The sequence below is a fragment of the Eschscholzia californica genome, unplaced genomic scaffold, assembly GCF_041429995.1.
Source record: "Eschscholzia californica isolate CP2 unplaced genomic scaffold, dmEscCali1.0.p SCAF_2, whole genome shotgun sequence".
In the NCBI taxonomy this organism is placed as follows: Eukaryota; Viridiplantae; Streptophyta; class Magnoliopsida; order Ranunculales; family Papaveraceae; genus Eschscholzia; species Eschscholzia californica.
In genome coordinates this window covers 20847447-20918487 of record NW_028238309.1, presented here as the reverse complement: position 1 = coordinate 20918487, position 71041 = coordinate 20847447, and the positions used below count along the sequence as shown (strand labels likewise).

Genomic DNA, 71041 nt, shown 5'->3' with positions numbered 1-71041 from the left:
TACGGAATCTGACACTCTATGGGTTAAAATTCTTAAAGTTAAATATTTCCCTAACACGCCTAAGCCTGGCATCCCAAAACAAAACCACTCCTGGATCTATAAAAACATTTACAAAACCTAGGCAACATAAATGATTTAATATTTAGGGAGGTTCATAAAGGAACCCACATAAATATTTGATTGACTTTTGGATTCCAGGACATCCTCCGCCTCTTAACAACCACACCAACTCGAACCTCACCTGGGTCGAGCAACTCATCAACAACAACCAATGGGAGGAAACTGCTATCACGACTATTTTTAACCCTAATATATGTAATATCATTCGTACTTTAGAATTGCAGGTAAATGAGAACGACACCATCAGATGGACGTTGACAAAATCGGAAAATTTCACTATAAGCTCTATCTATAGGTATATCAGGGAATATCATATGGTTCCTCCCTGACCCGTAACAAACTAGCACTTTATATGGAAAATCAATACTATACCACGTATTAAACTATTTTTGTGGAAATGTTGCTCAACTAGCCTACCAGTCAAAATGAAAATCGAGAAGTATATCAGACAAAAATATAACTACGAGTATTGTACGAGGTAGAAACTATGGAACAAGTTTTACTTCTTTGCTCCTATGCGAAACTAGTATGGTTTTACTTTGCAGTACGCACAGACCAAATAACCACTGTGAAAGAATGGATCATATCTTGGCAAGATCTGGAATCAACTCAGGTAACTCTCTTTGCTACAATAATTTGGTATTTTTGGAAAGTCAAGTGCGACCTCTGTTTTCAACACACGATACAGAATCCAAAACAAGCAATACAAAACATACACAACATGCAAATGAACCCACGACAATATAGCAAAAACAATCAAAACAAAAGTACAACAGAATGGGCCCCCCCCCCCGTAAGATCTTTTCAACACCGATGCATCTTTCACACAGGCAGAGGAAATTGCAGGCATGGGAAGCATGGTATACAACTCACAAAGGCAATTCATTATCGCAATAACAGAAATAACTCAAGGAAGGAACGCGGAAGAATGCGAGGCCAAAACAATTCTCCACAGTATCATGTGGGCATCAACAAAAAAAGTGAATTATCTACACATCGAAAATGACAATAAAAATATTATCGATCATCTTCAAAATAAACAGAAGGAGGTCCAATGGCAACCGATGCCGATCATAACATAAATACGACAACAAGAAACAAAATTCGAAGATATCCGGTACACACATATACCACGAAATGGAAACTCCAAAGCAGACAAGATAACAAACTGAGCAAGACAGTAGAAAGAAATCCAAAGAGTGACTATCTACCTACCCTACTTTCCTATAATGTGAGCTAGATGTTTTTGTGTTTCTTGTATTTCTTGTATTCCGCGTTTCCGTTTGTCAACAAAAAAAAAAAAAAAAAAAAAAACAAGTACCATTCCATTCCACTTCCCCAAATCATTAAAAATAGAAACGAAAAGGGATCGAGACTCCCCAAGTATTTCGGCTTTTCCGCTCTGCTCCGTGCAGCAATGGTGCGTGCACACTTGGAATCTCTTTTTCTAGTACTGAGTTGAGAGTTTACAGTGAGAAAGTTAGATAGAGAGAGAAGAAGTTAGAGAGAGAGAGAGAGAGAGAGAGAGAGAGAGAGGAAGTTAGAGAGGAAATGGTGTCTTATGTAAGTTTGTTGCTATATGGTGTGGGAGGGATAGTGGTAACTGGGGTGGCTCTCTTGGTTGCGTTTCAGGAGAAGTTAGTGTACGTTCCGGTAGTACCTGGTCTTACAAAATCTTACCCAATAACCCCAGCTCGTCTTCGCCTCAATTACGAAGATGTTTGGTTAACATCTTCCGATGGAGTTCGTCTTCATGCCTGGTTCATCAAGCTCTTTCCTGATTTTAAAGGTACCCTCTCTCTCTCTCTCTCTCTCTCTCTCTCTCTCTTCTAACTAGATCTGATGGATAGATCCCTTTATTATACTACAGGATTTCAAACTCTCAAGATACGACTTTGTTTTCGTTACTCTCATGTTTCTCCTACTTTGGTAGGAGAATTTTGTAGAGCAAAATGAAGATTTTAGGCTATATATAGATAGTTTTCTTTTAAACGGCAAATAAATCTACAAATAGATTATTTATAGCTTTCTTATAAGGAATTTAGGGGGAATTGCATTTAGGGTTTGTTTTATTTTGAAACATTAGCTACTACTGTTGTTAAATTTGGGTTCATTTTTTGTTTCTTCTTTGTATATTACTTTTTTTTTCTTTGAAAGGAAGTGTGAAATTAACCTAGTGCTTAAGAAGTAAGAAAATGGAACTACAAAATCATCGAAAAGTGAGAGACTTTACATATTAGAAACTAATCTTTCAAGAATTTAACAAAATACCCAAAACAGAAACTCTCCAAGTATCTAGTCGTCAAGCCCCAATTGTAAATGATGGTTTTGATGGACATAATAACTCTATCTGGGGAGTTATCTACATCACGGAAGAGACGGCTGTTTCTCTCTAACCAAACACACCACCAGATAGCAAAAGGTGTAATCTGCTGAAGGAATCCTTTCATAATATCAGGCTTTTCATACTTCTAGAACCTGAAGGAAGTATCCAATGAGGATGGCGTTGGAAAGGGACAATTGCTAACCAGACGAAAGTATCTCCGTATGATTTCAGTAAAGCTGCAAGTACAAGTGTTTTAGATTTAATTTAATTAATTTGATAAAGTTGGGGAAGAGGGGATGAACTCAGTAGTACCGTCCATCAACGAAAAACTAGCATAGCGAAGTCAAAATAATCAGGAACTAGTTATATGAGGAGATCCTGGAATAGCATTAAACTGAATTAACTAACTGTAGGATAATCTAGCGAGATTGCATCGCTTATTCATGGAAGAAAATCAATCTTTTTGGGTTTTAGGTGCTAGGTTTTTGTTTAAAAGAACTTATCCTGTTTGTGCGTATCCAGGAAACATCTTCTGTGTGTCGTCTCCAGTTGTTTTGTCGGGTCTCGGGTGTGCTATATAAAGTTCTAGTTATGGCGTAAAGTGTTTAACGCAATGAATTACCTTTGCTATTTGGGTTTTGCTCTCATATATTAGATAATGGTTTTTCTGGTTTTATAATCATCACTTTGAAACTTAATGACCTAATCATTTGGAAGACTGCTGCTTGGTTTTGTTGTTGCAGGTCCTACCATTCTGTTTTTCCAAGAAAATGCCGGCAGTATCCTAAGTTCCTGTGTATAAGTGGGTTATAAGTAACTGGTGCTAGGTCTAATGTTTTGCTTGCCTTGTAATTTTTTATTGGGTTCAGTTTCTTTTGAGTTTCCTTTCACTATTACTTTTCAGATATTGCCCACCGTCTTGAGGTGGTACGGGTTATGTTGCAGAGATTGCAGTGCAATGTTTTCATGCTTTCCTACAGAGGGTATGTATCTGCGTAATTTGCGATAATTAGTGGGTTTCTATTGGGATCTTTTTTTTTCCTTTTTATTGTCTGAATTGGCTTGCTCATTCACAAAACAAGCTTACAAATACTTATATGTATTATTGACAGATACGGGGCAAGTGATGGAAACCCCTCTCAACATGGCATCACAAAAGATGCTCAGGCTGCATTAGATCATCTAGCTCAGAGAACTGATATAGATACATCCAGGATAATTGTTTTTGGTAGGTCACTTGGGGGTGCAGTTGGGTCAGTGCTTACAAAAAATAATCCTGATAAGGTAACGTTCTAAGAAAGCATTCTCACTTTCTCCTTTCTTCTGTGGGTGTGTCTTTTGAGATACGTCTTTGTCGCTGTTAAGTTATCTATTCAAACTAACCGACGATTCTGTTGTTGAACTATGGTTGCAACTTCATGTCATTAAGCGTGTTTTTGTATTGCCTAAATGTGATATGGGCTCGTCTTTCAAGAATTAATAACAGTTGTATCTCATATGACTTAAGGTATTTTACAACAGGGGAAGTTTATATTTTATGAATATCTGTTTCTTAATTACTTTGTGAATGAGTGTTAATGGAAATTGAACTACTTAAGATATATTCATATGTTTGCTCTTCGTGAAAACTGAAAACGTCATCTCTTGTTCTTGTTGTAGGTTGCGGCTTTAATATTAGAAAATACTTTCACGTCTATCCTCGACATGGCAGGAGTTTTATTACCCTTTCTGAAGTGGTTCATTGGAGGCAGTGGATCTAAGGGTCCCAAGATTCTCAATTGTCTTGTCCGGTCTCCATGGAACACAATTGATATTGTTGGTCAGGTGAGGTTGAATATTTAATTTTTTTTTTGTTTTTATGATGGCTTATGTCTGAACCCCCCATGGTTGTCTACCTATATGACGTTTTTATACATAGGCTACAAAGTCTACTCTAGTAGTTTCAAACTCCAACAATTCAAAGTTTCAAACAGAACACGATTGATCCCCGATTTACAGGGCTAGTTCCAATCGCTTAGTCTATGAATGCATTTTGTGAATGCAGATTGGACAGCCGATACTATTCTTATCCGGATTGGAAGATGAGATGATTCCCCCAGCTCACATGAAGATGCTTTATGTGAAAGCAGCGACACACAACAAAAAGTGTGTATTTGTTGAATTCCCAACTGGTATGCACATGGATACTTGGCTGGCCGGTGGTGATCGCTATTGGAGAACAGTTCAGCAATTTTTGGAGCAAAATGTTCCGGAGAAGTAAAACTGACGTTTTGATAATAGTGTTTAATTTGTTAGAGGTGAAGATGCTTATCAGACCAAATGTGTAGATAACTATTGTTATATTTATCCCATTGATCTGTTTGGTACTATCAGTTTCGTATCATTTTTGGGTTGTCTGCACAATAATTAAAACTTGCACCCATTTTCAAGGGCTTTAAATACTTGAATATTTCATGATGCAGGAACGTTATTGACATACCCTTTATTCCAGGAATGAAGATGGACAAAAGTAATATATAAGCCTAACTAAGATCAGAATCTGCTCCTAAATTACTATGAGAAATGGAAGTAATTGCAAGCAATGTTCTTATCACTACATATTATACGAACTACACGCTTTGCCCCCCTTTGAGTTGATGACCTTGGATTGAAGAAAGAAGAGGAGAAGATGAACAATTACAAGCAGAAAGAAGCTTTTCTGGCGACATCCACAATGAAAGAAAAGAAAGAGATAGTATGAACGAGAGTGAGCGAGTTACAGACAGATAAAAGAGGGAGATAGAGAGGAAGCCGAGATGAGTGAGTGAGAGTTAGAGCAGTTGTGTACATATAATATTTTTGTTTTTTTGAATGAGGGTGTATTAGTAGTCTGGGAGGCTGGAATTCTCAGATTTTGGGTGTTCTGCTTATAAATGTACGTGAGCTGACTAAAAGTTCTAGAGCCCATCTCATGACCTTTTGGCTTGCGTAAGCTTAAGGTGACATACGCCATGAGTGGCATGCCGAAAGGCGATGGAGCAAGCATAGGCCGTAACATGTGGAGTCATGAAGACTGAGATGTGGGATGGCATGCAACGGGCGAAGGGCCACAAAATAAGGTCACACGTGGCCCACACAAATGTCATAGGGAGAAAAATCCTCATCTAGGGTAGGAACCACCATTATAAAATGTCAATGTAATCCTTCTGAGGAGCTTCCGGGAGTCTAAAAGAATGATCGACCAGCAAGTTATGGACCAATATGCTTAGTAGGAAACACAATTTTTCTGTGTGGGTATGCATATCTGACCTCACGGACGGGACCATTTGTCCATCCTTTTCCAATGAGCGTGAACGTGAGTGAGGAAGGGTAGTTGGGTCTATACAGCCCAACGTCTATAAAGTGCGACCATTGGTCGGACCTAGTGCTCGTCTATTGGGCTTTTTAGTGTTCGTCTATTGGGCTTTTTAGTGTTCGTCTAGCTGAAAGAGTGCCTTTATAATTTCTCTAGATTCCCACTTATTCCTGGTTGACCCACGAGGGGCCTTGAGCTGATCTTAGTTCTAGAGCCGGGTGAGTTTTTTCAGTAAATCTATTAGGCAGACTAAGATGAACAAAAATTTAGGGCCTAAAGTCCTTAGTTGGAATATTAGAGGAATTACTTCTTTTAGCACTCGTAAACATCTTATGAGTCTGATAAACAGACACAACCCGGATATCATCTTCATAGCTGAAACCAAGACAAAGTCTTATAACATCAAAAAATATATTAAGATTAGCAAACATTATGATCACTTCTTTGTTGAGCCGATCAACAAAGCTGGGGGCCTAGCATTATATTGGAAACACAACCTTACCCTTAGGGGTGTACAGGAGCCGAGCTCTTAACGAGTTGCTCGAGCTCGGCTCGACTATTGCTCGGGCTCGACTCGAATATTAACGAGCCCGAGCTTAACACGAGCTCAAAATCAAGCTCGTTTACATAAACGAGCCGAGCTTGAACATTCTTCAGTGTATCACGAGCTACTCGTGAACAGCTCGTTTAACATACTCTTATAATAATATAGTACATAATTACGTATTAGTATTGAAACTTGTACATAAAATATCAACCATTAAAAAATTATCGGAATATGAATCATTAGTCATTATTATTGTATGTGACAAATGATCATTGAAGTATTTTGATGATTTAGAAAGTTTTAATTTGAAGTATTTTGATAAACGAGCTTAAAACAATGCGAGCTCGAGTTCGAGCTCGAGCTCTTTCAAACTTATACGAACCGAGCTTGAACAAGTGGACAATTACTCGAACGAGCTCGAGCTCAAGCTCGAGCTCGACAGTCAAATACACGAACCGAGCTTGAACATCTTACTACTCGGCTCGGCTCGACTCGAGTACACCCCTACTTACCCTTAAAATACTATACTCGGATAATAACATGATTCACATGGAAATCTATAACAACAATAATAACCCAGAATATGCTATTACAGGATTTTACGGTAGCCCATACAATAAAAACAAACTTAAACCATGGAAAATGTTAAATAATCTCAATGTTCAAGATGAGACCCCTTGGATGGTAATAGGGGACCTAAATGTAATCCTGGACAGCAAGGATAAAGAAGGAGGCAAGACGATTATGAACTCTAACACTCACAGGATTCAAACATATATTAACAACCTAAATTTAACAGATATGGGTTTTAAGGGCTATCCTTACACGTGGAATAATAGACAATTTGGAGAAAACTTTATCCAGGAAAGACTAGATAGAGCACTAGCCAACCTCCCCTGGCTCCAAAAATTTCATCCATGGAGTATATCTCACTTGGAAACAGTAGGTTCAGATCACCTACCAATTCTCCTAGAAGACACAGACTTAAGCTGCAACAAACCTAAACCTTTTAAATTTATTCGTACCTGGATGTCACACCCTGATTGCCACAAGTTCATTTCGGACAAATGGACTAATCATAAAAATATTCAAGTAAACATGAAAAACCTCAGTAGACAACTAACGAAATGGAATAAAACAGTTTTTGGAAACATAGACAAAAACATCAAAGAATTAATTACAAAGCTTAATAACATTAATACAAAAAAAGAATTCAACGAATACACAATCAACTGGAAGAATTGTAAAAGATCCAAGAATCCTTATGGAAAGAAAAATCTAGGAACAACTTTCTCTCAGTAGGAGATAGAAACACTAAATTTTTCCACTCTCAAGCCATACAGCGGAATAGGACTAATAAAGTAACAGCCATAAAAGATTCAAATGGGGAGTGGCAGGAAGGATTAGAAGACATCCAAGCTATATTTACTACACATCTTCTCAACATTAGTACTTCTCAGGGTCTTAGTGATAACCATTCCATTCTCAATCTCTTCCAAAATACCATTACCCTAGAACAAAACATAGAGCTTTCTAAAATTCCTGACCAGGAAGAAATAAACAGTGCTATCAGTAGTCTTAAAAAAGAGGCGGCCCCGGGGCCTGACGGATACCCCCCATACTTCTATCAATCAAACTGGGATACTGTAAGTCCCAATATTTACATTTTAGTTCAAGTTTTCTTTGAATCGGTAGTGCTTCCGCAAGACACTAATCATACTCATATTTGCCTCATCCCGAAAACCACAACTCCCCAAACACCAGCAGACTATAGACCCATTAGCCTTTTAAATACCACCTATAAGATTATTACGAAAATTTTGGCTAATAGATTCAAACACTCGCTTCATAATATCATCTCCCCCTTCCAGGATGCTTATGTCCCAGGCAGACAAATCTCTGATAATATTATCATGGGGCAGGAAATCATTCACTCCCTCAAAACCATGAAAGATGCGACAGGTTATTTTGGTCTTAAGCTGGACATGTCCAAAGCTTTTGATAGGATTGAATGGAGTTTCCTAACTAATATCATGGCAAAATTGGGTTATTCGGATCATTGGATCAAAATGATTGCCCAATGCATTACAACCTCCTCAATGGCGGTTTTAGTCAATGGGGGTCCTGGACCCATCTTCCACCCTTCTAGAGGAATCAGACAAGGATACCCCCTCTCCCCATTTTTGTTTACTCTAGCAATGGAGGGGCTTAGTAGACTACTTAAAGAGGAACAGGATAGAGATAATTTCATGGGGTTCCCTACAAAAAACCCTAATCTCTCCATTTCTCATCTTTACTTCGCAGATGACTGTATTATTTTTAGTCGCAACTCTCTAGATAATATCCATTCCCTTAAGTCTATTCTTAAGGATTTTTGCAACGCATCTGGTCAAATGATCAACTACGCAAAATCAAACATCTTCTACTCTAAAAACTCTCACCCTAAATTTAAACGAATGATTATGCGATCTCTTAAAGTTAAATATGCCTCCACGTCGGAAAAATATCTAGGTACACAACTATTCATTGGTGCTAACAAAAAGCAAATCTTTAATGACATTCTTCACAAAATAAAAATGAAATTAGACAAATGGAATCACAGTTTTCTCTCTCTAGCGGGTCGCACGGTAGTCATCTCGACTATAGCTGCGGCCGTACCCCGATACCAAATGCAATGCTTCGCCCTACCCAAGGGCATATGCAAGAGCATTACGACTTTACAAAAGTCGTTCTGGTGGGGTAAGTCCAAAGGCATATGTACCAAATCTTGGTCTTCGATATGCCTTCCTATTTTTCTGGGTGGCCTGGGAATCCACTCCACGGAGCTGGATAACCAAGCTATGTTGAGTAAATTAGCATGGAGAATTAAATCTGAGCCGGAATCCATGTGGGTTCAGCTCTTGAAAGCCAAGTATTTTGATAGAACAGAGAAACAAGGGCCGACGAAACCATATCTTTCATGCATTTGGAAGAACATCAATAAATATCTTAAGACAATAGAAAATTATACGATGTGGGAAGTTCACGACGGTAAAAGTATAAATATTTGGACCGATAATTGGATTCCCAATACCCCGTCTATCCCGCATAACCAAAACTCTAACCTTACTAAGGTATCTCAGCTCATTGACCAAGGTACCTGGGACGAAAACTTACTCAACAATGAATTCGATTCCGAGACTAAAAATCTTATTCTAACCATCCCGATTTCGATAGATAGTGAAGATCAACGGAAATGGACTCTTACCAAAAATGGTAAATTTAGTGTCAAATCCATGTATCAACATCTGAGCCTTAGTATGAATTCAACCCAACCCCGGTCTCCTAATTGGAACTTTCTTTGGTCTCTACCAGTAGTTCCTAGAGTAAAAAATTTTTTTATGGAAAATTTGTGCAAATGCACTCCCAGTTAAGGAAAGAATAGGAAAGTACATCGATAACAACAGAATCTGCCCGAACTGTAATGAGATAGAATCCATAGAACATGCCATTCTACACTGTCCTCTTGCAAAAAATATATGGCTCTATTTCAATATAATTTCAGAAAGTATAATATCAGTTAGAGACTGGATCTTCTCCTGGGAAACCAAAGACCAAACGGCTTACACAACTAACAACATTCATTTTTCTACCATCATGTGGAACATATGGAAAATCAGATGTGACCATTGCTTTCAACACGAAATCAACAAGTTAGACACAATGATTACTATCATCACGACCTTCCCTCAAATACAAAAAGTGCACGAACCACAAACCAAAACAGAACAAGGTAAATGGATCCCCCCTGAATCGTCCTTTTTAAAGATTAATGTAGATGCATCATTCATAGACACACAAAGTATTACTGGCATCAGTCTTATTATCCATGACAATGAATCTAAATTGGTCGAAGCTGCATCATTCACCTCTAGAAGCAGAAACTCGGAGGAAGGTGAGGCAATTGCGATCCTTAAAGGAATGCAATGGGCAGAATCTCATGAATATAAAAGAATCATTATTGAAAGTGACAACATTAATATCATAAAATATCTTCAGAAAGGAAAGAATAATATTCAATGGGAATCCCAAGTACATATTAATAAGATCCAAGAAATAAAAAAGAGTTTGGAAATAGTTAAATTCTCTCATACAAGCAGGAAATTCAATGAAGTAGCAGATAAGCTGGCAAAATGGGCACGAAAGAAAAACAGATCGAAGGTTTGCAAACATGTACCTTATTTTCTTTGTAAATTGTATTGTAATAGAACTCTTATTTCTATCTAATATATATTATCTTTCAACAAAAAAAAAAAAAAGTAGTAGAAAAACTCTCAGGGACCAGGGTCTTTTTGTGTGCGAAAACATTTGAAGATGAAAATCAATTTTTCGTAGGAAAGAAAACAAACTTTTTTTTTTTGTCAGGAACTCATTTTACACTATTTGGTAGGTTTGGGCAGGGACGGATTCAAGATTTTCACTTACAGGGTGAATATATTGACGCAAAATAAATCGAAAAGAAAAAGAAATAGAGAAACACATAATGCATATTAGAGAAACACAAACAAGTAAAGCAAATAAATTCTAACAAGTGAACTTCTACATGGGTACATGAGGTGAACTCATATTCCAACCTATAAAGATCAACAATTCCATATGCTTGGGTTTCTATTGCAAACATATGTATAAACATTCAATTCCATATGTTATTGATAGTTTGTCTGTTCATAGTTGATCTAGTATAAATGACCAAGGAAAATGGTAGCGAGAAGAGATTAGAACTAATGTTTCCTAATAAAGTTCGATAATCTATTCGGCTAACTCCCAAGTTCAATTTTGATCTGGTTATGTGATCATCATCTGATGTTTTTACATTGGTCGAATAGGAGAAATAAACATGTTTTTCTAAAAAATGTTGATGATATGTTTGTGAGAGATGAACAATAATATGTTTGTGAGAGATAAACAATTTACCTAAATAAATCAAAAACCTGTGCAAAGCCAAACAAAACAACATGTAATATGAAACAAATTAACAATTAAGATGAAATAAGGTAAACTATAACAAACATTAACTTACCTCAACAAATCGAACAAACCCTAACACAACAAATGGCCGAAATTTCTGACGAAGAAGAAGATACTTAAGATTCAAACCCTATATGGGATATTAGTTTCAAGATTTGGACTCAATTGCATACAAATCGAAGAGAGAAAGTGGAATCATTTCGTTCTAGAGTGAGAAAGCTCGATTTTCGTTCTAGAGAGAGAGAACTCGGTTTACTCTGATATCCTTGTTATGTTTGGTTGTCTAGATTATCTAGACATCCTTTTATAATGAAGGGCAAATATGGAAGCTCATGGCCAAAATAGGGTCATTTGAGCAATACTTGGAAATGAGGGTCATTCCAGCAAAGTCCACTCAGTCAAAGGTTATTCCACCCAATTTCCCATTTCTTTTATTTCCACCCAAAAGTTTGTAACTTTGATTTTTTTTTTGTTTGAGAATGGAAATATTTTTTATTGGTGGCCAATACGCGGATAACCGTTTTTCTTATACGGACAACTATTTTCGGGCCCGGTGTGAGTCAACTATGCTTGACTTAGTTGACTTTGATTTAATAAGGGGACAACTCCATAAAGTCTTAAATACTAATAGTTAGTAATTTGTGGAGTATTAACAAAACTTATAATTAAAATATGAAAACCTAAACTGTCTTTTTCATCATCTTCTTCCTTTTTTCTTCTTCCTTCTTCTTAGTCTTATTCTTATTTCTTCACTGCTACTAAAAGTAAACTATAGTTTCTACTACTTTCCTACTTTTTTTTTATCAAACCCTAAACGGATGAAGAAGATATAAAACCACTCAATCTCCACCAAAAGAAGTCTTCCCGGGCGTTTCTATAATGGGCATAATGAGGTAAAACTATAACTTTTACGATTTGATTTAGTATTTTCGTTTGGGTGGTTTGGAAGAATACAAAACAATTTCATGAAAAAAAATCGGCGTGAAGTATAATCCCCAGAATTTCGTGGTAAATCCTCGAAAATTCCTAATTTTTCTGGGATTTTCTCATGAAATTATGGTTTGATTTCTTGTGCTTTGCTACGAAATTGGCAAGTACAATTAAAACCAGAATGGTTTGCTTTTTCCGATCCCATTTGTTTATTCTTTAAAATTGTGTTATAACTAACAAACATCATCGCTTGGAGACGAGGCCATACTTTTAAGAGCAGAATTTCCTGACTTTAATGAACACTTCATAACCGAGAGGGTATGCTTCTCTTACTTACGCTTCGTATATTTTTTAATACTTAATTCATTCGTACGAATTGATGGAAATATTTCTCTAATTTTACAGTTTTTCGAGTCAAAAGAGTCAGTTGTTGAATGATGCACGACGAAAGGAAAGAAAAATCTCTTCGTCCTAGTTAAAAGATCCGGAAGAAACAAAAACAATGAAGGCAAAAGGTCATTCAGCTTGCTAAGGTGTTCCAGGGGTGGTACATATGCAAGTCACAAGGCGAAAAATTTCAAGTCCAACACAGACCCCGCCAAAAAGAGGCGCACAAGTTCTTCAAAGTGTGATTGTCCTTTTTCTATCAGAGTAAAATGTTTGGAATACGGCAAGTGGTGTGTTGAAGTATTAAACGGACGTCACAACCACGCGCTGGCGCAAAATCTCACAGGTCATGCATTTGTTTCTCGGTTGAAGGATGATGAACTGATTATCACTATTTCGTGAAGTTGTCAACATTGCAACAGTTTATGACGTTGTCAACTGATTACCACTATCTCGTGAAGTATAGGTGTGAGGAGAACTCTAATCAGGTGAAAGATTTTTTTTTCGCGCATCCAAAGTGCATAGATATTGCTCAATGTTTTCCTCAGATATTGATCCTTGACTGCACGTACAAGCCAAATCGGTATAAGCACCCTCTACTTCTCGCCGTCTCCACAACTTCAACAGGAAAATTCTTCACAATAACATGTGCTTTTATGTCTAAGGAAAATACAGAACATAACGAAGAATTTTATTTGAATATGTCGTCTGAGGTTGAGGTGCGTAATTTGAAAGTGACCATAGGCTGCTATGATAAAAGAGCGGAGGAGCCAAATTGGATGTACAAGCCGAAAAATTTCGAATACAGTAAGGATAGAGGAATTTGCTAAATTCGTAGATTGTATTCGAAATTTTTGTAGAACAAAACATAATTGCCTTGATTTTCGAGGCAACTTATGTTCTGTTATACATACCACGAAATTATCTTTTGTTTTTCGGTCATTATCTTTTTTGGTGTTTGTATTTGTTCAAGTATGTTACGTTTGGGAAGATTCTACAGCAACTCCGTTGTCTTTGTTTGATGCCATAACCACCAATGGTTCTCCAAGAAATTTCTCTCTCCAGAAATTTGGGTGATGATGAAGAACAAGTAGTAGAAGAGGTGAAGACTAAACTAGGGTTTATGGAGAAAGGAGGTCATCAAATAATACATTTGATTCTAAGAGGACTTGAGTGAAAATAATAGAGAGTTGCCCCCTTAGAAACTGATGCCCATATAAAAAATTTATTTTTTTTGGGTTGTCCACGTAAGATAGTTGTCCGTGTAAGAAAAACGGTTGTCCGCGTATTGCCCACCTTTTATTTCCCAAAATATGGACCAAATTTTGTAGTCAAATGGACTTGACCAAGCAACAACACAACCCACATTTTCCCAACGGTCACTTTTTTTTTCTTGAACTTTGGTATATATTGCTCTTCAGTTCTCTCCTCCTCCTCCTCTCAGTTCTCTCTCCCCTACTTTAAATCTCTCTCCTTCTCCCTCTCTCTATCTCTCCCCTAGTTTCGATCCCTCTCTCTCGGTAGCTCTCTTACTTTCAAACCCTAATTCAAACTAAATTGCCCCTAAGTTGGTTTCTTCCTGTATTCGTGATTCTGGGATTCTTGTTCTTCAAGACCTTGAAGTCACTTGTCAACTTCAATTAGAATCGTTAAAGGCAGTTTACACTGTTGATGAAATCAAAGGAGCGAACGAATTCGGTATTGTTCATTTGAATTTAAAGCAAATCAATTTATTCTGTCATCTTGGTTTTGCTAATTGGAAGACAAGAAGTTTTTGATGATTGTTACATAAATTGTAAATGGATAGTTAATCACATTATATGCCTTCTTCCTGTCCAACTTTTTTCAGTTCTGTATATGCCATTATGTTATTGATGTCATGTCCTCCATGACCATGTCTGTGCATCCTGAAAATTAGGGCAGCCTTAACAAACTAAATGATATAATATGTCAATATCTTTGTATATGCAGTTAAATGGATAAGCCGTGGTTCCACCCTCGTGTACTTGTAAGTTGTAACCAGTCGATGGAACTGTTTATTCATTGTCAATTTTACTGCTCATTTACGCTAGTACTTTGTCAATTAACACGATCTGTGGGTTGGGAATTACTTTTTATTTTTATTGAGTTAGCCTTCCTTGTTTTTGCAATCCCCAGTCGAGAGGAGTTTTTTGCCTTGTTTAAACTGTTTATTCATTGTCTAGATCACAAAATTATATCTTCACTAGCTGTTTACGCCAAGAGGGTAAACTCTTTAGATTATTGTAATTGATGTGTTTTGCTTTAGAAATATCAAATATTTTTTCATTTTATAGTTCTTTTCTCAATCTGTTGCATGCTCTTTTTTTTTATATTCCACGTTGCCTATGCAATTCAAAGCATATCTCTAGCAAGTACATTATCAGAACTTGTATTTTTGTTCCAGACTAATAGATGTATTATGTGATAATTCTTTTCGAAGAATCCTTTTCTCTGTATGGTGGTCGGTATCAAATGTTTTAACAAGGCATTACATGGATGCTGAAGTTCTCAACGCCTTATCTTCTTCCGGAGTAGAAGGAAAAAGTTTTCGACCTCTTTCTGTTGGGTGGGCTATTATTCACACTTCTTAGTTTCCGTGTTTCCCTTTGAGTCATCCGTAGGTGCCTTGTTGGGGGTTCTCTGTTTCAGCTAGTCATTTGTATAGCTACTACGTTTCAATTAAAAAAACAACTTCATTTCTAGGTTATGAAATTATGTATATATATATATATATTTATGTACTGTATCATTAGATATTTTTTTTGTGCTTTAAATCCAGTTTGATGATGCTCTTCCACCCTTGCATGAAACATGCTCAACCTTGACGTCGTGGACATAAGTGGGGAACAACATCTTGATGTAATACGTATATTCTTCATTGCCTTTTGTACTGCATCACGGGCATGGGATTGTAATTATAATATTATAGTTTCTGACTAATTCTAGAGTAGCGCTGTGCGGTTTCTGTTGGTTAATTCTAGAGTAGGCACGGGGATTAATTTATAATTCTAATACGTATAGTTTCTTAACATACATTTCCTTTAACTGATTGCAAGTGATTTATGTACATGTTCACAAAGATAAGCACTTGGTATTCTAATATATTGGTTTGTTTTCATACAGCTAGAGGCACTGGTTTATTTTGGAGCTTGTCACCGTGTGTAGGTTAGCGCTTGATATAATGATAAAGAACTGTTTCGCACTCCTTTTTCTTCATTTCCCATTTCTGGTAACTAGGGAAGTAAGGTAACACATCTCATAACAAGTTGATAGACAGTATTGAGTTTAACCACATGTTTTTTACTCTTACAGAAAACATTTTGTATTTTGAAGACAGATTTCATGTTCTTTTTTGCCTGGTTTGGCTAGTTGATTGTTCATTTTTAAAGATGCTTGAATGTGATGGAAGGATCTATTGAAATTATTAATGTGTGATTACATAGCATAAAAATGAACAAGTTTGTTAAATAGTCGAATTGTGTTAGATAAATGTTAACTGAACTGCTGTAGATGAGGATCAAAAATTTGTTCTTGGTCAATTTTTAGATTCAAATTTCACGGATGATCCGCTTATCACGGTTTGAGGGTTAAAACTTTTAATCTTTCTTATCAGGTCAGGGACACTTCCACTGCTACTACTTTTTCGATTTTTGTTATCCTGCTATTAGTTTTAATAGGAAACGGAATTAGTTAAAACTAAGTTAAAGGAAAGAGGTGCTACTTTAATTTGACTTATTCCTTGCAGCCGTATACCACTTGACATTTAAAATACCTATGATGATGCCCCGGTTATTTGATATAGAAGAGGTTTTTTTTGCTTTTCCAAATTTTATGGATTACCTCACTAAGAGATCTTCTTGCTCACGAACTTAAGCACCAATAGGTTTTGGGCTGCCATATATTATGTATGTTATATGTTTGGAGTACAGAGGTACTGTTACCTTGCCAAATCAAGTTGTTTGTATTCAGCTCATGAATTTAGTGGCCGAAACTTCAAATTTGATAATTTGGTTTTGTGTCATGCTACAAGTCACTTACTGAGCTGACTCAAGAAATAATTATAAATGAAAACGGTACAATTGTAACTCTACAACTATATCATTCTTAGGTCGCTTGAACTGATATGCTGGCAACAGACCCATATACACAGAGTATTGTCGTGGATCATCAAACTTTACCATTTATTAAGCTGCATTCTATCTTATGTTAGGTGCTAAACTTTTTGCTATATTTGGGTTATTTTCAATGTTCTAAAGACGTCTACTTTATCCGTGAATTTTTTGCTAATGTGGATTGATTGGAAATAGAATGCATTTCCTTAGAAATTTATATCGATGAAACTTCATTACATGGATTGTAAGTAAATAGCTAGTTGGAAAAATTAAAGCGTGTGCCTTATGTGGGAAGGATTTTGTGAGCAATTTAAATTGATAATGGTTGGAGAATAAATATATAACTAATATATATGGTTGCGCTTTTACATTTATTACTCTGAAAAAACTAATTTGAGCAACATAACTTCCTAGAATAATGTGTAGTGAAGTGGCCTTAACCACCAAGAATCGAAATCTTTATATTTTATCCAATGACATTTGCCTGGATCTGAGTATGAACAATTTCATATAGCATAATTAGTATTTAGTAGTTTATAACTGAAATTTATCTTTATAGGTTTCTACTTTGTAAGAGGGCCTAACCTCCTCGTTCGAGGGCCATGCTTATTGAAAGCAATATAGTTGTGTAGAATTAAGGCAATAGAGTCAACTAATACTTGGAGTATGAACTAAAATATGTTCTTTTCTTGTTGTACTTTAGATGCATTTGAAGGCGCACATTATATAAAGTGAAGAAGATCTATGCAAAAGCTGTTCTAACATCTGGTCCAACCGGCAGACATCTAGCTTACAACTTCGACATGACATTCAAAAGTTGGTTTGTGGTATTATCCATGACTATTATCTTAAGATATTGTTAATATCATAATGTTATGGTCTATTTTCTCAACTCTTAAGTAGTAGAGTAGTGTAACGATTGAAGAAAAGGCAATCCAACAGTAGGATATATTGGATGCAAATTACCAGTTTATAATATGCCTTGTCCACTCATAGAATTGGATCTTTGTTGAAATTTGGTGTTTCTTTCAATCCCACCCTCAAATTCTATTTACGGAAAAAGAAACTAATAACAAGTTCGCAATTGAACTAAACACTACTAACGGTTTTCTAACTTCTCAAGAGAGCCTAACGTCCTTGTGTTAGACCATAAAGCCAACTTTGGTATATTTATGTGGAATGAAAAGGATAGTAATCAATCTAATACTTTTGACATATATTATAAAATATTAGTGAATTAAAAATAACAAAAAAATAAAATTCATCATAGTTGTAAATTCGAGTTTCTTTGATCACTACTCACTCATTGGATAGAATGATACATTAATTATCTTTTGGTATGTTAACTATTACGAGTTGTAGTAGTTTTTCGACAGGTTAAAATGATTATGCAAGTGCGAGCAGTACCAATATCAGCCTGAAGATTTGAATAGTTTAGCCCACGATAGAAATGCTCAAGTGCATAAGACCAAGACTGGTTGTCTCCACAAATTACCACATGGTCAGATTTATTTCATTTAAACTGCAGATTTGCTTAAGTATCTTTTGAGCAAGCTTAGTCTTGTAGTAAACTACTTTTTGTGTTGTTTTTGTATTTTTTTTTTTTTTGGTGATCTTTAGAGGCCAAATATATTTTGCAACTAACTAGGATTTGTGAAAAAGCTGTTGTCTACCAAGATATATGGAAGTATGTTAGCTTTTTTAAACTTACGATTTAACTGATGGGGGCATGATTTTTAACTAGTTTTTGATGGATTAGTTTATGTAACTAACATGATGTGTTTATGTTTTACAATATGGTCTGGAGGGTCTTAGGTGATGTCTATTGATTCCCAAACTAATTTGATTAGAAGGTCAGTAGTCAGTGTACATTTAACTAATGTTTGATGGATTTGTGTATGTAACAAACGGGATGTGTTTGTGTTTTACAACATGGTCCAACGAGTGGTTGTTGTACCTATGCTCCAACTGGAGGGTCTTAGGTGATGGTTGTTGATTCAAGCAATAAGCATTGTAGTTAGAAGGTCAGTAGTCACTGTAAATGTAATTAATGTTTGATGGATTCATGTATGTAACTAATGTGTTGTGTTTGTGTTTTACAACATGGTGGCTGGTTATTATACATGGTTATTGATTCCCAAGCAGTTAGTAATGCGTTAGAAGGTTAGTAATCAGTGTACGATTAAAGTATTTGACATGATTAAAATTTATAGATCAATTTATTAGACTTGCTTAATTTTTCCTCCAAGGAAAATGTCTTTGCCTAACTAATTAAATTACGCATTTTAAAATGGTAGTGTATAATATATTCAATCCAGCCGTTTGGCAGTAGTCGAGATCAATTGTTGACAAAGCCTAAGTACTGAAATGAAGCTGGTTGAGTGATAAACTTAGACGGATTTTTCCACCACATCAGATAGATGCACTAACTCAGCAGGGTTTTTACACTATTGTGAGCAGATAGCAATAGTAACCAGTAATAAAATTATGCCATGACAACACATTTTGCTCAACATATGAGGTCCTGATGTTGAGTAATGGAAACAGCTGAGACCTACCGTTTAGCAGGCTTGGGAATCTACAATGTGATTTGATCAGGTATGAAAACTACATATTTTGTTAAATCAAATGAAGTTTCTCGGAGTATATACTAAATCACATTTGTTGTTGCTGTAGTTTTACTTCAATCTACAGGTAGCTTGCTTACAACCTCGACAAAGGTATGTGGAAGTAAGCGTCTAGTTTTCTCCATTGCTGCTATTATGATGTATTGCTAAAATACTATGTTATGGACCTTAAGGTCTAAAGTAGTAGAGTAGTGTAACGAAAGAAACCAAAGAAGATTTAACAGTAGGGTGACACATACTTGCAAAATAGTAGTATAATATACTCAATCTAGTCTTAATAGATGCATCTTTACCTTTGTTTGGTTGGAGTCAATCTTGAAGGGTCTCAATAATTGAGATTGATGGCAAATAATTAAGCTATGATACTGAATTGGATCTGGACACTAAACACTGAAGTTAGGTTTTCCATGCACACATCAAAGAATATCAATTAGTTTATCTTTTTTTTAATATGTCCATGTTGATCTTAATTCTGTCTGATCCTAAACCTCATATATCCAACATTTGGAGCTTGTTTTCTCCAACTGTACTAGTCATTACCAAAAGACGCCTTGGTACTTTACTTGCAGGATGTAGCATGCAGAATAAGTTAACACAATATAATACATGAGCTGATATTGAGTGTTGGGTCATGGAAGGAGAATACGATCTGATTCGGGATATGTGGTTTGGAAGGATAAAAGAGATATAACTTTTAGCTATGTTGACAACAACTTCATCATATGCAATGTATAGACTCATGGTACTTTTGTATGGTGTAAAATATGAATGGAATAAAAGACAGTGAAATAGAAACATTCAGCCATTAGGAACGTCTACAGACGGTAATGATGATAATCAAAATGCTCATTTGTTACAACTACAAATGCAGGTAATAATGAAGAGACATTTTAAGTAACATAAAGACATCATCATTTTGTGTTTAACTGGGAGGGTGTAATGTCGTCACATAAAGACATATCTTGCTAGTAGTTTTGTTTTTCTGAAAAGTTTCCCTATCAATATAAGGATTCATTTTTTCAAAAATAAAAGATATTTAAAGTAAAAGGATACAAGTTTATTATGTTCTTAACTAGATTTACTTTGTATTTGATGCGGATACAAAATCAAATTTCATCTTTGTTGTGATGTAAAGTGGTTGCCAACTTAAATAGATAGGTTATTGGAGAATTATTGTATATATGTTGATGTGAAAACAAGTATTATTTTTCCATATATTAAAACTCACTAATTGGTCTGTGGTCTATACATAATTTATTTGGATAATGTGCATTAAATTACCAGTATTGGAATCTTTATATCGAACCTAATTTGAGTTGGAAAAATTTCATTTACTGTAAAGTTAAGAGTTACTACTGACCTATCTTTTTGTACTAACACTAATGATTTTACTATTATTCGCTTAGAATTTATGTACGATGAAGGAATTAATAGCAACTTTGTTGTTACAGTAAGGTGACTATCAATAATTTCTAGCTTTTACGTGGATCTGACATCCTTGCATGTTGCATTAAGGCCGTGGTGCTACGAGGAGTATATACTAATTTACTAGGAGATTGATATACCTGTGCTGAATTAAGGACAGTAGAGCGCCAGCTACTGCTAGGTGTATATACTAATTTACTTTTGTTTGGTGTACTTTAGTTGCATTTGGAAGCACATATCTTAGCAAGTGAAGAAGATCCATCCAAAAGCCTTTCTAGTCCAACCTGCAGGCAGCTAGCTTACAACTGCGAAAAATATGTTTGAATGTAGGTAAGTCTCTCTCATTGCCATTCTAGTGTATTATTTATACTTTATGTTATATTTTCAAGTAGTAGAGTAGTGTAATGATGTATGCGAAATGGTCTTATTTAAAATGCCATGCCAGTGAACTCTTGGAAGTTGTGTCCTCTTCGGCGTCAGGTTAGTGTATATCTTGATGGACATCAAGCTTTTGAAATGGAGTCTTTTTCACTAAAGCGTGTGTCATCTGTCTTTTTTCTTAACTGTGAATTAATATATTGCTAAGAGATGTTTAGTTGTTTACCAGCAAGCTTTTAGAGGCAAGGTTACATGTTATGACATCCAAGCGTCCAAGTCGTGAACCTAGACGTTGTATGAATCGTTTTTGCCATATTGAGGTTTCTAGACCAATGGAATAGAATACCTTTTAATCTTCTTCTACTATGTTAGAACAACTGTTTTCTTCGAAGAATTTATATTCCTCTCTTTCCAGATGCCCCATATAAAAGCTTTAGCGAGCATGTTCCCAATTTCCTTTCGGCCCTTCAACTTCTTGGGCCCTTACCACTGTTCCAATAGGTGGTTAATTGCCCTCGCCCCTCGGGTTGCACCCTCTTAGATTTAGGTGTTGGTGAAATAATTCCATAGGCACGCAGCTACTTAGCAATGGATGAATATGTGGTTTGTAGTCTCTTCAGCCTCTTTCCACATGATATATCTTCGAACGACAAGAAACCCCCTTCGCTTAAGTTGATCCATTGTGGGGAGCTTTTGAGAGCATGCTGCCCAAACTGTGAAGCTGACCCTGGGAGGGGTTGGCTTCTTCCGGATATCCTCACAAGTCAGCTCGAGGTCACCTGGCTCGTCTTGCTTTTTCCTTCTATAGTAATAATTAGTGACATTCAGGCGTGTATCATCTGTTTGATACACAAGTTATCCTATTCCTTCTATTGTTGTTTCTTCCTATGCATACATGGTGGTGCAATGATTTTCAACACGACTAATGGGATTGTAACTTCTTAAAAGGGCATGAACTCCTAGTGTTAGGTCATTCTTAATCAACGCCAAATTTGATATATATGTGTGGAATTAGAAGGATAACTTTATTACTCATATGGTATAATGAAATATGAGATGTAAATTAGCATTCATGATGGAAAGAAAACGATATCGTATCTGTGGACATATTAAATTATTAACTAGTATGAGTTGTATGTTTTTTCGACATGTTAACTGATAATGACAATGCACTTTGTACCTAACTCTGCTTGAAAAGTTGAATAGATTTCGAACATGATATAAAACCTCAAGTGTATAAAATGTTCAGGAGTTGAAAAGTATCTTTTGATAAGTTTAGATTTTTATTCGAAACATGGTTAACTAATTTTGGTTCCTGCTGTATCGTCGTTCTGGTGGAAGTTGAGAGGCCAAATTATTTTGCAACTGATGAGGATACATGGGAAAATCTTTGCTGTTAGATCTCCAGGTAGCTAAGCTACCAAATTTATTAAGATATGTGGAAGCATGCCAAGCTTTATAGAACTATAATTTACGCAAGGAAGCATGCCATTTTAACTCGTGTTTGATTGATTCCTCTAGATAACCAATTAGTTGTTTACATATGCTTCAACTAAAATGGTATTTGCAGGTGATTATTGATTTCTAATCAATAAGTAATGTGGTTAGATGGTCGGTGCTCAATGTATTATTTAAATTATTTGACATGATTAAAATTTGTAGCTTAGTTTATGGGACTTTCTTAACCTTTTTCCCTTGGAAATTGTTTGTTTGATCTGAAAAACTAATAAAATTACGCATGGTAAAAATAATAGTGTAGAATATAGTCATTGTAGTCCATTTAGGAGCTGCATATTGATTGGTATTTTGCTAGTGGGAATAAATGGTTAACAAATACAAAGTACTGAAATAGATCCTGTTGCTGTAATTCTATGATAACAAATACAGATTTTCCAGCACCTTACAAAAATGCACTAACCTAGGTGGTGACCATATTGAGCATAGGGTTTACTGTATTTTCTTTGTACTTAAAACTATGTTCTAGAGAAGAACTAAAGTCCATCTTATCTTTTTACCCTTGAAATTTTGGAATCTTTTATGTAAATCTTGAAAGGAATTACTGCGTTCGCTTTGATTGTTTAATTGGTAGGCCGTTTTTGAAACGTATTTGCAAGAACAGATTTGATGATTGTTTACATAAGCAATAATGTATTCCACCATGTTATTGCTGTCATGTCCGTGACCATGTCCTGAAGGTTAGGGCATCCTATGTCTATGCAGTTAAATGGGTAAACCGTGATTCCACCCTCGTGTACTTGTAAGTTGTACCCAGTCGATGGAACTGCTCATTTACGGCAAGTACTTTGTCAATTAACATGATCTGTGGGTTGCGAGTTTCATTTACTTTTGTAGCAATTCCTAATCCAGAGGATTTTTTTTTACTATAAACTGATTGAACTTTTAATGACTTAAACGTCTTCTAGATCACAAAATTATATCTTCATGAGACTGTTTACGCCAAGAGGGGAAACTCTTTAGATCAATGTAATTGATGTGTTTTGCTTTAGAAATATCAAATATGTGTTCATTTTGAAGTTCTTTTCTCAAATTATTGCATACTCTTGTTTTCTTCGTGGGTTGCTTATGCAATGCAAAGCATATTTCCAGTGTCTTCAACCAACTAGTATAGTTTTGAAAAAATATAGCAAGTACATTATGAGAACTTTTATTTCTAGTGAAAATCCACACTGATAGATGTATTATGAGAACTTTTATTTCTAGTGAAAATCCACACTGATAGATGTATTATGTGATAATTCTTTTGAAGAAACCTTCTCGGTATCAAATGTTGTAACAAGGCATTACATGCATGCTATTATTCACACTTTGAAGTTTCTGTGTCCCCCTTTGAGTCATTTGTTGGTCCCTTGTTGGGGTTTCTGTTTCAGCTAGTTCTTGGGCCTATACTTTATTCTAGATTATACTTTTATATCTACTTCGTTTCAATTAAAAAAAAAACTTGACTTCTAGGTTATGAATATATGTATGTATAATATATATTGTTTCAGTAGATATTCTATTTGTTCTAGACGCCCAGTTTGATGATGCTCTTCCACCTTTGCATGAACCATGCTCACATTGACGTTGTGGATATAAGTGGGAAACAAAATCTTGATGTAGTACGTATTATCTTCATTTCCTTTTGTACCACATCACGGGCGTGAGCATTGTAATTATAATATTATAGTTTCTGACTAATTCTAGAGTAGCGCTCTGTGGTTTCTATTGGTCATTGCTCTTAACATATATTTCCTTGTAACTGATTGCAAGTGATTAATTTACATGTTCTCAAAGATAAGCACTTGATATTCAAATATATTGGGTTGTACTTTGTTTTCATACAGCTAGAGGCATTGCTTTATTTCGGAACTTGTCACAGCGTGTAGGTTAACTGTTTCATGCTTCTTTTTCTTCCTTTCCCATTTATGGTAACTGGGGAAGTAAGGTAACACATCTCATAACAAGTTGATACAGTATTGAGTTTAACCACAAGTTTTTCACTCTTGAGAAAACATTTTGTATTCTGAAAATAGATTTTGTGTTCTTTTTTGTCTGGTTTCACTGGTTGGTTGTTCATTTTCTGTTAAAGATGCCTGAACAAGTTTGTTAAATAGTCGAATTCTGTTAGATAAACTGTTAATTGAACCTGCTGTATATGAGGATCAAAAACCTGTTCTTGGTCGACTGTTAGATTCAAATTTCACGGATGATCTCTCCCAGCATACATTTATTGCGGTTTGAGTATGAAAAATTTTAATCTCTTATCAGGTCAGCGATACTTCTACTGCTACAACTTTTGTCTATTTCTATTATTCTGCATTTAGTTTAAATATGAACTGAATTAGTTAAACTAAGTCAAAAAAGTTAAAACAAAGAGATGCTTTTCATTTTAATTTGACTTATTCCTTACATCCATATACCACTTTGCAATTGAAACGCCTATGATGACGCCTTGGTCATTTGATATGAAAGAGGCTTTTGTTGCTTTTCCAAATTTTATGGATTACCTCACTAATAGATCTTGCTCATAATCATAAGCACCAATAGGATTGGGCTTCCATAAATCATGTAGTGAAACTATTGTATGAAAGAGAATGACTACCAAATAGTTTTGGAGTACAGAGGTACTGTTTCCGTGTTAAATCAAGTTGTTTGTATCCAAATCATGAATTTAGTGGTCGAATCTTCAAATATGATAATTTGTTCTTGTGTCATGCTACAAGTCACTAGCTGAGCTGACTCAAGAAATAATTTCAAATGAAAACGGTATATATGTAACTCTATAATTTTATCATCCTTAGGTCGCTTCAACTGACATGCTAGCAACAGACCATATACAGAGAGGAGTACTGTTGTGGTGGATCATCAATATTTACCATTTATTAAGCTGCATCCTATCGTATGTTACGTGCTAAACTTTTCACAGATACAGTATTTGGGTTATTTTCAATGTTCTGAAGCCATCCACTTTATCTGCCAATATTTTGCTTATGTGGATTGATTGGAAAGAGAATGCATTTCCTTAGAAATTTATATTGATGAAACTTCATTACATGGATAGCAAATTAGTAGCTAGTTGGAAAAATTAAAGCACTTATGATTGCCTTAAGTGGCAGTGTTATTATACCTATGCGGGTCGGATTTTGTGTGAGCAAGACACAACTTCCTCGAATATTGTGCAGTGAAGTGCCTTAACCACCAAGAATCAAAATCTTTATATTTAATCCGATCAGATTTGCCTAGATCTGAGTTCGAACAATTTCATATAGCGTAAGTAGGAGTTTATACTTGAAATTTATCTTTGTAAGTTTCTACTTTATAAGAGGGCCTAACCTCCTCGTTTTAGGGCCATGATTATTGAAAACCAAATTCAATATAGCTGTGTAGAACTAAGGAAATAGAGTGACAAACTACTAGTTGGAGTATATACTAAAATTTGTTCTGTTCTTGTTGTACTTAAGTTGCGGTGCACACATTTTAGCAAGTGAAGAAGGTCTATGCAAAAGTTGTTCTAGTCTAACCGGCAGACATTTAGCTTACAACTTCAACATGACATCTGAAAGTTGGTTCTGGTATTATCCATCACTATTATCTTAAAATATTGTTAAGATTATGATGTTATGGTCTACTCTCAACTCCTACGTATAGAGTAGTGTAATGGTTGAAGAAAAGGCAATTAAACGATAGGATATATTGGATACAAATTAGTAGTATATAATATGCTCTGTCTAAGTCTACTCATGGAAATTGAATCTTTATTGACATTTGGTGTTATTTTCAATTCCGCCCTCAAATTTTGTTTTTGAGGAAAAGGAACTAATAACAATTTTGCAATTGAACTAAATACTACTAATGTGTTTCGAACTTTTCAAGAGAGTCTAACGTCCTTGTGTTAGATCGTAAAGCCAACTTTGATATATTTGTGTAGAATGAAAAGGATAGTAGAGAAGCCAACTTTGATATATTTGGGTAGAATTAAAAGGATAGTAGAGAATCAATCTAATACTTTTGACATGGATATTATAAAATATTATATTAGTGAGTTAAAAATCATGGCAGTTATATATTCGAGTTTCTTTGATCACTACTCACTCATTGGATAAAATGAATACTTTAATTATCTTTGAGTATGTTAACTATTATGAGTTTTAGTTGTTTTCCGATAGGTCAACTGATTATGTAAGTGCGAGCGATACCAATATCAGCCTGAAGATTTAAATAGTTTACCCCACGATAGATATGTTGAAGCGCATAAAACCAAGACTTGCTGTCTCCACAAATTACCACACGGTCAGACTTATTTCACTTACACTTCAGATTTACTAAAGTATTTTGAGCAAGCTCCCTTAAATTGTAGTGAACTACTTTTGGTGTTGTTTTTGTATTTTTCTTTGTGATATTTAGAGGCCAAATTCTTTTTGCAACTAACTAGGGTTTATGAAAAAGCTGTCGCCTACGAAGATATATGGAAGTATGTTAAGCTTTTTTAAACTTACGATTTGACTAAAGGGTCATGATTTTTTAACTAGTGTTTGATGCATTCGTGTATGTAACTAACAGAATGTGTTTGTGTTTTACAACATGGTCCAATGGGTGGTTGTTGTACTTATGCTCCAACTGGAGGGTCTTAGGCGATGGTTATTGATTCCCAAGCAATAAGTATTGTGGTTGGAAGGGCAGTAGTCACTGTACGTTAGCTAATGTTTGATGGATTCGTATATGTAACTAATGGGATGTGTTTGCGTTTGATGGTACAACAACCAATTAAATTACATATTTTAAAACGGTAGTGCATAATATACTCAATCCAGCCATTTGGCCATTGTTTTAGTATTGGTATTTGGTTAGTGGGAACCTTTATGGGCGTCAGTAGTCGAGATAAATTGTCGACAACCCCAAAGTACTGAAGTGAAGCTAGTTGAATGGTAACCCACACCAATTTTCCTCCACACCATAAAATGCACCAACTCAGCAGGAATTTTTACACTCTTGTGAGCAGATAGCTATAGTAACCAGAAGTAAAATTCTGCCACAATTACATTTTGCTCAACATATGAGGCGCTGATTTTGAGTAATAGAAACAGCTGAGACCTACTGTTTAGCAGGCTTGGGAATCTAAGATGTGATTTGATAACTTCTGTGTAACTGAGATATAACTTCAGGTATGAAACTACATTCTCTGTTGAATGAAATAAAATTTGTCGGACTATATACTAAACCACATTTCTTGTTGCTGTAGTTCAATCTACAGGTAGCTAGCTTACACCTTCGACAAAGATATGTGGAAGTAAGTGTTAGTTTTCTCCATTGCGGCTGTTATAATGTATTGCTAAAATATTGTGTTATGGACCTTATGGTGTAAACTAGTTGAGTAGTGTAACGAAAGAAACCAAAGAAAGAAGAATTAACAATAGGTTAGCATATACTTGCAAAATAGTAGTATAATATACTCAATCTAGTCTACAAAGATGCATCGTTATCTGTGTTCGGTTGGAGTCAATCTTGAGGGGTTACAATAATTGAGATTGATGGTAAATAACTAAGCTATGATACTGAATCGGATCCGGATGCTAAACACTCAAGTTTGGTTTCCCATGCACAGATCATAGAATATCAATTAGTTTATCCTTTTCGTATATGTCCTACATTTGATTTTGTTTACTTATTTCTCCCACTGCACCGGTCATCACCAAAAGACGCTTTAGTACTTTACTTGCAGGATGCAGCATGAAGAATAAGTTAACACAAACATATAGTACATGAGCTGATATTGAGTGTTGGGTCACGGAAGGAGAACCCATTGTCTGGTTCTGAATATGTGGTTTGGAAGGATAAAAGAGATATAACTTCAGTTTTTTGCTATATTTGGATAACAACTTCATCATATGGATTGTATAGACCCATGGTACTTTTGTTCAGTTAAAATATGAATGAAGTAAAAGACAGTGACAAAAGAAACATTCAGCCATTAGGGACGTCTACAGACAGTGATGATAATCAAAATGCTCATTTGTGACAACTACAAACACACACGAGATATTTTAAGTAACATAAAGACTATATCGTTTTATGACTTGGTGTTTAACTTGGGAGGCTGTAATTCATTTTATGACTATCGTTTTATGACTTTGTGCATATACTCTGCAATGCAGAGGTCCCAGGTTCGATCCCATGGAAGTGCAAATCCAGGAATATTGAACTTGGGTATTAATAAAGTAGTTTATGTAGGCTTTAGGCCATTTCATTCGTCAGGCTATAGGCGATTTAATTCGTCGGGCTTTAGGCTCAATAGTATTTCGGCAGTTATTGTGCTTATCACAACGTCTCGATGTATCAATGCCTTGTAACGACTAACGTAGATCGTAGTCGATTTCTCAAGAAAAAAGGAACTTGGGAGGCTGTAATGTAGCAATATAAAGACATACCATGCTAGACTGCTAGTACTATTTTTCCGATATATTGATTCAAATTTCAGGAAAAAAAAAGATATTTTCAGTAAAGGTTACTAGTTATTATGTTCTTACCTAGAATCCTAGATTTACTTTGTATTTGATGTGGATACAAAATCAAGTTTCATCTTTGTTGTGATGTAAATTGGATGCCAATGGTAGGTTGTTGGAGAATGAAGATATAAATGTTGATGTAAAAACAACTTTTAGTTTTTCACATATTAGAACTCACTAGTTGGTCTGTTAGACACACATAATAACTTGGATAATTTGCAGTAAAATACCAGTATTGGAATCTTCATATCGAACCTAATGAGCTGCCTCATCATGAGTTGGAACAATTTCACTTACTGTAAAGTTAAGAGTTACTACTGACTATCTTTGTCTACATTCACTGGTGATTTTACTATTCTCCCCGTAGGATTTATGTACGATGAAGGAATTAATAGCAACTTCGTTGTTACAGTAAAGTGACTATTAATGGGTTTCTAACTTTTAACCTGGATCTGACATCCTTGCATTAAGGCCGTGCTATTAGTGGGAGAATATACTAATTTACTAGGAGCTGATATATCTGTGCTGAATTAAGGACAGTAGACAGCCAAGTTATTAGTAGGAGTATATGTTAATTTACTTTTGTTCGGTGTACTTTAGATGCATTTGGAAGCACAGGTTTTAGCAAGTGAAGAAGATCCCTCCAAAAGATGTTCTAGTTTAACCTGCAGGCAGCTAGCTTACAACTTCAAAATATATGTCTGAAAGTAGGTAAGTCTCCCTCATTGCCATTCCAGTGTGTTGTTATACTTTATGTTACATTGTTAAGTAGTGGAGTAGTGTAATGATGCATGCAAAATGGTCTAATTTAAAATGCCAATGCACGAACTCTTGGAAGTTGTGTCCTTTTCGACGTCAGGTTAGTGCATATCTTGAGAGGCCTCAAGCTTTTGAAGTGGAGTCTTCTTCACTAAAACATGTATCATCTGTTTTTTTCCTAAACTTTGAATTAATATATTGCAAAGAAATATTTACCAGCGAAGCAAGGTTACATTTTATAACATCCAAGCGTTGCAGTGGTGAACGAAGTTGTCGTACGAAATCGTTTTCGCCATATTAAGGTTTCTAGGTCAATGGAATAGAATACCTTTTACATCTTTTTCTATTATGTTAGTAGACCTGTTTTTCTCCTTGAAGAATTTGTTATTCCTCTCTCCAGATGCCCCATACAATAGCTTTAGCGATCATGTTCCAAATTTCCTTTTGGCCTACTTCTTGGCCCCTTATCTCTGTTCCAATAGGTGGTTAATTGCCCTAAGGTTGCTCCATCTTAGATTCAGTGTGTTGGTTAAATAATGCCAGAGGCATGCAGCTACTTAGCAATGGATGAATAGGTGGTTTATAGTCTCTTCCGCCGCTTTGCACATGATATATTTGTTAACGAGTAGAAAACCCCTTCGCTTGAGTTGATCCACTGATCTTCAACAAAAAAAAAGTTGTTCCACTGTGAGGAGCTTCTGAGAGCATGCTGCACAAGTTGTGAAGCTGACCCTGGGGGGGGGGGGGGATATACCATTGTAGTTTAGGAGCTGCATTTTGATTGGTATTTGGCTAGTGGAATAAATGGTTAACAAAGACAAAGTACTGAAATAGATCTTGTTGCTATGATAACAAATACAGATTTTTCAGCACCTTATAAAAATGCACTAACCCAGGTGGTAACGATATAGAGCATCAGATCACAGAAAATGCTGACACCATTTAGCAAGCTCAGGTGGCGTATAACCTGGTTTGTTTAATTTTGTATAAGTGAGATTTAATTTCATATATCAAACTATATACACTAACCTACTTTTGTCCTTGCTGTACTTTAGTTCTATTTAGAAGCGAACCTTATGGGAAGTGAAGAAGATCCATGAAGGTAAATTGGTTTACAACTTAAACTACGATACTGAATTGGAGCCGGTTGCTGAAATACTGAAGACAGGTTTGTCACACATCTAAAAATATTAATTACTGTATTCTATTCTTTTTATGTTAAATGTTGATTTCACTTCTAGCTGATTTTGAACCTTATAGGTCTTAAATTGTTTAGTTTTCTACTGATCTGTCCAACTGCTTTGATCATTTACCAAGCGACCCTAGGTTATACTAGCAGCGTGAAGACTAATTAGTAATTAGCACAAACATATAATATTATAATGTATGAAGTTATGAACTAAATTTGAGTACCTGATCATGGAACCGTAGGACGCCCACTGATTTTAAACTTCGAATGAATATTTATTATAAAAGAATATACAGAATTAGAAGGGAGTTATGTTACATCATCATAGCCTCCCAACCAACTGTTAACAAAGTCATGGAATCATCTTGCCTTCGCCCAATTTACATTTCTACTTTTCAAAATCCATCAAAGGAGGCGTATGGATGTGGGGTCTGGAAAGGCATATAACAGAGGTATCCTCCCTTTCTAGCCCTTACCAAATGGAAATTAGGTGAAGGATCTTTGATCAGCTTTTGGTCAGACATCTGGCGTTCCTCTGTTCCTCTTAAGGATCGATTCTCAGTGATATACTGTATAGCAGTTCACAAAGAAGCTACTGTTCTGGATAGTTATAACAGGGAACAAGGCGCTCGGGATATCATCTTGCGAAAGGATTTGAATGATAGGAATGTCCCAATTTTGGCTCATCTGTTGGAGATTCTGAATTCTGCGCACCCTTCGGCAGGGAACGAAGATTGCAGGGTCTGGAATCTAGAGGAAAAGAAGACACTCTCAGTAAACCAATGCTACAAAAGACTCTCTGGTCAGCTACAAACTCAGAACAATTGGGAGTTCCAGCACTCTTCTATCGGGAGTCAGACAATCCCCACAAGGGTTAGCTTCTTTGTGCGGGCAGCATTAAAAAACAAAATCCCTACTATAGAGATGCTGAAGAGAAGAGGTATGCCGATACCCAACAGATGCATTAGGTTTAAGGTGGAGGAGGAGAACACAAATCATCTCCTTCTACACTTTGTCAAGAATCTCAAGATCAGACCACTCTGGGACTTCTTCATAGACAAATCCAGGAATGTATGGTGCATGCCGAATTCAGTCGAGCAAGTGCTGTCCCAATGGAAGCACCTAAAAGTCAGGAAGGCGAGGAATGAGGTTTGGAGTATTATTCCTCTCGCCATCATATGTTTGGTGTTGAAAGACAGGAACGACAAGTTATTTAAGGAGTCCAACCCTTTCAGCTCTCTGGCTGTGGAAGACATCTTAGCTTGCTTATCCAATGGAGTGGAATTGCCACCTGGGCCAAGAATAAGTCTTATACAGACTTTGTTTTGAATTAGGAGTGGAGGTCACCTCTTATTCCTGAAGTTTTGGTTTGTTAGGCTTGTCCAATTGTTGCGATGTTAACTTTTTTGAACAGCCTGAATTTGTCTAGCCTGTTCTGAGTTTCATCTGTCCTAGTCTAAGTCGACTTGTTTAGTCAGGGGTAGAATGGCCATTTTAGGTTATTTCATATTAGGCATCATTAGTATCTGCGTTTACTAGTCATATAACATGAAGTTGTATCATTTCATAGATCACATAAAGTTTCTCTGAAAATATACTAGCTACTTTTGTCCTTACACTACTTTCTTGGTTACATTTTGATGCTAAGTGTTGATCTTTTAGGTACTAAAGAAGATCAATGCAAAAGTAAGCTCAATTTGACCTCCGCATAGCTAAGGTTACAGCTTCAAAGATGATGCGAAAGTAGGGATTTTTTCTCTAATCTTTCAGTCCAATATTATGTAAGTAGCGCAAGGATAAAGAACATAAGAAAGAGAACCCAGTAAGTTGTGGAGTTCGGATAGTTTGTTACATAGTCGTAATAGTGGTGATATAGCAGAGGATATACTAATGTAATAACTAAGATGGTAGTTGAGAGGTGGTTAAAGTGGTGGACAGCAACGGTTTTTGTGTTCTTTTTTACAGTGCAAGGATCGGAAAAAAAAATTGAGTTTTTAAACTTAAAGTAGGGGTTTGCTTCCTTGAAAGTCCCGACCACCTTTGGGCATTGGATCTCATTGGAGATGAGAACTCTTATGTAGTGGGTAGCTATTTTAAGGTAGGAAACGTAGTTTTGGAGGATGAAAAAGATAGCTGCAGTTTTTAACTAATACTGACAACCATTTATATGGGCTGTACAGGTACTTTCATATATTCTTTGAATAATAGACGCATGATACTTTCAACTGTGAAACAAAAGATAACATGAAAAAGGAGAGCTTCATCAATGGTGGTAATCAAAATCCTCATTCGTGACAACTGCGTATGCAGGTAATAATTAGCAGATATTTGTATTAAAGACCATGTCTTTATTTTTTCCTTACCTTATGTAATTTTTGTATTTGACGCTGACACAAAATCAAGTTTCATCTTGGTTGTGGTACAAGGTTGCCAACTTAAATAGATAGGTATTTGGAGAATGAAGATATTCGTGTTTGGAAAAATGTTTTTTCTTTATATATATTAGTGCTCGCTAGTTATTCCAATTTCCATGATTTCTTCGGGTAAAGTGTAGTCAAATGCAACCAATGTTTGAATCTTGTATGTAACCTAATGCACTGACCTCAATATGAGTTTGAACAACTCTGTATACTGTAAAGTTAGGAGTATTAATTACTGACCTGTCTTTGTGTATTTACATCGGTTATGTTACTTCTCTACACTTGTATTTTACCTGTGGTGAAGGAATTAATAGCAACTTTGTTATTTCACTAAATAAACTATCAACAGGTTCCGAAATCATCAAGCGGGCATCACATCTTTGCTTTAAGACCATGCTTTTCTGAAGCCAAGGTTGATGTATTTGTGCTGAAACTGAGTTAGGGTCAGTGGAGAACCAAAATACTACTAGGGCCGTGTACACTAATCTACTCTTGTTCTTGGTGTACTTTTGTTGCATTTGGAAGCACATGTCCCACTAGTCTTTAGGAGTGATTTTTCACCTTTGCTCGAACAATCTGTTGTAGAATATTGCTGCCTCTAATCGATAGATGACATTTGACATGAAAAGTTGTAGAAAAACATCTTTATGATGTAGACAAATTAGAGGACTTGCTAACTGTTTTTGTAATCAGGGCGACATGAGGCAATAACATCTTCTCCTCAACAATACTGTAATTAGAACATTGTACTCTCTGGTTTGTGTTGCCAGTCATCAGGGTCCGCGTTTTGAGGTCACTGATGGAATTGTATTCGTTTCACTTACTTTTGTTCTTTTAATCAATCAAATCATCAAAGCAAAAATACTGTAATTAATTTTATGGTATATCTTTGCACGTATTTGATAATACTGTGTTTAGTTGAATTGTCAATGCTTTACATTTTTTTGTTTAATCCTTGAACTGTAATATAATCCACAATTTTTAATTAATCACATTACATGCCTCGTTCTTGTCCAACATTTCTGAGACCTGTCTATGCCACCACGGTACTGCTGTCATTATATATGCAGTTGGATGAATAAACCATTAACCATAGTTCCACCCTCGCGTTCTTGTAACCTCTCGATGGAACTGTTTACGCCTTCTGAATTTTACTGCTCATTTACTGCATGCACTCTGTTAATTAAGAAGACCTGTGGGTCGGGTAGTTTCATATTAGTATTCCTATTGAGATAGCTTTCCTTGGTCTTTCGCAATACCTAATCGAGATCAATTTCTTTCTCTTTACTTGAACTGACTGAACTCTATAAGGACTTGAACGTCTTTCACTAGTTCGCATATCTATCTTCACAAGACTATATACGTCAAGAGGAGAAACTGTTTAGATCAATGTAATTAGTATGTTTTACTTCTGAAGACTGAAGTAACAATCTAATTAGTTGGTTCAAGATACTAGTTATATGTTTGGATTGCATAAACAACCCTGACCAGAAGCATGCAAGAGTTTGTCTAAAGAACTTCTAAATTTATGAAAACTCGCAATTCTGTGAAAAATGCTTACTGATACATGTACTATGTGTAAATTCATTTGAGGACACCTTCCGACTATTTGGTAGTCGGTACCAAATGCCGTAATGAGGTACTAGTGGATTATGAGAACATGAAGTTGGCTTCTAAATTTTAATGCGTTATCTTCTGTTGGAGTAGAATTGAAAAAGTTATCAGCCACTTTTTATAGGAATTCCATTTTCCCCTTTGTAGGTAGCTTCTTGGGTTTTTCTATCTGAGCTTGTTCTTTAGCCTATTGTGTATCAACTTTGTTTCAATATTAAAAAACAACTCCTAATTATGGTTATGAATATGTATATTTATACATATGTATAATTATTTCTATTTTTTGTTTCAATAGATATTCGTTTGGTTGACGAATTTCAGTTCGATGACACTCTGGCACCTACGCATGCACTGTGCTCAACCTTGACATTGTGGATAAAGTTGGGAACAGCATCTTGATTTAGTACGTATTATCTTCATACATGCTAGAGGCATTGCTTTTTTTGGAGCATGTCATAGTGGATCGGGCTAGCACTTGACATGCTGAAAATTAAGTTGCTATACCCTTCTTTACTTCATTTCTCGATTCTCTGGTAACTACAGGAAAAGGTAACACATCTCTAAAGCACGCATATTCGTTGTTACATAATTATTCTATTCCCTCTGCTGTTGTTGCTTCAAATATTTGACGTGGTGGTGCAATGATTTTCTACTTGATCATGATTAGTAGTAGCATACTTGGTGTTGCAATGGTTTTTTTTACTGTGATTTGACTTGTTTTTTACCAATGGGGTGATGATTTTGCAACTCATGTTCAATTGACCGTAAGATGATTCATTGACAAGCTATTCAGAACGCGTGGTTGTTTTGCCAGATGCTCAAACATTCTGTCAGAGTGGGTTTATTTCTATTCACACTGAAATATTTGTATACCATATTCGATCCCTTCTGGTTCTGACAGTTGTATTTGTATACCACATTCTATGAAGTTTGACGAGCTAATTACTGATTTGTCCTGTCCAGATTTGAAGATATTTTGAAGGTTTCTATATTTGCAGTCATCTTAGGAACCAATTATATTACTTGGGGACATAAATTACTACTTCGGGTGGTTAAGCACTTATTGTCTTGGAATACCTTAATCTTATTATTACATTATTTGCTACCAGAATAATCAGTAAAGGATTAGAAGCCATAAGTTATGTTATTGAAATTTTGTACATAAGATATAGAATGGCTCCTAATACAGTTTTGGAGTATATTTACTATCTTCGTGCTAAGTCAAGTGGTTTGCATCCAAATCTTGAATTTTGTAGTTGGATCTTCAAATTTGATGAATTTTTCTTGTGCCGTGCTACAAGTACATCACTGGCTTAGGAACTAATTTCCATGTGAAAGAGGTACAACTTTAACTCTGTAACTATTCGTGACTCACTTGGATTTTCTTGGTAGCAACAGACCCATATTTGCAGAGAAGTTAGCATTTTACTTAGCTACATTCAATCTTCTTTTGTGTCAAACTTTGTGCTAATATTTGGGTTATTTCAAATGTTTTTAAGCCATCTATTTTATGTGCAAATAACTTTTAGCTATGTGTGATAGATTAGTTGGAATATGGATTTTATTAGAGTTTAATATTGATGACCGCATCATTATCTGGACTCTAAATAAATGGATAGTTGGAGGATCTAAACGTTTATGATTGCCTTTAGGGGAAATGTTATGAATATATTGGATTGATTTGGTAAGGAATTTAAACAGTTAGTAGTTGGAGAATAAAGATGTATATATATATGTGTGTGTATGTGTGCGTGCGTGTTCCTATATGCATGCTCTTACATAGTTACATTTTTTTTAATCCTTAGGTAAGTGTAGTGATGTGCCTTGACCACCGAAAATTGGAATTCTTATAGGTTAGGAAATGAGCTTTGAATGGATGCTTGAACAATTTCATATAGCGTAAAATTAGGAGCTTATTACTGACATATATCCTTGCGTTTGTCATTTTTATTACTCCTTACTCGACGTATATTACACGAAAAGCTTGGGTTCATGACTTGGTAAGAGCGTACGAGTACTTGAGCTCCTTGTTCTAAGGCCATGCTTTTCAAAATATTTCTGGAGAATTAAGGCGATAGCGTGACAAACTCTTTGTTATGTTCTTTCTGTACTGTAGTTACATTTCGAAGCAAACTTCTTAGCAAGTGAAGAAGATCCGTGAATAAGCTGCTCTAGTCTAGCCTGCAGGCAGCTTACAACTTTGACATGACATCTGAAAGTAGGTATGTGGTACTATTCCATCCCCAAATTTATTTACATGAAGAAGGAACTAGTAACAACTTTGGAATCGAACTATTCTAAAGGGCTTGACGTCCTTGTGTTAGACTATTCTTAATTAAAGCCAAATTTTGTCTGTAATTGGGAGGCATTATTTGTAAAACATGTGACCTGAAAATCAAAAACTCTGTACATCGAACCGTTTTTTATTACATATTCAATCTCATTTATAATGTATATGATTTGGCTAAAGGGGTATGTAAGTTGTTCTATTTATGCTCCAACTGAAAGAGTCTACTGGGATGCTTATTGACCACTAAGTGATAAGTAATGCAGGTAGAAGGTTGGTTTCAATGTACTGTTAAATTATTTGACTTGATTAGAATTTATCGGTTTACAAGACTTGCTTACTTTTTTTGTCCAAGGAAAATGTCTTTGCCTAACTAATTAAATTATGCAAGCTACAAATACTAGTGGGAACCTTCACTTACGTCAATAGTCGAGATAAGTTGTCTGCTAAACAAAAGTATAGAAATGAAGCTGGTTGCAATGACAAACCAGATTGCTTTTTCCAACATATTAGAAAATGCACTTACTCGGTAGGAAAATTGACGTTCTTGTGAGCTAAGAGCAAAACCAGCTAGAATAAAATTATGCCCATTTAGCAGGCTTTGGAAATTTACAATCTGGTTTGATTAATTTTGTATAAGTGAGATATAACTCCAAGTATGCAAGTATGTAACTAAAATACTAAATTCCTTGTCAGATCACGTAAAGTTTCTTAAGCTATAAACTTTAGTGCAGTTTAATTACATTCAGAGGCGAACTTTTTAGCAAGTGAAGAAGATCCTTTCAAAAGCCATTCTAGTCCTATGATATCTACAGGTAACATTGTCAAAGATATGAAAGTGTGTAGTTTTTCTGCATTTCTGCTGTTATGATGTATTGTTAAAATATTATGCTATGACCTTTACGGTCTAAACTCTAAAGTAGTAAAGTAGTGTAATGAAAGAAATAATATGATAACATACACTTGCAAAATAGTTTTACAATATACTCATCTATTCCTAAGAGATGCATCTTTGTTTGTGCCTGGTTAAAGTGAGTCTTGAGGAGCCTTAAGATTTGACGTCAATGGTAAATTATTAAGCTATGTACTGAATTGGATATGGCTGATAAACAATCTAGTCAGGTTAATGCACACACTATAATACCAATTAGTCCGCCCTTTTTTTATATGTCACATGTTGATCTCACTTCTTTCTGGTTGTAAACCTAATATGTCGTAAATCTTAAATATATTGTTTGAAGTATAAAAGTAATATTATTTCAGTTCTTTCAAGTATACTGATAACCACATCATCATATGGACTGTATAGACCAATGGTACTTTCATGTAATGTAAAATATGAATGAAATGAAAATGATTTTAATGTCATATTCCTAATTCCTAATTCCTATTTATTGAATAGAGGCATGCTACTTTCATACATTGTGAAATAAATGACAAAGTGTAAAAAAGAAAGCTTCAACAACGTCTATAGACTGTAATGATGGTTGTCAAAATGCTCATTTGTGACCACTACAAATGCATGTATAATTAAAAGTTTTTTTTGTATTAACGAATATGATTTTACTTTGTTCTTTCCTTGTTTACTACTTTGCGTATTTGATGCCAGGAATGAAATATCGGTTTGGAAATGGAATATTTCGGTCATTTCAGCCGAAATATTTCGGAATGTACTTCCTTGATTGTGCATGGTTAAGATAAAGTAATCAAATTTCAGTTTGGTGGAAATTTCGGTACGCATGGAAATGGAAATATTTTGGTCATTTCGCCCGAAATATTTTGAAATTTAATTCCTTAATTTGATGCACATACAAAGTCAAGTCTCATCCTGGTTCAGATACATTTTGTCGCGAACTCTAATAAATAGGTAGTTGGAGAATGATGATATATATGGTAATGTGATCAGAGGTTTTATTTTCAATATATTAGAACTCGCTAATTGGTCCGCTGGACATAATATCCTTGGATAATGTGCAGTAAGATGGCACCTAGTATTGGAATTTTTTTATCTAACCTAATGAGCTGACCTTCATATGAGTCTGAACAATTTCGTATACCCTGTAGAATTAGGAGTATCTATTACTGACCTGTCTTTGTCTACCTACACTGGTCATTTAACTAGTCTACACTTACATTTATGTATGGCGAATGAACTTTGTTAAACTAAAAGACAGGACCAATGAACTTTCTCTACCTACACTTGTCATTTAACTACTTTAGACTTACATTTTACGTATGACAAAGGAACTAATAACAACTTTTGTTACATTAAACTATTAAAGACACGATCAATGGGTTTCTAACTTTTTAAATGGACCTCATATCCTTGTTACAGTCACTATCGAAAGACTGTCATCCTACTTGGGACATAGATTGCTGCAAATGTTTAGTTCTGGTGGTATGGGTGAATTGTATAGACGCATGGTACTTCTGTACAATCTTTTGCTGTCACCCAATTCACGAGATCATTTGCTGATTCATGATTTTTTTCTGTTCCTTCTTTTATTGTTCTTCCTTATGCATATTTGTTGATGCAGTGATTAGTTTTAGCGGACTAGGTTTACAGTTGTGATTTGATTTGTTTTTGACTGAAGGATATCGATTTTTCAGCTCATGTTAGATTGATTTTGGTAAGATTAGTTGATCGTGTTTGAAGAAAATGTTATGAAAGATATACCAAAAAATGTCTCCGCGATATACCAAAAAATTAACTTTTACCACTTTTGAAATGTGACTATGTTATATATTCTTGCCAGTTGCATTTGGATGCACTTTTGGTTAATGTTTTCTTAAGGGAACAATGAAATGAGATATTTTTATAGATATGGATAGTTGCAGTAATTTAAAAAAAATATACTACCGAGGAAGTAGATTCTTGCAAGTGCGTAGTTCTGGTGGTTACCTACTTACCTGTCTTGGAATACCTTATTAAATGACATATATCACAAGCACAAGCATGAATAGGATCAGTCAGCCACAAGTTGTTATATTTTCTGGAAAAGAGCCATGTTATACATTTGAATCTGTATATGTTGTATAAAAGAGAGAGCAAACATCAATAAGCTATAGTTTCCGAGTAAAAATTGTATTGTTTATTAGTGAAGACCAACTATTTGTATTGCAGAATTATATCTTCTGGAAGCTGTTTTCAGCAAGAGAAGAAACTGTTTAGATAAATGTAATTGGTATGTATTACTTCAGAAATATCAAGTGTTTTCTCATTTAGGAAGTTCTTTTCACTAACTCTTGCGTGCTTTCGTTTGTTTTCAAGGGTCATTTATGCTATCTTAGCGTATTACTATTTGCTTAGTTATGGATGTAGTACATGTACATTTTTTAAGAACATGTTCTCGTCATATGGTAGTTGGTGTCAAGTGTCGTAATAAGGCACTAGTCAATGATGCTTTTGTGAATTTCGTGAACATGAAGTTGGCTTCTCGATGCCTTATCTTCTTTTGGGGTAGAATGAGAGTTATTGACCTTTTCTGTTGGGCTTCTCTGTTAATAGGGAGGCCATTACTCACACTTCAAAGTTTTCCTTGTTCCCCTTGAGTCCTTTGTGGACCCTTGTTGGGTTATTTCTTTTTCAGCTGGTTGTTCGACTTCTTGTTTTTATACTATACTTGTATATGTACTTACTTTCTACACATTGCGGACATGTGGATTGTAACTATAATTATTCTTTTTAACATATTTTTTCTTATAACTGATGGGAAGTGATCAGCTCACATGTGCACAAAAGTAAGCACTTAGATGTTCAAACATATTGTTTTCCATACAGGCTAAAATACTTTCTTTTGGAGCATGTTGTAGTGGTGCAGCGTAGTGCTTGATATACTGGAAATTAATTGTTTTACGCTTCTCTTTCTCCCATTTTCTTATTAAATATAGAAGTAAGGTAACACATCTCCTAACAAGTTGATAGACGATATTGAGTTTAACCACATGTTATCTATTTTTAAAGAAAATATTCTGCATTCTGAAAACAGATTCTATGTCCTTCTCTGTTTGTCTGGTTTCACCTCTAGGTTATTTATGTTCTGTTAAAGATGCTTAAATGTCACATCTTTACTGATGTATAAATATTATTAAATGTGTTAGTACATAGCATAAAACTGAACCTGCTGGTTAAATAGCCGAATTATGTTAGATTAAATGTTAATTGGGCTGCTGTAGTTTGGGATCAAAAACATTTTCTTTGTCTATGAGTTACGATTTAACGGGGGTCGTCTTGATGTCCAGTTACGGTTTCATGGATCTTTCTAATCAGTTTAGGATACTTTTACTGCAACTACTTTTGTCTATTTTCTTAGTGTGCAATTAGTTTTAATATAGAAGGAAATTAGTTAACACTGGGTTGATACTTAAAATAAAGAAATGACTTAATGATTTGTAGTTTGATTTGACTTGTTTCTCACATTTTATGTCCCACTTTGCAATTGAAATAGCAGTGTACCACTCACACTTTCCTTTCTCTTTTCCACCCTCAATCAAAAAATGACCAAACAATAAACTGAAGAAAAAAAATTGAAGGACAAAAAATATATACTACTGTGGAAGATCCAAGAATCGATAAAATAAGGTTGCTAGTCAGAGAACTATTAGATTGCTTGAATCAAAATGAAAATTAGGGAAAATGTGTATTTGTTTGTTTTAGGAGCAATTGTCTCTTGCTTTTGGTTAGAGTGAATCTTGCGAAAATCAATAATAGATGAAGCTACATATTTTTGGATTGGAGGTAATTGCTAAAACGTTCTTAGTCAAATAAGATAATGTTGTTGCCTATTCGTTTAAGTAACTCCTCGTTTAGCATAGAACCTGTGGAGCTGACTCCAATTTTAGACTGTTTCCCATCCCAACAGTTTGTCTTTTATTACTCTCCTCCTCACATTGAACAGAATCTTTGATGTGAACTGAATGTACATAGTTAGTTATATATGTAATTCTTACTGTTACTCTAAGAAAATTATAATCTATTTTCGGGCATGCTAATTACTTATGAAAATTTTGCACAATCTGATCTTTACTTTTGACTTTGATACTGATAATTAGGCGCGATGATGGAATGAGTTTGAGACCATATTTTACAACAAGGACTAGTATGAAGTATTAGATCAAGAGAAACCTAACACATTCACCTTTAACAAGCTAAGACCTGGTATACGTGGTCTCATTAATTTTCTCGAAAACTATTATCCACTGGTCAGAATAAATATTACTTCGCAAGTTCTTGTTGCACTTTATCTTTTTATTATGTGTAGAGGGTAACAGGTTTTGGAGGAGAAGAAGATTCATGTAAAAGCCGGCATACTCCGACCTCTCGCAACTAAACTAGCAACCTCAGAAAAAAGTGAAGGTGGGTATGCAGATTTTTTGCTACTATTTTCTTTTTAATTGGTCTGCGTGCCTCGACCTCTAAGGTGGAAGAGTAAACCTCTTACCACTCCAACCAAGGGTTGTTGGCTTTTTCGCTGCTTCATTTTTAGTGTATCCCTCAATTTTACTTTTCAAACTGATATAGTTGTGCTGGTACATGAACCAGTATTATATTACTTAATCTTTCATTACGCCACTGCTACATTTTTTATTTGTTTCTCTACTATGACACACTGCAGTGACTTAATGAGAGATTAATATAATACTGGTTCATGTAATACCTCTTAAATGGTATTGGTTGGTGGTCTAGGTAGTAGGTTCCAAAGGTGACGAGTTACTACTACTTCTTCCTTTGCAGTCCAAAGAATAGGACAACATTAAGGGAATGTATGATATAAGTTGTATGTCAAAGTCAATAAATCTTACTGAACACATAAACCCATGCTTGTATATGTTTCACAAAGATAAACTCCTTGGATCTTAGGGTTGCATTAGAAATCACTTCTAAGCGTTAACTTTAGTGGTTGGTTCTTTGGAGATGGAAATATAACCCATGAAAACCCCACCATCAGTAAAACAAACCCTTAGACGAGTTTGTTTCACACGACTTTAAAACCTACTTAAATATGTTCCAATAAGGTCTTTAGGTGATGCATATTTATATATCTATTATTTAGTTACGTTGCTTTAAATTTTCTAATTCTGTTAGGTTGCGTAGTAGATCAGCATATGTTGATGTTGTCTGAAATAATATTTGGTAGACATATCTTCTCCATAACAATATTATAGGAACTATTGTTGCGTATCTTTGCACAAATTGGACAACGTTGTGTTTATTGAAGTGTAAGCGTTTATCGAAATGCAAGTACTTTGCATTTTAAAATAAATTTTGTATTGTGGGCAATGTTGTCAAGTCGTATATCGTAGGTCGAATCGTTTTTCGATTTTATGAATCGTATCGTAGATTCAAATCGGAAATCGTAAGATTTATTTCTACTTACATATATATATTTGAATATTATATATAATGTGTATATATATTAGTTATTATATGTGCATCCATATATTTATATATGTATGATATAAATTTTCATTTATTATTAATTTATAGTTTAAACTCAAAATATACTAATACGAAATCAAAAACTACTTCCTCGAGAACATAATAACATAATATTTACTCTAAAAATCTAAGCTATATATAAAATTCATTAAAAGAAACAAAATGTTAAGCGTTGCTTGTCATTCTTCGTTGCCATTATCAAGATCAAGTGCATCAAAGTCTTCATTATGTTCATCATTGTCCGACTCTGAAGATTCGTCCACAATTTGTGGGACAAGTTGATAACATAGTGTTTAGTTGAAGTACAATACTTAAATACACTTCTGTTATATGTAGATATGAAGCTTAATGTTCGCCTCAATCCCTAATTATTATCCATCATTTGACATTTGTGTCTTCATCCACGTTTGGTGGGTTCTTATTCCAAATGATATAAAAAATATTTTCATCCTCCCTAATTGCATAGAGACGGAAGGGAATGAAGAGTTAGTTTCTTCAAATATTTTACTCGGAAACAGAGCCTTCTTAGAAATTTGGTGATACAATGTGTCGATATCTTGTGGGAAGGTAAATAGTTTTTGTCTTAAAATTTTATGTGCAAATTACAGCATGTTAGAAAAAAAAAAATCATCGAAATCTACAATTTGTCAACATCTGTGTATGTTGTTGGATGAGTGAAGTATTTTGCTGCCCTTGTGTACCCAACCTTTCGATGAAAGTTTTTACCAGTTCGGCATTTTACTTCTTGCTTGCTTCAAGTACCCCGTTAATAAACATGATTTGCAGGTAATGGGGTAATGATTTGAACATCTGTCCACCAGATTGCAGGATTATATCTTCATGACTTTGGTTATATCCAGAGGAGAAACTATTTAGTGACCACTTCACTATATGGACTGGGTATCAGCATGGTAATCTTTATATAAGGTAAAATAAAATTGTTTTGTCATAGTATTCCAATTATTATGTAGATGCATGATACTTGTGAGAATAACCCCACACCGGGAGCAGGTATTCTAGTAACAAAGAAAATAATATCTGGGTCCTTTGCACTCATTACCAATTTGTTTTAAGTTGGATGATCACAAACTTAACATGGCATCAAAGCTAGGTCCACATGTGATAGCCACATCATTACAAAAAAGATACGTTTTAGGCTAAAAAGAATGCCATACGGAGAGTCTGAGAATAGTCTCACATTTGGAAAGGGTACTATGGTAACAAAGAATATAATATCTAGGTCCTCTCTACTCATTATACTTGGTTTTGAGTTGGATGGCCATAAACTCAACAATACGTAAAGAAAAACTCTTCCTCCTAACCCGATTCACTAATAACTTGTAAAATTGTTTCTCACCATTCGCCAAGGGTTTGCTGGTTTTGCTTTTTTAAGAGTTGGTTCATGCACCATTGTGACCTTATGGCAGGAGAAAACTATTCAGGTGGAGCGTATAAAATTCGTTGGTCCATGATTTTTCTATTCCTTCTGCTGTTGTTTCTTTCTATTCATACTTGGTGGTGCAATGATTTTCTACTTGATCATGATTAGTTGTAGCATACTTGGTCGTGTTGTGGTTCTTCAATTGTGAATTGACTTGTATTTGACTAGAGGGATTATGCTATTCATGTTCAATTGACCAGGAGGATGATCCATCGATTGTGTTTGACAAGTTATTCTGAACGAGTTGTTGTTTTACTTTATGCTCGAACAGTTTGTTGGATTGGTTTTTACCTGTGCTTGAAAAAACTTTTTTATGAGTTCTAAATTATAATCAATAGATGAGGGTTAACATGATAATGCTATAGAAAAACATTTTTCTGATTATAGATGGGCTAGACATGTTAGTGTGTGTGTGTGTGTGTATGGAAGTTTTAATCCTCTTTTATCTATTCCTCATTAGCCGGTATCTAAGCTATGTTTATTACAACTATTTACAAGAAAGAACTACAGTTATGTTAGCTGTTTTATACTTGAAATTTTTTAGTCTTTTCGGTGAACCTGAGGATAAAATCTAAATTAAAATGAACTAAAAGTGTTCATGGTTCATTTGCTTTATTCTCTATACTCAGTTTCTTCAGAGGAATTACTTCGATCATTTTGATTGGAACTGATGGGTCATTTTCCGAAGCCTACTTGCAACTTGCAAAACAAGGAAAGTAAGGTTTTGGTGACTGTGCTGTACTTTGTTGATTTTGTTGTCAATAACTTCTTAATGTTACAAAAGCTTAAATTTGTAATTTATCTTTACACGAATTTGTTAAAGCCGTCGTGTTGTTATCCAACTTCTCTAAGATTTATCTATGCCTCCGCGTTATCGTTGTCCTATCCATGTTGTGCGTGCTTCCTTGGGATTAGGGCATTCTTAGAAAATTTAGTGATACAAAATGTCGATATCCTTATATGTGCAGTAGGTTAACTCTATTGTTTATCCCTGTTAATTTACATGAGCAATGGGTTGGGCAGTTATATTACCTATAATTATTCATAGCTTCCCTTGTTTTTTGCAACACCTAACCGAGCGGAGTTTTTTTCTTTGGTTGAACTGACTGAACTGTGTAAGAACCTAATAATCTTTACACAAAATCGCAGAAATATATCTTCATGAGGGTGTTAATGTCAAGAGGGGAAACTGCTCATCAATGTACTTGGTATATTTTACTTTAGTAATATCAACTGTTTGCTCATATTGAAAGTTCTTTTCATATCTCTTGCATGCTTTCATTTGTTTCCAGCGTCATTTATGTATTCCAAGCATACTGCTAGTGTCTCTAACAAACTATAATATGTGTACTCGTAATTATGTGAAAATGCCTACTAATAGAGTTTCTGAATTACTAGGTAGGCCATTATTCACACTTTGTAGTTCTCTACTTCTCTGTGTTCCCCCTTATTTTGGGTCTACACTTCTTTTTGAGCCTACGCTTGTAGATCTACTTTGTTTCAATCCTTGCATGCACCATGCTCAGCCTTGATGTCGTGAATATCAGTGGAGAACAACATCTTGGTGTAGTATGTATTATCTTCATAACCTTTTGTACTACACTACAGACATCGCGATTGCATCTATAATCTTATAATTTCTGACTACTTCTAGGTAGCGCTGTGTGGTTTCAATTGGTCATTGCATTGAACATATATTTCTTGTAACTGATAGCAAGTGATAAGCTCACATATTCACAAAGGTACGCCTATGATATTCAAATATATTGGTTTTGATTCACATATTTTGCATCCTATCCTAAATCAGATGTTGTGTTCTTCTTTGTTTGTCTGGTTTTGGCAGTGGGCTGTTAATTTTCTTTAAAGTTGCTTGAATGTTACATCATTAAGAATGGGTAGATATTATTGTATCCGGACTAAAATAGAGTCTAATTCTAGTCGAGTAAATGTTAATTGAACTGATGTAGTTGGGGATCAAAAACATGTTCTTTGTATATTTTTCGGATAATGTCACAGATGACCACTGGTGTCCATTTATTACAATTTCAAAGTTCAACTTTGAATCTCTCTTAGCAGTTTAAGGATAATTTTACTACAACTACTTTTGTCGTTTATTGGTGTGCAATTAGTTTTATAATGCACTTAATTAGTTAAAAGTAAGTTAAAACTTCAAAAGAAGAGATGGTTTTTATTTTACTTTTGACTTATTTCTTACGTTTGTGTCCCACTTTGCTTTTGAAACACCAATGTATGATACCTTAGTTAAAACACTAATAGATATTTTGGCATTATTTTCTAGATTAATTTGCATTAAAATGTTTTGTTCAATTCTTAAACTTATCTTGTAGTATAATTTTGAAGCATGTATTTTGTCTTTCAAAGTATTATTAAGCATTTATTCTCGATATGCAGGATAGCAAATGGAAAGTAGCCGGATTTGATCAAATTAAGAGATATTTTTCACCTTTTTTTGTTGTTCATTTCATTTTCCCCATTTCTGTTCGAACATCGGATAACGTTGTACAGTTCACACTTTTGTTTTTCTCTTTTCCCCTCCTCAATCACCAAGTGACTGAAGAGTAAAAATAAAAGAAATTAAGCTAAAAGAAAGTATATCCTAAATCGAAAATGAAATAAGGTTGGTACAATGTTATCCAATGTTTGCTTAGAATGGGCCAACTGAAAAAGACAAAATACATGCTTCACCAAAATGAAAGATGTTTCTCGGTATATTTACTTTGTGAGACTTGCTAAATGTTATCTACGAATGAATCGGGTATACATCTGTTGTAGGAACAATTGCAGTTTCCCTGGCTTTTGGTGAGTGTGAACCTTCTGTAAATCGTGGTCGGTGAAGGTACATATTCTGGAACGGAGCTAATTGATTGCTAAGATATTCTGGTTAGTTTCTTCCTTGCTCAGTAGGTTAACACTATTGGTTTAAGTAACTCCTCGTTTAACGTGGAACCGACTTTAATTTCGAACCATTTCAAGTCCCACAGGTTAGATTTTATTACTTACTTTCTCAAATGCAACAAAGTGTTTGATATGAACTGAAAGTAGGTAGTGTGAGCTTTACTCTTACTCTGTTTAATTGAAGAATTATAATCTATTTTTTGGGCATGCAGAAGCATGCTACTAATTATGAAAATTTTGCACAATCTATTCTCAACTTCTGACTTCGATGCCAATAAGCAGGCTCGGTGGTGGAAAGAGTTCTCAAGCTCATATTATACTACAATGAAGTGTCAGATCAAGAAGAATCTGAACATCCACCTTAAGCAAGCTAGGAGATGGTAAATATTACTCTGAAATTTTCATCACTCTTGTCTGCGATTCAAGTTGTCTGTTTCGCTGCATAAAAAAGAGCACAAGTTTTGGTTTCGACAATCGACCTAGACAATAGAAATAAAGAAAGTTCCAAAGCATTTCTTGAGCTAAAACATAAGCCCAATCTGAGGCTAAATCAGGCAGTTATCATGATCGGTAAGGCCACATAAAGGACTTAGTCATCGTGTACATAAAGGACTTAGTGATTGTGTTGAAATCGGAGAAATTCATAGCAAAACATCCACACATTTCTAGACAATATAAGTAACTAGTAACAACTTTGGAATTGAACTATTCAAAAGGGCTTGACACCCTTGTGTTCGACCATTCTTAATCAAAGCCAAATTTGATATATTTGCTTGGAATGATTTCGTCTGTAATTGGGAGGCATTATTTGTATAACATGTAACCTGAAAATCAAAAACTCTGTACATTGAACCCTAAATAGGTGTGCAACTAACAAAGTGTGACAACATGGAATGTTGCACGTAACTAACAAAATGTGTTTCCGCTTAACAACAGGGTCGAAAGGTGGTTGTTCTATTTATGCTGCAATTGAAAGAGTCTACTGGGATGCTTATTGACCACTAAGTGATAAGTAATGCAGGTAGAAGGTCGGTAGTCAATGTACTGTTAAATTATTTGACTTGATTAGAATTTATCGGTTTACAAGACTTGATAATTAACTTTTTTTCATCAAGGAAAATGTTTTTGCCTCACTAATTAAATTATGCACGCTAGAAATGCTAGTGGGAACCTTCACTTACGTCAATAGTCAAAATAAGTTGTCTACGAAACAAACCTATAGAAATGAAGCTGGTTGCAATGACAAACCATATTGCTTTTTTCCACACATTAGAAAATGCACTTACTGAGTAGGAAACTTTACATTCTTGTGAGCTAAGAGCAAAAGCAGCCAGAATAAAATTATGCCCATTTAGCAGGCTTTGGAAATTTACAATCTGGTTTGATGAATTGTGTATAAGTGAGATATAACTTCAGGTATGTAACTACATTCCTTGTTAGATCACGTAAAGTTTCTTAAGCTATAAACTTTACTGTAGTTTACTTTACATTCAGAGGCGAACCTTTTAGCAAGTGAAGAAGATCCTTTCAAAAGCCATTCTAGTCCTATGATATCTACAAGTAACATCGTCCAAGGTATGAAAGTGTGTAGTTTTTTCTCCATTTCTGTTGTTAATTGTTATGATGCATTGCTAAAATATTATGCCCCTTATGGTCTAGACTCTGAAGTAGTAAAGTAGTGATATTAGCATGTGACATACAAAGAAAAGGACGGACTAATTGGTATTATAGTGTGTGCATGGTTAACCTGACTAGATTGTTTATCAGACATATCCAATTCCGTACATAGCTTAATAATTCACCATTGACGTCAAATCTTCAGGCTCCTCAAGATTCACTTTAACCAGGCACAAACAAAGATGCATCTCTTTGGAATAGATTGGGTATATTGTAAAACTATTTTGCAACTGTATATTATCGTATTGTTTCTTTCTCTGGTTTCTTTCATTACACTACTTTACTGTAGTAATACCAATTAGTCCGTCCTTTTTTTTGTATGTCACATGCTAATATCACTTCTTTCTTCAACTATACTGATAACCACATCATCATATGGACTGTATAGACCAATGGTACTTTCGTGCAATGTAAAATATGAACGAAATGAAAATGGTTTTAATATCATATTCCTAATTCATATTCATTGAATAGACACAAGCTACTGCATACATTGTGAAATAAATGACAGTGTAAAAAAGAAAGCTTCAACAATGTCTTTGACTGTAATGATGGTAGTCAATATGCTCATTTGTGAGCTTTACTGTTACTTTGTTTAACTAAAGAATTATAATCTATTTTTGGGCATGCAGCGGCAGGCTACTAATTATGAAAATTTTGCACAATTTATTCTTAACTTCTGACTCCGATGCCAATAAGCAGGCTCGATGGTGGAAAGAGTTCTCAAGAAGAATCTGAACATCCACCTTAAGCAAGCTAGGAGATGGTAAATATTACTCTGAAATTTTCATCACACTTGTCTGCAATTCGAGTTGTCTGTTTCACTGCATAAAAAAGAAATAGAGAAATTTCTAAAGCATTTCTTGAACTAAAACATAAACCCAATCTGAGGCTAAATCAGGCGATCGAGTGATAGGCAGATCTTGAAAGAAATGAAGAAACTAAGATTTTACCATTTTGATTTCGTTTTGTTCAAGATGTTAGATGTTGTTACTTTGTTACTAGTTTGCTTTCTTTCAGTCCATCGGATAATTTCAGACAAGGTTGGAACACTATTTAGCATATTGAATAGCTTTTTCCCATACCAAAGTAGAAGTTGATTTTTTCTTAAATCTCTTGAAAAAAACCTAAGCTAATTACCATCTACCAAACTCATATATGGGCTTCCTTACCACATAATTAACATACGTTATCATGGTCGGTAAGGCCACATAAAGGACTTAATCATCGTGTTGAAATCGGAGGAATTCATAGCAAAACATCCACACATATCTAGAAAAAATAAGTAACACGGGCAATCCCAAAATCCACTAAAAGCTCCTGTATGCGTATGTGACAGATGATGTTACTTACAACTACAAACTTCTAGAGCTTCTCTCTTCTTTTTGAATCTTTCTATTTTCTGTGCAAATTGAACACTTGTATCGCTTGATTTCCTTAGCTTTTGTAGATGTCATATCTACACAGTCGACATGAAACCATTTATCGCACCCATCACAACATATCCAGTTATCAAAGAAGGTATTGATAACACCACAGGCTTCACAAACTGCATCCTTTTCATCATCCTGTTGCTCTTCTGCTGAATTTCTAATCCCCTTTATCTGCGATTCGGGTCGTCTGTTTTGCTGCAAGAATAAAATAGTCAAGATGATGAACTAACTTTGCTTTTGACAATCAACCTACAAATAGAGCAGGTTTTAAAGCATCTCGTGAGCATGGAAACTAGCCCCCAATCTAAGGCGAAATCAGGTTCTAAAGCATCGGTAGAGCATGAAAGAAACGAAGAAACTAAACTTTTACCTTGTTTGATTTCTGTCTCTTTGAGCTATTGGGTGTGGTGGATGTTATTGTTTCGTTACGGGTTTGCTTCCCTTCTCTTTTGATCATTTCAGTCAAGGTTGGGAGACTATTCAGCTTAAGGATCAACTCTTTCCTGTAACAAAGAAACCAAACAAGAAGTTGGGGTTCGGATTAAATCTCTGGAAATATAGGCCGGAAATATAGGCCGGAACTCAAACATGGGCTTCCTTACCACAGGACACACATGACGATATACAATACGATTTAGTTAACCTAAACATAAAAAAATATGATTTTTCGATAGATCAAAAGGGTCAAAAGTAGACCCCCACACACCAACATGAACAACACCAAAATGCAGATAATCAAGTAAGGTGACTATGTATCTTACCGATCATCTTTACCAAATTTATAGTTCGTCGCATAATACATGGCGAGAGTCAGTAACCATGAATCACTGTAAAAAGCAACCATTGATTTCCACTCAAAAACATCCATCCCCTCCCTTACAAGGTTTATACCCAATGCTGGCTCAAGAATTTCAGGAGGAACCTCTGCTAATGGCTTTCTAACTTCCCAATTTCCATCTGAATCGGCAAAAAGATACAAAGGATCCCCTTCTGCAAGAAAATTATCGATTCTTTCACACACACATTCAACAATAAACCATAATAACTCAATTCGTTTAGACCGTTTCTCCCCCTAAGAAGAACGATATGAAAGGGTTCTTGAACTTAAAGAATTCACCAGAAGTTTAACTTACCAGGATCACATTGTGCATACATATCATTAAATCCTGGAACACAAAACAATCAAACAATCAGAGAATTCATCAAAACACAAAAAGTGAATGAAAAAAACAGAGGAGAATTGAATTTGTAATTAAAGAACAAACCAGAAGTAAGAGCTTCCATAAGTGCTCCCTGTCTGACTTTAAAATCCTTGGAAATAGCTTTTGGTGTTGGGTCAGGAAAAGGCCCTATTTCCATGTCGGGAGATAGAAAGATAGTAGAGACAGTGAGAGAGAGAGAGAAAATCAAGAGATTGTAGAGAAAGAAAGAGAAAACAATCTGAAGATATAAACCAGAAGAAGAAGAAGAAGAAGAAGAAGAGAGATTAAGGATTTGAGAATGCCCTAATAATCTTGATTCAAGAAAACAAGAATTGCTCTATGAAAAGTTTGATCTTTTTGAAATTGGAATAGGTAAGCCAGAGGGAAAAATGAAGTGGCCCTTTATGTTTTTATAGTGGGTCCTACTACATTGTGAAATGTGTAACCAACTAACGACCGTTAAAACGGTTATTATAGTTTGTTTTTTTTTTTTGAGTTAATTCCTATATGGCCCCCTACTTTGTGACCAGCTTCCTTTATGGCCCCCAAATTTCTGTAAATTCAAACATGACCCCCTATTTTCATGTAAATGTCATAACTACCCCTCCCATTAATATATTTTCAAAATAAAATTAAAAACAAAAACCTAAATTCCACCTCACTTCCCTCTCCACCACTCATCTCTCTCCACGTCACCTCTCTCTCCAACTCATCACTCTCTTCTCCAACTCACCACTCTCGATGAAGGTCGCCGGACGGAAAATTTTCCGGCCGGCGACCTTCAAACATAAAAAAAAAAATCTCACCTCTCTCTCACTCTCAAAATTCCGGCGAAGGGGGTTTCCCTTCGCCGGAATTCTGGTCTGTGATTTCTAACAAGTACACAAACAACACTACCCCCATTAAATACCACGGTGGAGAAGAAGAAGAAGAAGAGGAATCTTCCCGGAATGGCAGATTTTAATCTTACTTTTATAAACCCTAATAGACTCTATTAAGTTCTTTGTGATGGATTTTGATATTGATTTTGTGTTTGAATTGTATTAGATTCAGATTCTGAAGTAATTGCTTTATCCCCTAAATGGCAACAAATAGATATGTTTGTGAGATATGTAAAAAAGGGTTTCAACGTGATCAAAACCTACAATTTCGGCGTCGTGGTCATAATCTTCCATGGAAGCTCAGACAAAGAACGGGTAAAGTGATTTGTAAAAGGGTTTATGTTTGCCCAGAACCTTCTTGTGTTCATCATAGTCCATCTAGGGTTTTAGGTGATCTTACTGGAATTAAAAAACATTTTAGTAGAAAACATGGAGAGAAGAATTGGAAATGTGAGAAATGTTCAAAGAAATATGTTATTAAATCTGATTTGGAAGCTCATTTCAAAATTTGTGGGACTAAAGAGTATAAATGTGATTGTGGGACTCTTTTCAAGGTTTCTCCCTCTCTCTCTACTGTTATTCTAATTCTTCTTCTTTATTAGGGTTTTAGGGTTTTACTGTTTTAGTGTTTTTTATATGGACTGTTTTTTGTTTTGGGGTTTTGTCTACTGTTATTCTAATTCTTCTTCTTTATTAGGGTTTTAGTGTTTTTTATATGGACTGTTTTTTGTTTTGGGGTTTTGAAAGAGGGATAGTTTTATCACACATAGAGCTTACTGTGATGCATTAAAGAAGAAATCACTAAACCCCAGAATTCAAAATCAGAAGAAGATCCAAACCAGTATCAGCTAGTTGCTTCTTCTTCTTCTTCCTCTTCTTCATCTCATTCTCTTCCACAGTCGTCTTCTGTAATAATGTCTTCTTCTGGAATTCAAACTTCAGGTAACAAAATATTATAATCATGTCAAACTCAAAGAAGAAGAAATTATTTTATTTTTTTATGTTTGAAGGTCGCCGGCCGGAAAATTTTTCCGGCCGGCGACCTTCATCGGAGAAGAGAGTGGTGAGTTGGAGAAGAGAGTGATGAGTTGGAGAGAGAGAGAGGTGACGTGGAGAGAGATGAGTGGTAGAGAGGGAAGTGAGGTGGAATTTAGGTTTTTGTTTTTTATTTTATTTTGAAAATATATTAATGGGAGGGGTAGTTATGACATTTACATGAAAATAGGGGGTCATATTTGAATTTATAGAAATTTGGGGGCCATAAAAGAAGCTGGTCACAAAGTAGGGGGCCATATAGGAATTAACTCTTTTTTTATTGGAAATAAACTGTTATTATAGTTGTTTGTACTAAGAAAGAGAGTAAAATAACTTCCATTTTTTTTAAAGAAAAAACTGATCTTTTAGATAGGTCGCGGCTTTGGGGAATAAAGAAAATTCTCCGGGGAATAAATTCTCGAGGAAATCCAGATTTTTTTAAAAATTCTCCGGGGAATAAATTTTGATGGGGAATACAAAATACATGGTTACCAAATAAGATTGACTTTTATGTTTTTTTTTTATTACTTAGGGACTTCTAATTTTTGGGGGTTCTCCTCCATCTCATCACCTCTCTCTACCACCTCATCGCCAGCTCATCTTCTTCTCCGGCGAAGGTCGCCGGCGGGCCAATTTTCCGGCCGGCGACCTTCAAACATAAAAAAAATTACATTTTTTTTTCTCTTTCCTCTCTCTCCATTTTTTTTCTTTTCCTCTCTCTCTCTCTAGAACAGATCTAGAGAGAGAGTAGATCACGAACAGACCAGAACAGACCTGGTCTGTTCGTGTAGATGGAGATCTACTCTCTCTCTAGATCTGTTCTAGAGAGAGAGAGGAAAGGAAAACAAAAAAAAAATTTGGAGAGAGAGAAAAAAAATTAAATTAAACTTTTTTTTTTATGTTTGAAGGTCGCCCGCCGGAAAACTTTTCCGGCCGGCGACCTTCGCCGGAGAAGATGATGAGATGGCGATGAGGTGGTAGAGAGAGGTGATGAGATGGAGGAGAACTCCCAAAAATTAGAAGTCCCTAAGTAATAAAAAAAAAACATAAAAGTCAATCTTATTTGACTAGTTTTAAGAAAAGTCTTTATTACCCGGAGAACTTTCTTTATTCCCCAAAGCCGCGGCATTTAGATACTCCCCCCCCCCCCCCCCCCCCCCCCACCACCCACCCCCCCTGATTCTTCTCTCTTTCTCTTTCGATTTGGATCTAAATTAGGTGAGATCTGTTACAGAAAATCAATTTGTTATATATTTATACACATTTTTTTCCATTGGTTCTTCGAGTATCTTAAAGTTGTTTTGCAGAAATACACAAAAACAACTTGGACCATATTATAAATTTTTATTATTTGTTTTTTTATGGCGGGTTGACTTAGGTTGTGTTTGGTTTTTATTTTTATTTTTGGAGATTTAATACTTGAATTGGAACTCAATTCGGATTTCAGATGTCTGTTTTTGAATTAAAAAAATCCGAACATTTGGCTGAATGGAACCGAGATCTGAATGGGTTGAAAGAAAGAGCTCTCACATATTTCTGACTTCAAAACAAGTCTTAAACATTGATCTGATTTCTAAAATGTCAAAGGACATTATTGCTCCTATATTTTAGAATTCTTGTCTTTAACACCACCAAAACCACCACTGGCAAAACAACCCACACATAGAAGGGGGAGCCCATATTTGGATTGTGGGGACACACGTGTCCCAATAACCCAAATGTGAATTTGTCTGTAACGACGCCTTTAAACTCAACTCTTACGAGCCAAATGTTATTTTTTTTTTTTTTTTTACTGTGGAGACACATTAAGTTATAAGTCATTAATCTAAGCCCAACTCTAATTTATTCTCTTATTACTCGTCCAAATCACTTACTCCACCTTGTGAATCCCAAATCCACTATCAGTTTACTTAAAGCTTAGAACATAAACCCAAATCATAAAATATAAAAACATTAGAATTAGATATGAAGTTCATCTATAAGGGTTTTCAACCACTTTATTTTCTCATTTTCTTAACTATAAAATTCATAATAACATTGAAATTTGATAGGGGATTTTTAGGTTACTTCCTCTTATCAAGTGCATGAGGAGACTTTCAACAAAAAAAAGTGCAAGCAAAGCAAATTTGAGTGAAAATATGTGACGGGAGAAGCCGCCTATAACATTTCTCAGACGCACCCACCCCCCTTGAGAAAATACCACATGTTTTCGTATTTAATTATATGTCGACTGTTAAAATATGAAGTTGCCACAAATTTTTCCAAAACTTTTGGTCAATGATGTTATTCTTTACATAAAATTTCGGTGAAAGCTACCATATTTCTTTTTTTTGCAATATTTTTATATAATTAGATTTTAAAATTTGGAAAAGAATATGAAGCACGTACAACTCTTACGTAAATAACCTACAAATTACACAACAAAAAACACAATTAGGGAACTGCTTGAAATTTGCTACAAAGAAATAAATAAGAATCGGTCACAAACAACAACAAAGAAAAAGATGAAAAATAAACGGCAACAAAAAATGATTAATTTTCGGTAATATATGTCGAAAAAACTCTCATCTTCTACATCGCGAAAATACTGAAAAAAATATTGCCGTCCTCAAGCCATTTTTTCATCGTTATCCCGTGTTTAAACTTCACATGATAAAAAAAAACTTACAAAACCAACAAAATCTTACCTATATGAAAATCCTAGTTTTATTTACCATGAATAATCAAGAATTCTAGAGATAGGAAGTCAAAATCATGTTGTAATGATACAGGCGCATAAACGTGTGGGCCCACGTCCACGCGTGCCCACATCCTATTTGGTTATAATAGTAGTTTATTTAGTATATGAGAAGTTACTTTAATTTGATATTTCTTTATTTTTAAAGTTTCTATGTTTGAGTAGTTTATTATTTTAGGAATCCTAGTTTGAGTCTATCTAGGAGGGTTTATTATCTTATAAAAGGAGATCTAGTCTATGTTATTATTCACCTTGAAGAGAAAAACCATTGAAGTTATTAAGAATTTTAGTTTATTTTATCGTTTCTTACAGTTTTCTTTATTGTTCTTAGTTTATTTTATTATTCTTTATTTATTCCGCTGCGTCTACATCATGTAATCAAACCAACAAAAATACCCACACAAGAAATTTTAAGCTTCTTCGATACAATCAAGAGAACCTTAAGGAACCAAAGATTTTGATTCATTGAAATCTCAAACAAAGACCCTTGATTTTGATTTAGATTTTAATAGTTTAGCTACTAATTTTAGGTTTAGAATTTATCAAATTTGTTATTTTCATGGACTTTTCTGTAAATTTAAGCCTTTGCTTTTAAGTACAAAATAGTTTTTGGGATAAAACTAAAAGATTTTTGTAAATACCAAAAGTGTGCCCTCTAAATAATCAGCTCTCCAAATTTCTCTTAACTGCTTTGTATACGACTGGCCAAGATAAAGAGAGAGATGATATGAGACATAAAGACTTTAGAGAGAGTAAGAGAGTTGACGTGAAAGAATTAAAAGAAGGGTAAGTTTGGAATAGAAAATCCGAATTTAACGGTTCATTAACAGTAACGGCAAAAAAGAGGTCAGGTAGGAATTTTTCGATAAACTAAGAGGCTAGGTGGGACTTGGTCATAAACTAGGGGGCATTTGGGAAATAACTCATAAATTTATTAAGTTATTGTGCTTTAAATATTAGATTTTCAAAGTCATTGAGAAATTTTAAGCAAAAAAGCACGGTCAAATTGGAGACGCAATTTGAGAAATCCAATAGTAGTTTAAAAAAAATGCCAAAGAGAACAATTTTGAAGTAAATAGACGATATTAGATTGTCATGACTAGAACCATGTAATTTTTTTATATAATATGAATTTTTATTTACTTACACTGAAATGTGTCCCCATAAAAAAAAAGTTTTATGGCCTCGTCACTGCCACAGAGCACATCACCCCCAGAAAACACCACCAGACCACAACACCACCACTAAAGGCCACACCGCCACCACAAAGCACCATCGCCACCAAAAATCAAAAATTTCACAAACTAGTCGGACCACCACAAACCAACCCACCACCGCACACTACGACCACCACCACCGCAAACCGCCGCCATCTTTGCAGGAGATTAGTGAACCCTCGCCGGATCTAGCGAGAATCGTCTTTTTCGAATCCTCATCAGATTTGGCAGGGGTCATTTGTGCCCATTTTCATTGAGACCCTCGCCAGATTTGGTGAGGGTATAGTTTTCCAGACCTTCGCGTAAAGAGGAAAAAGAGAGAGATCTCGCGAGAGTTTTCCATGACTTTGAGAGAGAGGGCCAGCGAGAGCTTTCCATTGTTAGAGAAAGAGAGAGTCGGTGAGAGACTTTCAACGGTTCGAGAAAGAGAGAGAGCCGGCGAGAGATTTTCATCGGTGAGAGAGAGAGATCCAACGAGAGCTTTCCCATAGGAGAGAGAGGGAGAAGGAGACGGCTCTGAGAGGAAAAAAAGAAAAATCTTGGGATTTTTAGCATTTTTATTGGGGTCGGGAGAAGGCAAACAAAGATTAAGGCTTGTTTGGTCAAATATATTAATGGGGATATAATTGTCAAAATCTTATTTCAGGTCTAATGATTCAGTTTAGATTACAAAAAAAAAAACATCTAATTGGTAAAATAATTCAGCCAATTCAGATTCATACACAAATAATTAACAAACACAACATCAATGTTCTAAGTTAAATCTATTTTCACATTCGCACTTCACGTAACGCATCTTATAACAATCAGTTTATACTCTCGTATATATACTGCAGAAGTTTACTTTTTATTTTACATTTTTCATCGATCTATTTACAAGTAATTGAGAAAAAAATTGCGGAAATCAAATTTAGGCGATCACAATTAACATAGGAAAAAAAATTGTCATTAAAGACACACTAACTTCCCATTTTCCATTGAAGGCCTATAAGACTTGGTTTTTCTTTCTAGTGAACAAATTATCAATGCTTTCAGAAAGAATAATGACGAAACAAAAAGAAACACACTTGCTTCCTCACACTTCTTTTACACTTATTCGTCCTTTACAATAATACATAGTAGTAAACATCCTAGCGATGTTGCATTGGAGATGGAGGGATCACCACACATCAGTTCTATAAGAGGCAAGTGGACAGTTTAGACGCGCGTAAAGGACAGCGTCACCTCTGGGTGAACTTCTGGGGTGCGGGAGATTGTGCTCATCAAATGATGATGGATCCAGTGGCTCTTGAGGTAGAGGTAGTTGAGGTGGTGGATAGTGCTCATCAAGGTTCCATGAAATTATATCTTGTTCCTACTGACCTAACTTAAAAATACAATACAATATCATCCTCAAATGGATTAGGAGTATTATATAAGAAATTTTCCCATTAGATCATATCATTCAATTAGTCTTACCTATTATTGTAAACGAAATGAAAGGACCACGGCATAAAGTCAACATGATCATTCAATCCGGTCGATCTTAAAGAGCAAACAAGCCATTCAATCAAATATCTTGGGCCAGAACAAAAACAAAAAGGAGCCCGAAAAATGGCCCTCCAATCAAGTTATGCACCAAAAGGGGAAAAAGAACTACTGTACAGTCTGAAAACTTTTTCAATTCCCTCATGAACTATTCTCATCCTTGTATTGCTATTCTCATCCTGGTCTTGGTCTTATGCTAGAATACTCACCCCACTTTTAAGCCAAGTGAGGCATATCTTGGGATATAAACCGAAAGTCAAGTGAGGCATTATCCTACGTACATGGGGGTAGTAAGAGAGGTGATGCTTGTCGACTGTCATACTTTGATAAAGTCTATATCAATTGAGCAATACTAAACCCTTGGGCGGTGGGTCTAGTGGTGATGGGCGGTGGAGGAGATGGAGGTGGTGGGTCGTGCTGGTTTGAGGCTTTGAAAAGTCTTGCTCTTACATGAAAAACAAAAGGACAACATCATAGGAGTATTGGGATAGAATCATTAAACTAACAAAGTTATCTGAGAAGAAATAACATGAAATTCACATTTGATCATATTATTCAACTCTCATATATTTTTGTACAACAAATCATACAATTCAGTTGGTAGCGGTCCGGTTTAAGGAAAAAAAACACTTGGAGAAGAACCGGAACAAAAAATAGACAGTAAAACGGAACCACAAAAAAATGATTTATGTCAGAGCTGTTACTTACTATATACACTCACAGATTGTTCTTTCATGGATTTTTGACATCATCTTGTTTGCAAAATGGGCATTTATAAATCTTTATGCTTTTACGGGTAGTACTTTTGTGCAGTTGACATGAAACTGTCTCTCACAGTCATCACAGGTTATCCAGCGTAAGCCATCTCTTCCATACCTAGCGCCACAGGCTCCACAAGTGCTACTCCATCCTGGATCTTCTGGTATACGTGCCAACCTCCTTCTGTTTACGATTATCTGCAAGATTTTTAACTTATGATAGTTAGGGCAACACATTTTGAAGCGAAATAATTACATAAGAAAGTACTTTTATTCAATCAAAATGTAGAAACGAAAATGTTACCGTCTTTCGTTTCTTAATGTTCTCTCTACAAGTGGAAGTTTTTGGTTCGTCACTCGTTTCATTCTCTTCAGTCATCTGCATCATTTTAAGTGAACAGAAGAAATTATTTCACTCCGAGTAATTTTGAAACAAAAGAAAGTATTTGTATTCAGTAGAAAAGAAAAACCTAAACATTACCCTCTTTCGTTTCTTTTTGTTGGGCGTTTCTATTTCATTAGTGATTAATTCAAGTACGGTTGGAAGAGCATTCATCTTTTCGAATAGTTCTTTCCTGTAATGAAGAAACCAGATAAAATTGCAATCTTTACTCGATTTTCGGTTAAATCTCTAAATGAAAGAAAATGCCATGAAACATAGGCAGGGAGCTACTATGAGCAGAATCTCAAACATTTCGGGTAACAAGTAGATAGGCATTATCGAAGTAACGAATCTTACCTATGTTTTTTCTTAACCCCAAGTTTAGCCCCTTTACAAGATGCAACAGACATCAACCATGAATCACTGTGAATTGCAACCATTGTTTTCCATTCATCTACCTCCATATCAGGTGCACCGTTTATACCGCATAATGGATCAAGAATATCAGGAGGTATATTTTCATCTGGCTCTCGAACTTCCCACGTTCCATTAGGAAGACCAAAAAGACATACAAGTTCCATTTGTGTGGCCAAATTTATAAAACAAACAATAGAGTTACACACTCTTCACCAATAGATAATTATTCACAAATCAACTCACTTATAAAACCCTAAAAATTTAATCAATAACCGGTTTCTTCTTTGAGAGTAAAACCCCAATAAAAATCTTCAATTTGAATGATTACGAATGCTTTTAAGGCTATATATGTGTTCTAATCAAGAATAGAAAACCCTAAATTGTAAAAAGTCTAACCAGTAGAATAACTAACCAGGATCACATTGCCCCTAAAGATCCTCAAAATCTGCAACAGAGTGAAAGAAAAGTATTTACTAACCAGTTGAAAAATGAAAGAACAGAGAGAGAGAGAATAAAGTTAAAGAATGGGAAGAACGAACTAGTAGTTAGGGCTTTTAGAAGTCCTTTACGTCTGCCTTCATAATCCTTGAAAACATTATCTACTATTCCAGTAGAATTTGGGATTTCAGAAGTCCCCGATGATTCTCCTTCCATTTCCACGAAGAGAGAGAGAGAACCAGAGGTTTTAGGAAGAATGAATAATTAGAACCTGAAGAAGGAAGAAGAAGAAGAGAGATTAGGGATTTCAGAGTGCCCTAATTATCTTGATTCAAGAAAAGAACAAGAATTTCTCTATACAAATTTGATTCTTCTCCTAAATTCAAACAGAGAGAGAAAAAACAGAGGAAAAGTGAACAGCTTCCAAGTGGAGTTAGTTATATAACTGCTTAGCTAGTGACGGTTATTTTAAATTCTAAGAATCACTGCCTAAGGCGCCTCACTGAAGGCAAATAGGAGGGCGAGTTTATGAGGGAAGGGGGCGCTATTAACGCTTATACGGGCGCCTTTAAAACTTCTCAAAGTACAACACCTCAAACTTAAGTTGAGATGTGAAGCTGGTCTAAATTCTAGCTTGGGTAGTAAAAATCATGTTTAGTGGGAAAACAAACTGCTTTTGAAGACAGACAATAAACTGTCCCCTCAATAATGCGTCTTTAATACGTATGTGAGACAAACATAACTATTGCGGTTACCTGCGCCACGAATAGTATGAGGGATAGATTTACTGACGGTTGTTTTGAGGAGACATATTGAGGAACGTTTGAGGGATAAATTTAGGTCGCGTTATTGTGAAAAAGAACCCAAGTTATAAAATATGTATCGAAAGTTTCTTTTTTAGATATATGGGTACCAAAAGAGAATCTATTAGTTTTTTGAGAAATTGTAGTCGAACTACGTTTGTTAGTATAAAGCATTGATACATCATCAAGATGTGATAAGCACGATAATTGCCTAAGTTAAACCAATAATTAAAGGGGCCTCAAGCCCGACAAACTTATAATTATTATTTATACTTTTAATAACCTAAGTTCAATTTCAATAAACCATGAAAACCAACTCCTCTAGAAATCGAATTTGGAACCTCCAGGATTTTGGAGTTTATTTCAACACTACCAACTACTTAGGCAATCAAGTGGTTGATAGTTAAAACTCAAAGTACTTCAATAGTTGTGTCATTATCACTTTAATCCCCATTACCAAATGTCATTCTTTCTTCGTATAACGACATAAATGCACACATGGAAACAAAGCATAAAAATTTATCAGATCGTGCATTTTTAGCTATAATGTCGGCTAAGACATTACCTTTTTAAGAAATATATAAAAAAAACTTTAGGTCTTCAAAATGAACTCTTAATGCATATTACATGTAGATGTTGGAATATGGTATCCTCTAATGTTCTAACCGGATACGTCTAACATTAGGTTGCTCGAATCTCATGGAAAAACTAAAGATGAACTAGTTAGGATAAAGATATACCTCAAATCAGTTAGAACCTTCTTCGGCAGTGAAAATAAAAAACTGCTGCTTTTTAGACTAGATAGATATAGTTGAGAGTTCACTTGAGAAGATTCCACACATATTACTGTTCTAATGAGATATTTCAATAGAGACTTCCTAGAGTCATAATCCTATTCAACATAGGATTCCTAAAGAAACCAAAAAAGGAAAAGACCCATAGACCCAATCTGAGAAGAATTATTTCTTCTTTAGTTTTGGTCGGCCGGCCAGTCTATGGGTCGGCAATGCTTTGGCCGTGGCATTTGTAAGGCCGACCAGCTTTTGGTTCGTTTGAGGCTTTGAATAGTCTTGCTCTTACATGAAAAACAAAAGGGCAACATGATAGGAGTATTGAGATTGAATCTTCAAACTAACAAAGTCATCTGAGAAGAGAAATCATGAAATTCACATTTGATCATATTATTCAACTCCGATATATTTCTTTACATGAATGGTAAATGTCCAAAAATCATTCGATTCAGTTGGCTAGCAGTCCGATTCAAGAAAAAAAAACACTTGGACAAGAACCGGAACAAAAAATAGATAGTAAAAAGACCCTCATATCAAGTTATGCACAAAAACCGAACCACAAAAAAATGAACTCCTATATCTATATGTATATGTCACAGCTGTAACTTACTATATACACTCACAGAGCTTGTTCTTTCATGGATTGTTGGCATCATCTTGTTTAACAAAATGGGCACCTATAAATCTTAATGCTCTCAGCTTTTACGGGTAGTATTTTTATGCAATTGACATGAAACAGTCTCTCACAGTCATCACAGGTTATCCAGCGTAAGCCATTTTTGCCATAGCTAACACCACAGGCTCCACAAGTGCTACTCCGCTCTGGCTCTTCTGGTATAGATACCAATTTCCTTCTATTCACGATAATCTGCGAGATTATTAACCTATGATTTTCATAACAATTTTGAAGCGAAGTAATTACATAAGAAAGTACTTCTATTGAACCGAAATGAAGAAACGAATATGTTACCATCTTTCGTTTCCTTGGGTTCTTTCTGAAAGTGGATGTTTTTAGTTTGTCACTCGTTTCATTCTCTTCACTCTGAGAAATTTTGAAACAAAAGAAAGTACTTGTATTCAGCAAAAAGTCAATCATTCACTATGCAAGTCAAGTAACAAAGAAATGAAAAAACTTAAAATTTACCATCTTTCGCTTCTTAGTGTCGGATGCTTCTATTTCATTAGTCATTAATTCAAGTAAGGTTGGAAGAGCATTCATCTTTTCAAACAGTTCTTGCCTGTGAATTGCAACCATTGAATTCCAGGCATCAAACTCCATACTAATTGCATCGTTTATACCCAATAATGGATTAGGAATCTCAAGAGGTACTTTTTTATCTGGCTCCCGAACTTCCCAAGTTCCATTAGGAAGGCCAAAAAGACAAACAAATTCCATTTCTGTGGCCAAATTTATCAAACAAACAATAGAGTTACACACTCTTCACCAATAGATGATTGATTATTCACAAATTAACTTATAAAACCCTAAAAGTTTAATCAAGAACCGGTTTCTTCTTTGAGAGTAAACCCCCAATAAAAATCTAAATAAGAATCTTCAATCTGAATGATTATGAATGCTTTTAAGTCTATAAATGTGTTCTAATCAAAAATAAAAAACCCTAAAATTGTAAAAAGTTTCACCAGTACAATAACATTCCGCGTAAAGATCCGCAAAATCTGCAACAGAGTGAAAGAACAGTAGTATTTACTAACCAGTAGAAAATGAAAGAACAGAGAGAGAGAGAGAGAGAATAAAGTTAAGGAATAGGAAGAACGAACCAGTAGTTAGGGCTTTTAGAAGTCCTTTACGTCTGCCTTCATAATGTTTGAAAACAATATCTACTATTCCAGTAGAATTTGGGATTTCAGAAGTCCCCGATGATTCTCCTTCCATTTCCAGGGAGAGAGAGAACCGAAGGTTTTTAGGAAGAGTGAATAATTAGAACCTGAAGAAGGAAGAAGAAGAAGAAAGATTAGGGATTTGAGATTGCCTTAATTTTCTTGATTGAAAAGAACAAGAATTTTTCTGTACAAATTTGGTCTTCTCTCCTAAATTCAAAGAGAGAGAGAGAGAGAGAAAAAACACGGGAAAATTGAACAGCTTCCAAATGGAGTTAGTTATAACTCAGGGGCGAGCCCACATAGGGGCCATGGGGGCGCAGGCCCCCACGACCCTAACGTGACTCGTTAATGTTATGCGACATATGCCACTATATTAGATACATATATATATATATTTATATATATAAATATTTCCATTTTTCAAACACAGTTCTTCCCTAGCTTAGTTGGTGAAGCGATTATGTTTCAACCTTGAGGTCAAGGGATCGAGTCCCACACACAACATTCTTTTTTTCTAGAAAATTTCTACAACTTACACTTTTTTTTCTAAAATATCTACTATAGTTGAAATTATTGTTTGGTTTAAGATGACTATTAAAAATACATTATAAAGGTCATGCTTGGCTTAAAATTGGTTCTTATTAATTGAATAACTCAATTTTGACCTCCTCAAAGTGACCAACTAAATAAAATGACCTCGTAGAGATGATGAGTTTTCTAAACGTCCCCCTTAATTTTGATTTTGTCTGATTTTTCGGTGACTTGTATTTTGAATTTCAAAATTGTCTTTTTTAGACTTTTGCTCTAATAAACATGTTATTAGAAAGAAAACTTAATTTTCATCTTTTCTTCAATTACGATCACTTCCTCTTCATCATCTAGCATCGTTCTTCTTAATCTTCACCATTATCTCTTCATCCCGTCCTTTGTTTTTTATTTCAGTATATTTTGGGAATGCAGTTGGAGGAAAGATCCTTGATCCATATTGAGAAAATTAGAGATTGATTGTTATACATCAAAATTACCACGAAATATCTAAACTATAAATAAAATCTTGTTAAGAATTTGCTTTTCGATTCTAGCTTGATCGTGTACTGTGGAATTCTTTTATTACCTATAACAAAGAGATGCCCCCACTCATAAAAGTTTCTGGCTTCGCCACTGGTTATAACTGCTTAGCTAGTGATGGTTATTTCATATTCTCATTATCACTGCTTATAAGGCACCTCACTGAAGGCAAAATACGAGGGGAGTTTGTCAGAGTAGGGGGCGCCTTTAAGCTCATGGAGGCATCTTTAAAATTTCCAAAGTACAACACCTCAAACTTTTTTTTGTTTGTTAAAAGAGGAGAATTACAACATTAACTAATATTAGAAATACAAGACGGGATGGAGTTCCAAATATGCTTCTGAAGATGTGTCCGTCCCCACTTGGCTAGAGCATCTTCTTTCGAATTGCTTTGTCTGGGAGTATAAGAGAATATGATGTCCGTAAAGTGTTGCTTGAGCTTGAGGATTTCCTTAATGAGCTTCCCTGATTGCCATTGAATAGCATAATCTTGATCTTCAATGTGCTTAATAACGTTGAGATTATCACTTTCGATATGGAGGTGTTGGATGTGTAAGTTGATTGCCCATAAGATTCCGTTCCGGATGGCTAAACATACACACTCTTCCGCGTTTTGCCCTCGGACTGTGTCTGCTAATGCTGTTACAAAGTTTGCTTTATCATCATACATAATACAACCAATACCTGAGGGTTCCGTCATGGATGTGAAGGAAGCGTTAACGTTGATCTTAAGAAATGGTGTCAATGCAGGGTTCCATTTGTGTTGATTTTGTTGGCCTCTGTTCATGATGGATTTTGTTGGTGTTGTTTTCAGCGGGGTAGTTGATGTGACATTGATTTTTGTAATGGTCTGCATTGGAGTTTGTTTCCGTGAGGAGAAACAGTTATCACATCTAGCTTTCTAAATAAACCATAGTATTTTAGCATATAAATTAGTTATTTCCTCATCTAGATCACTCCATTGGAGGATCCATTGTTTGACTGTGGTAAGGTATTATGTTCTCACCTGAAAATAAAACCATATAGCTCTAGCATAGTGACAATGAATAAGTGCATGATCGATCGTTTCGTCCGCAGTACAATTAATACATGAGAATATGTTGCCACTAAATTTACCTATTTTATCTCTGACTTGGAGACTATTCGTACAACACTTCCATATGAATAGTTTAATTCTAGGCGTAGTGTTTAAGTTCAAGATAAAGAACCAGTTGTTTCATACAAATAAAAGCTTTAGGTCTTCAAAATGAACTCTTAATGCATATTACATGTAGATGTTGGAATATGGTGTCCTCTAATATTCTAAGCGGAATCTTGGACGTCTATACGTCTAACATTAGGTTGTCTATTCTCATGCAAAAAATAAAGATGAACTGGTTACAATAGAGATATGCCTCTAATCAGGTTGAACCTTCTTCGACACTGAAGACGAAAAACTGCTTCTTCCTTAGACTATATATAGCTGAGTGTTCACTTGAGAAGATTCAAGACATATTTTTGTTGTACTGAGGTCTTTTTATAGAGACTCCGTAGAGTCGTAATCAAAATAGGATTCCTAAAGAAACCACAAAACGAAAAGACTCAAAGTCCCAATATGAGAAGAAATTTCTCATTATCACTGCCTAAGGCGCCTCAATGAAGGAAAATATGAGGCGAGTTTATGAGGGAAGGGGGTGCATTCGACATTTATAGTGGCTCCCTTAAAACTTCCCAAAGTTTAACACCTCAAACTGTCTCCTTAATATTGCAAAAAGGCATCCCTAATACGTATTACAGACAAACATAACTGTTGCGGTTAATTACACCGTCACAAAATAGTATGTTAGACAGATTTAGGGACAGTTGTTGTCTATATAGTACTACAGATGAACATAAGGGACATATTTAGGACCATTTCAGGGATAAGTTTAGGGTTGTATTTTGTTTGTTCCAATAATATTTGTGACACAATTGCAAGCCAAAATATTGTTGTCACAAATAATTTTAGTAACAGTTATCTTTCGATCACTGATAATTATATAATTTTTAGATATACGCAAATTTACATACACACACACACACAACATATATATATATATATATATATATATATATATATACTTAGAAAATTTTTATTTTCTCTTGCATACAATTTTTAATTGTAGATATATATCTGGATCAGGACTCTTCAACGAATTACAATGAGCTTAAAGAGTTTTGATCTTGAGATTGATGATGTACGAGGTTAAAGATATAACAATTGATCGAATAGGAAAGGTTACAAACAAGATAAACAAAAAAGACTCTCAAATATAAATCCGCGAGCATTCGACACTACATGTGGTTGCCATAGTTTAAACTTAACACTGCATGGTATAGCTAGTTGTCATGGTAAAGCTAAAGATTATATAACAATCTATTTAACAAAATAGTTTGATTGTGACTAGGACAAAAAAAGAGAAAAAATTGTCAATTGGATTACAAGACGACACTTTGTATTTGACCTTCAAACTTCACCTTCTATTTAATATTTCACAAGTGCTTAGATGTTGATTAGGACAACCCAGTGGAAATATCAAATTTCATATGATTCTTTGAACTCCCAAACAACTAATCCTTTATAATTCCCTAATAAATATTAAATTTAATATGATTCTTTGAATTCCCAAACAACTCATTCCGTGGAGTTCCTAAAGAATCTCATAGTTAAATGATTTTTGAAATTCCCAAACTCACTCATTTCTTGAAATTTCTTTTCATTAGGAGTTTGTGCCTCTATTTAATAGGGAATTTAAACTCTTTAGGTTCCTTTTTACATATATATATAGAGAGATAAAAAAGTTTACCTTTTGTTTATTCTTTGCAGCCGCCAATCGAGCTAGGAAGCTCTTTGCATCTTTGATATAAACCACATTCAAGTATAGAAAAGATGATGAGAAATCTTAAGTTTTAAATTCGTTCTCTAAATCTTTTGAAGAAGATGAAACTTTTGCGTGTGTTTTTTTAATCTTACACTTTTTGTTATGTAAATAGGTATTTGAACAAGAAATCTAATAAACTAGCTAGCAAAGTCGTCTAGGCGACACAATTCCGCTTCTAAGTATTAGGGAATCCAACTGCAGTGAACATAATTATACTTGCTGATGTCGAAAAATGACTTTCCGTTAATCAGTCATAAAATAGGGACTTGTTGCATGACAACATCCGTTATGATTGAATATTCCATTGAGTTGATCAAGATTCCTTCCATCTGCTCCTACTCCTGTTCCTGCTCCTTGTAAACCTGGGAGAAAAGCCTGGAAAGGGTTCGAAAACTGCTCTGACGCTCAAGACAGTCAGATCTATGTTGTAAAAGGCGACGCTTAAGCGCCAAAAGCGCCAGGTTGATGGAAGAGGCGCTTTAAATTGAGGCGAGAAACCCAGATTTCCCCTGGTGGCGCCTTTAGCCGCTTAGGCGAGCGCCTTTAAGAGCCCCAGGGGAAGCGTGAGGCGGCCCAAGTCGTTAGGGTGGTGCCCACAGCTTTTTTTTTTTTTTTAGGGCTTTAGCCCAAATCGAAGATAGCTTCCCCTAATCTGTTTCTCTCTCTAACCCTCACGCCCACCACCATGAACGACTCTTGAAGTCGTAACTTCATCTTCTTCTCCTTCTTATTTCATCAATCTTCATCAATATCATCAGGTAAGTCGTTTATTCTAAGTTCTAACCTGTTCATCTTCTCCCTCTTCATGTTTCTATTTCAAGAACTTTTAAAATCTCTTTTTTTGCTGTTTTTTTTTTATTTTCAGCAACTAATTTTTTTTTTGTTTACTTATTCTTAATCTTAAGTCTTAACCTATGTTATTTACTAGTTAGTACTTAGTAGTTAGTAGTTACTAACTTATTAATACTATTAAAATCTCTTTTTTTTTGCTGTTTTTGTATAATTTTCAGCAACTAATCTTTTTTTTTTTCTACTTATTCTTAATCTTAAGTCTTAACCTATGTTATTTACTAGTTAGTACTTAGTAGTTAGTAGTTACTAACTTATTAATACTATTAAAATCTATTTTTTTGCTGTTTTTTTTATAATTTTCAGCAACTAATTTTATTTTATTTTTACTTATTCTTAATCTTAAGTCTTAACTAATGTTATTCACTAGTTAGTACTTAGTAGTTACTTGTGAATTATATGGTTTGTGTGAGTTTGTGAGTTATATGGTTTGTGTGAATTAGTGATATGTCTTCTTCGGCTTCAACGGCTCGTGTGAGACCGTCGAGTGATCCCGGTTGGGAGTATGGACAACCGGTGGATGGTGACAAGAATAGAGTGCAATGTGACTTGTGTGGAATGAAAAGTAATGGAGGAATTAATAGGAACAAACAACATCTTGCCGGCGGTTACAAAGATGTAAGAGTTTGTCCTAAGGTGCCTAAGGATGTACGAGAAGTGATACAAAAGTATATGGCCGAAGGAAGGAAAAAGAGAGACGAAAAGACTCGAATGAGGATGGCTCAAATTGATAGTGTCAATATTTACAAATCACCTCATGCACCTTATGAGAATGACGAAGAGTCGGAAGATCACTATATAG

General features: G+C 35.1%; 6 protein-coding genes and 3 long non-coding RNA genes across 12 annotated transcripts in view; 5 read left to right on the top strand and 4 right to left on the bottom strand.

The window, feature by feature from the left end:
• Nucleotides 1–1273: 1273 nt before the first annotated feature.
• On the top strand, nt 1274–4815 carry WAV2 (alpha/beta-Hydrolases superfamily protein). Its single transcript, XM_086657802.1, has 6 exons — nt 1274–1909; nt 3190–3225; nt 3351–3429; nt 3559–3730; nt 4106–4270; nt 4491–4815. Exons 1-6 carry the CDS (start codon nt 1672–1674, stop codon nt 4704–4706), a joined length of 906 nt encoding a protein of 301 aa, XP_086513928.1. The 5' UTR covers nt 1274–1671; the 3' UTR covers nt 4707–4815.
• A 9231-nt stretch (nt 4816–14046) lies between these two features.
• On the top strand, nt 14047–20442 carry LOC147556832 (uncharacterized). 2 transcript variants are annotated; one of them, XR_015233614.1, is made up of 6 exons: nt 14094–14349; nt 15796–15918; nt 17488–18947; nt 19082–19382; nt 19461–19514; nt 19981–20442. It is a non-coding gene; the product is annotated as an uncharacterized LOC147556832 (long non-coding RNA). The 2 variants fall into 2 exon arrangements; XR_015233613.1 differs by having other exon boundaries at nt 14047–14349; nt 17488–19382; nt 19461–20442.
• Nucleotides 20443–24783: 4341 nt separating this feature from the next.
• Nucleotides 24784–31091, top strand: LOC147556831 (uncharacterized). The gene is made up of 5 exons (XR_015233615.1): nt 24784–27876; nt 27954–28001; nt 29818–29928; nt 30838–30931; nt 31032–31091. It is a non-coding gene; the product is annotated as an uncharacterized LOC147556831 (long non-coding RNA).
• Nucleotides 31092–31093: 2 nt separating this feature from the next.
• Nucleotides 31094–49957, top strand: LOC147556830 (uncharacterized). 2 transcript variants are annotated; one of them, XR_015233612.1, is made up of 12 exons: nt 31094–31144; nt 32828–32908; nt 33346–33475; nt 35495–38301; nt 39096–42842; nt 44747–44852; nt 46516–46935; nt 47021–47108; nt 48160–48662; nt 49219–49310; nt 49641–49698; nt 49777–49957. It is a non-coding gene; the product is annotated as an uncharacterized LOC147556830 (long non-coding RNA). The 2 variants fall into 2 exon arrangements; XR_015233611.1 differs by lacking the exon at nt 31094–31144 and having other exon boundaries at nt 32860–33475; nt 48565–48662.
• Nucleotides 49958–51314: 1357 nt separating this feature from the next.
• Nucleotides 51315–52751, bottom strand: LOC147556829 (PHD finger protein ALFIN-LIKE 7-like). Its single transcript, XM_086658710.1, has 5 exons — nt 52658–52751; nt 52526–52558; nt 52154–52382; nt 51763–51895; nt 51315–51587 (listed from the first exon to the last, which is right to left on the bottom strand). The coding sequence occupies exons 1-5, from the start codon at nt 52749–52751 to the stop codon at nt 51315–51317; spliced, it is 762 nt and encodes a 253-aa protein (XP_086514836.1).
• A 7791-nt stretch (nt 52752–60542) lies between these two features.
• Nucleotides 60543–61993, bottom strand: LOC147556828 (PHD finger protein ALFIN-LIKE 7-like). Its single transcript, XM_086663632.1, has 4 exons — nt 61489–61993; nt 61231–61324; nt 61054–61128; nt 60543–60947 (listed from the first exon to the last, which is right to left on the bottom strand). Exons 1-4 carry the CDS (start codon nt 61710–61712, stop codon nt 60774–60776), a joined length of 567 nt encoding a protein of 188 aa, XP_086519758.1. The 5' UTR covers nt 61713–61993; the 3' UTR covers nt 60543–60773.
• A 1941-nt stretch (nt 61994–63934) lies between these two features.
• Nucleotides 63935–65631, bottom strand: LOC147556827 (PHD finger protein ALFIN-LIKE 3-like). 2 transcript variants are annotated; one of them, XM_086663559.1, is made up of 6 exons: nt 65613–65630; nt 65360–65526; nt 65222–65257; nt 64725–64978; nt 64551–64622; nt 64113–64448 (listed from the first exon to the last, which is right to left on the bottom strand). In XM_086663559.1, the coding sequence occupies exons 2-6, from the start codon at nt 65472–65474 to the stop codon at nt 64242–64244; spliced, it is 684 nt and encodes a 227-aa protein (XP_086519685.1). In that variant the 5' UTR covers nt 65475–65526; nt 65613–65630; the 3' UTR covers nt 64113–64241. The 2 variants fall into 2 exon arrangements, with proteins under 2 accessions (XP_086519684.1, XP_086519685.1); XM_086663558.1 differs by having other exon boundaries at nt 63935–64448; nt 65360–65631.
• Nucleotides 65632–66782: 1151 nt separating this feature from the next.
• LOC147556826 (uncharacterized) lies at nt 66783–67190 on the bottom strand. Its single transcript, XM_086658709.1, has one exon. It carries the CDS (start codon nt 67188–67190, stop codon nt 66783–66785), a length of 408 nt encoding a protein of 135 aa, XP_086514835.1.
• A 3496-nt stretch (nt 67191–70686) lies between these two features.
• The window catches only part of LOC147556825 (uncharacterized), a 1832-nt gene continuing 1477 nt past the window's right edge, over nt 70687–71041 (top strand). Inside the window, exon 1 of the mRNA XM_086658708.1 lies at nt 70687–71041. This exon is cut by the window's right edge and continues 587 nt beyond it. Coding sequence (XP_086514834.1) covers nt 70687–71041 — 355 coding nt within the window.

Excerpts from the sequence above, each read along its gene's own strand:
- WAV2 (XM_086657802.1), top strand. The coding sequence starts at position 1,672 with ATGGTGTCTTATGTAAGTTTGTTGCTATATGGTGTGGGAGGGATAGTG. Across the intron at positions 1,910-3,189 it reads GCTCTTTCCTGATTTTAAAG|GTCCTACCATTCTGTTTTTC; the intron begins GTACCCTCTCTC and ends TTGTTGTTGCAG. Across the intron at positions 3,430-3,558 it reads TTCATGCTTTCCTACAGAGG|ATACGGGGCAAGTGATGGAA; the intron begins GTATGTATCTGC and ends TATTATTGACAG.
- LOC147556829 (XM_086658710.1), bottom strand. The coding sequence starts at position 52,751 with ATGGAAATAGGGCCTTTTCCTGACCCAACACCAAAAGCTATTTCCAAG. Across the intron at positions 52,559-52,657 it reads TATGGAAGCTCTTACTTCTG|GATTTAATGATATGTATGCA; the intron begins GTTTGTTCTTTA and ends TTTGTGTTCCAG. Across the intron at positions 51,896-52,153 it reads AAATTTGGTAAAGATGATCG|GAAAGAGTTGATCCTTAAGC; the intron begins GTAAGATACATA and ends TCTTTGTTACAG.
- LOC147556828 (XM_086663632.1), bottom strand. The coding sequence starts at position 61,712 with ATGGAACTTGTATGTCTTTTTGGTCTTCCTAATGGAACGTGGGAAGTT. Across the intron at positions 61,325-61,488 it reads GGGGTTAAGAAAAAACATAG|GAAAGAACTATTCGAAAAGA; the intron begins GTAAGATTCGTT and ends TCTTCATTACAG. Across the intron at positions 60,948-61,053 it reads ACATTAAGAAACGAAAGACG|ATAATCGTAAACAGAAGGAG; the intron begins GTAACATTTTCG and ends AAAATCTTGCAG.
- LOC147556827 (XM_086663558.1), bottom strand. The coding sequence starts at position 65,474 with ATGGAAGGAGAATCATCGGGGACTTCTGAAATCCCAAATTCTACTGGA. Across the intron at positions 64,623-64,724 it reads ACACTAAGAAGCGAAAGATG|AGTGAAGAGAATGAAACGAG; the intron begins GTAAATTTTAAG and ends AAAATTTCTCAG. Across the intron at positions 64,449-64,550 it reads ACCCAAGGAAACGAAAGATG|ATTATCGTGAATAGAAGGAA; the intron begins GTAACATATTCG and ends ATAATCTCGCAG.
- LOC147556826 (XM_086658709.1), bottom strand. The coding sequence starts at position 67,190 with ATGACGGAACCCTCAGGTATTGGTTGTATTATGTATGATGATAAAGCA.